The following is a 70,577-nucleotide window of genomic DNA, read 5'->3' on the forward strand; positions in this document are numbered from 1 at the left end:
TTGCGTTGTGTGTGTGTGTGTGTGTGTGAGTGTGTGCCACGTCTTCTTTATCCATTCGTCTATTGATGGACACTTAGGTTACTTCCATATCTTAGCTATTATAAATAATGCTACAATAAAAATGGGAGTGCCTATATCATATATCTTACAATAAACATAGAGGTGGGGCGCCTGGGTGGCTCAAACCATTAAGCGTCTGCCTTCGGCTCAGGTCATGATCCCAGGGTCCTGGGATCGAGCCCTGCTTCGAGCTCCCTGCTTAGCGGGGAGTCTGCTTCTCCCTCTCCCTCTCCCAGCTCATGTACTCGCGTGTACGCACTCTCTCCCTCTCTCTCAACTAAATAATATATAAAACCTTTAAAAAATAAGATATAAAAACCAAAAACCAAAAACGTAAGGATGCATACATTTTTTCAAATTAGTGTTTTTGTTTTCTTCAGCTAAATATCCAGTAGTGCAATTACTGGACTGTACGGTAGTTCTATTTTTAATTTTTAGAGGAACCGCCACACTGTTTCCCACAGGGGCTGCACCAGTTTATGTTCCCACCAACAACGTTCAAGGATTCCCTTTTCTCCGATCTAATTTCTTGTCTTTTTGTTACTAGCCATTCTGACTGACGTGAGGTGATATTGTGGTTTTGATTTGCATTTCCCTGATGATTACTGATGTTTCATGTCTCTATTGGCCATCTGTACGTCTGCTTTGGAAAAGTGTCTAATTAGGTCCTCTGCTCATTTATTAATTTGATTGGTTTTTTGGTGTTGAGTTGTATGAGTTACTTTTAAATTTTGGATATTAACCCCTTATCAGATATATCATTTGCAACTATCTTTCTCCCATTCAGTAGGCTGCCTTCTTGTTTTATTGATCTTTATTCATTTTTGAATCCAGGAATTGATGGTAAGTATTTCAAAACACTAGCTGGCCACTAAGCTAATGGAACATAGACTTCAGTGGCTATACATGACAAAGAGTGCAGCTGTTACGTAAACCAGTATGGAGATTCCTCAAAAAATTAAAAATAGAAATACCATACAACCAGTAATCCCACTACTGGGTATCTACCCAATGAAAATAAAACACTAATTTGAAAAGATATATGTATTCTATTTACTGCAGCATTATTTACAATATCCAAGATATGGAAGCAATTTCAGTGTCCATCCATAGATATATGGGTAAGGAAGATGTGGTACACACACACACACACACACACACACACCAACACACACACAGGAATATTACTCAACCATAAAAAAGAATGAAATCTTGCCATCTGCAACAACATGGATGGACCTAGAGGGTATTATGTTAAGTGAAATACGTCAGACAGAGAAAGACAATTGCCATGTGGTTTTACTTATATGTGGAATCAAAAAAACAAAACAAACCAGAAACAGACTCATAAATACAGAGAACAAATTGGTGGTTGCCAGAGGCGAGGGGTTGAGGGATGGGCAAAACAGGTGAATGGGGATTAAGAGCTACAAATTTCCAGTTATAAAAGAAATGAGTCAGGGCACTTGGCTGGCTCAGTTGGTAGAGCATGTGACTCTTGAACTCAGGGTCATGGGTTTAAGCCCTACACTGGGGGTCGAGTCTACTTAAAAATAAATGAGATGAAAAGTACGTGGAGATGAAAAGTACAGCATAGGGGATATAGTCAATCACACCGTAATAACTTTGTGTGGTAAACAGGTGATAATTACACTTACCGTGGTGAGCATCTCATAATGTATATAATTGTCAAATCACTGTGTTGTATGCCTGAAACTCGTATCATATTGTATGTCAACTACACTGAAATTTTATTCTTTTATATTTTCATTTTTTTATACTGAAGTTTTTAAAAAATGAATACAGATATTACAAAAATAGCTTAGAAAGTCACTAACTAGGCAAACCTGGATTGTATGGTCTTTGTATTCTGTTCAATGAAACAGGAACAACAAACCTAGGAGAGGGGAGAAAATGTGATTTCCAAAGTTGTCACATTCTAATATTCAGAATGTCTAATTTTCAACAAAAAATACAAGGAAAAAGAATTCTAAAAATCATATGGAATTCTAAGGGAATCTAAATAGCCAAAACAATCTTTAAAAAGAAAATAAAAGTTGTAGGACCCAGATTTCTAAATTTCAAAACTTACTACAAAGCTATAGTAATCAGGGGCGCCTGGGTGGCTCAGTGGTTAAGCATCTGCCTTCGGCTCAGGGCGTGATCCTTGTGTTCTGGGATCGAGCCCCACATCAGGCTCCTCTGCCGAGAGCCTGCTTCTTCCTCTCCCACTCCCCCTGCTTGTGTTCCCTCTCTCACTGGCTGTCTCTATCTCTGTCAAATGAATAAATAAAATCTTTAAAAAAAAAAAAGCTATAGTAATCAAAACAGTATTGTACTGGCATAAGGATAGACATACAGATCAATGGAATAGAAGTGAGAAACCAGAAATCAACCCATACATCTATGGTCGATTGATTTTGGTTAAGGGTGCCAAGCCCATTCAATTGGGAAATAATTATGTCTTCAGGAAATGATGGACAACTAGATATGTATATGCAAAAGAATCAAACTGGAAACATACCTCACATCATATACAAAAATTAACTCAAAATGGAGAAAATACTTATATGTAAGAATTAAGATTATAAAACTCTCATTTATACATGGTTATATAAAACTCATATATATATAGAGAGAGAGAAAGAGTTATAAAACTATAAAACTCCTTCTCTTCAGGAGAAAACAGAGAAAAATTCATGATCTGGGATTTGGCAATGAATTCTTCAATATGACACCAAAGCAGAAGCAACAAAAGGAAAATTACATAAATTGGATTTCATCAAAATCAAACTTTTTGTGCATCAAAGGACACTATTAAGAAACTGAAAAGACACCCTACACAATGAGGTAAAATATTTACAAATCATGTCTCTGGTAAGACGTCAGTTTCCAGAATACTTAAAAAACCCTTACAACTCAGCAATGAAAAGATAAACCACCAAATTAAAAATAGGCAAACGATTAGATGTTTTTTCCCAAGGATATGTACAAATGGCCAACAAGCATGAAAAGATGCTCAGTATCATCAGTCATCAGGGAAATGCAAATCAAGACCACAAGATAATACCTCATCCCCATTAGGATGGCTATAGTAAAAAAATGGAGGGGGTGGCTGAATTGGAGGAGTGTACAACTCTTGATCTTGGGGTTGTGAGTTTGAGCCGCACGTTGGGTTTAGAGACTACTGAAAAAAGTGGAATATAATAAGTGTTGGTGAGGATGTGAAGAGACTGGAACACTCACACATTACTAATGGGAATGCAAAATGATGCAGTTGCTGTATTTGGCAGTTCTTCAAAAAATTAAACAGAGAATTACCCTGTGACCCAGGAATTCCACTTCTACGTATATACCTGAAAGAACTGAAAATCGGTATTCAGGGGCACCTGGGTGGCTCAGTCGATTAAACGTCTGCTTTCAGCTCAGGTCATGATCCCAGGGTCCTGGGTTCGAGCCCGGTATCAGTCTCCCTGCTCAGCTGGGAGTCTGCTTCTCCCTCTCCATCTGCCTGCTGCGCCCCACTGATGCGCTCTCTCTGTCTCTGTCAAATAAATAAATACAATATTTTTCAAAAATGGGGATTCAAACAAATAATTGTACATAAATGTAGATAGAAGCACTATTCACAACAGCCAAAAGGTAGAAAAAACCCAAATTTCCATCAATTGAGAAATGGATAAACAAAATGTGGCATATTCATATAACAGAACATTATTCAACTCAAAAAAGGAATAAAGTATTAATGGTTGTTACAAAGTGAATGAACCTGGAAAACATGATGCTAAGTGAAAGAAACCAGACACTAAAGGCCACATATTGTATGATTCCCTAAATATTAAATATCCAGAACAGGCAAACCCATGGAGACAGAAAGCACATTAGCGGTTGCCAAGGGAGGGATGGGGAGTGACTACTAAATGAATAAGGGGTTTCATTTTTGGGTGATGAATATGCTTTGAAAGTCGATGGCAGTGATGGTGGAGAACACTGTGAATGTATTAAATGCCACTGAATTGTATACTTTAAAATGGGTAATTTTATGTTGTTTAAATTTTACTACAATTTAAAAAAATAATATAAGGGAAAAATAATCATTATGGAAAGACTATGATAAAGGGCACAAGTGGCATAAGATGTGGGACAACACATCAGTTTGAATGTCCTAAGCCTCTTTTATGTACTCTGTTTCCCCAATCACATCCCACTCTCATTAAATCTAGATTGGTGTCTGGGTACATATTGATGAAATTGGCAATAATAGAATAAATATTGAGACGAAAAGGCTTAAGGTATAAAGGAGCTAAATCTAAAATTTGGTAATTAATCCTTTTATACTTTTCATTTTTCCTAAAATTTGTTTCCAATTTTTTTTTTTTTTTTTTTTTTTTTTTTTTAAGATTTTATTTATTTATTCGACAGAGATAGAGACAGCCAGAGAGAGAGGGAACACAAGCAGGGGGAGTGGGAGAGGAAGAAGCAGGCTCATAGCGGAAGAGCCTGATGTGGGGCTCGATCCCATAACGCCGGGATCACGCCCTGAGCCGAAGGCAGACGCTTAACCGCTGTGCCACCCAGGCGCCCCTGTTTCCAATTTTGAATTGCGGAAGGCTTGTTGATATTTTTTTCCTGGTAGAAAAATAAGATCTGATATCCCAATTTCAAGATCTACTAGAGCCTAAAACCATATGCTACGTTTGGCCTTAAGCTTTTTATACTGAAATTAATGCAGATCATGCAAGTAAGACTCTAAATGAGCACGAAAAATATGACCCGTATCAAGTCACCACTCCATCTGAGGTCTCCTGGTAGTTAAATCTCTTAGGATAGTGATGAGACGATCAAAGCCAGAGGACCCATCAATTCAGATATTACAATTAAAAACAGCCAGTTTCTCAGCACAGAATATACAATTATTGAATCACTATACTGTGCACCTGAAACTAATATAACTTTGTATATCAACTATGTTTTGAGAATAATATTTAAAAATTGAATTAAATTTAAAATACCCAGTCTAACTCTAGCATCTGACATTACTAAAATACACAAAGAAAAAGAATACATTAATCTCCATCAAGGAACATACCAGGAAGTGGTTTCAAAAACTGATATTTAGGCTGCAGATCTAGACAGTAGCCTAGTGACTCTGAAACCCTCCAATTTGAGAAGGTGGATAATGGATGGCAGGAATGCAAGGATTATGCAGTAACCTTAGCAAGGCAGGCTGCAGAGGTGGTTCTTGACGCTCTGAAAAAGGAAACGAATGTTATGGTTAAAAGTTTTCCATTCACTTGCTAACTGACAAAAAGTAGAAAAAAAGAAATGCCTGTTTCTCATCAAATTCCCTATATAATTTCATAGCCACTGTATTATATTCAGGTTCTAAATAGTCCTTGATAGTCTTTGGCTTATCAAACTCAAAAAGGAAACTATTCTGCTTTATTTAAAAGTATTAATTTACTGCTTAGCCTTGTCCCTTAGCACCTGAACAGATTATTAAGTTTCATTACACTCTCATATGAGCATTGTATTTGATGACATGAAAAATGAATCCATATTTTTTGAAGGTAGGGGTTATTTTAGTATTGTGTTATTTAATATATTAAATATATATGATACAGAGATTTGGCTATCGTAATTACTGATTTGTATTACCAGGCAAGTGTACTAAAACATTCCATACTCTTAAAAAAAAAATTGCTTTCTACAAGCAAAGATCCTGGAATCCGACGCGAAGATGATGCCCGGACGGCTCCCGAGAACACACCTTGAGAGGGAGATGTAGGACGGGGCCCAGAGCCCACAGCTAAGGGCTGAGGCCACCCAGGTCTCTGCAGGGAGGAAGGGGGCGAGTCACAGCCGCGGCTACGCAGAAAGCCCGCAGCTTCGCAGGGCTAGGGGGGAGCTTCGAAGAAACGCTACGCTTCCCCCACCCCGAGGCAACACCCCGGAACCACTGCTACCGCAGGAGGGGGCCACCCGATCGTGGACACGGGAGACCGAGGACGCCTCGGCTCACAGAAGCCACTGCGCCGCCACAACCCAAACTTGGGGGACCGGGGGAGACATTTTGGGTGCACCGGCAAAACTCGTCCCCAGGGCTGGGGTCGTCCTGGCAACAAGAAGGGTGCTGTGTGCCAGTGTAAATAACCCGATCGGGCAACAGGTACAGGGCCTAGGTTCTGCAGGAGCCCCTCTCCCTCCCCGAGTCCCAGAGGACAAAAACCCACGTCTTTCTCCGCCGCGGACTTGGAACCACTGCACGCACGGACCACCGGCCCCGGGCACGATCTCGCCGAAAGCTGCCGGGCGGCTGGAGCTGACGACCGAGCGATGCTGGGCCCTCGGCCTCTGGGGAGGGGCGAAAGGGAGGACACAGAGCCCAGCGCTGGCCTCGAAGAGGGGCCCCTCTCGTGGTACCTTTGCAGACGCAGGACCCTCCCGCCGGAATGCGGTCTGCGCGTCTCCTCCACCCAAAGGGCCGGCATCGGACACCCCTGGGCGAGCACCAGCAGCACGCGCGGCTGCCGCTTCTCCGGGAGCCCCGTGAGTAGCCCCTTGCAAGTGTCCCTTCCAGTGCCCGGGTGGGCCTCAGCTCCTCGCCGGGACTGGGACTCAGCCCCGCCTGGAAGCACACTGTTCTCTCCCTAGAGGCTGACGCCACCCGGTCTTGCACGGCGGCGCGGTCCCGCTGGGGCACGGGGGGGGGGGGAGGGCCGGGGAAAGATGGGGTGCTGCAGGACAGGGTGGCTCCTCGTAAGCCGACTGCGTGGGCACTTGGGGAACTTCGGAGATGGCCGTGGCCTCCTGATGGGGGCTCAGGGACGCGGCTGCACGAAAGCAGGCCTCCTTGCCTTCCTGGAGGAGCGGCACCGTCCATCACGTGCACTCACCCCGTACCACACGCAAAACAAATACACAGAGAATAAATTCAGAACTTTATTGAAAAGACTACAAGTGCCCCCAAAGAGAGGGTCCGTGAATTTGCCCTTCTCTCGAGTACATTTCGCGGGCGTTTCGGGAACTGCTCTTAACCCTGAGCGACACAGAACGGGAATGCGCTCAAAAGCACCGTGGGAAAAAACCGCCGCCGAGGCCATTGTGTGGGCAAAGGGCTCACAAGAGAGCCACCGACGGTAGGAGACCGGGAGCGACCACAGGAGGGCAGCCGCACGGAGGGAAAGGTGGAGGAAGCCAGGGCAGGGGAGGCAAGAAGACAACAGGAAAGAGAGGCATGGGCTGCTGAGGTGGCCCCAGCAGCGGTGGCTCCTGAAGAACCCATACGCACTCCGGCTCCGGAATGAGGACGGCATGGCAGGGTCCACCCAAGTTAATGACGACGGGAGGGACCAGGGCCACCGGGGGCGTGTTTCTGAACCTCAGTGCCCTCTGGGGTCTTCTCCACTTGACCCTCCTATTCTTTTTTTTTTTTTTTTAAGATTTTATTTATTTATTTGACGGAGATAGAGACAGCCAGCGAGAGAGGGAACACAAGCAGGGGGAGTGGGAGAGGAAGAAGCAGGCTCATAGCAGAGGAGCCTGATGTGGGGCTCGATCCTACAACGCGTCGGGATCACGCCCTGAGCCGAAGGCAGACGCTTAACCGCTGTGCCACCCAGGCGCCCCTGACCCTCCTATTCTTAAACCAAACCTTCAATCAGAGAGCAAAAAAGGACATTTTAGTACATTGAGCATCGAATGTCATAGAGGACAAAACACAGCAGGCTACTCTCTATGCCCTTCAGGTTGGAAACTGCATCAGGGAAGCTAGTTCCTTCTTGCTAAAACAGCTTAGGGAAGTTACCGCCACGGGCCTCCCTGCAGCTCACCCCGAGACAGCACCCACGATGTGCCAGGCTCTGTCCCGGCTCCATGCTTGGACTCTGGGCTCCCAACTGCCATATTACTCTTCCCGTCCTCAGCAGCATGTGCAGCTGAGGCACTGCTCTCTGGCCCTGCTGTGACTCTGACGCCTGGGTTGTGTGTGTCCTCACAGCTGACCAGCAGCCGTCGGGCTGCCACTAACCCCTAGTCGCTAGGCAGGTGTCACCCTACTGATGGGGGAAGCTCAGTATCATTCAAAAGTCCTGCTGATGGGATACAGCCCCCATTCTGAACAGCCCATCTTCAACAGAGAGTAAGTAACTAATGCACAGGGCCGTGCTGGATCTTTCAACAAGAGCTTTCCTTTAAGAATGACTCAAGGGTCATTCCTCTTCTGAAACCTCGTCATAGTGAGAAAGGTGGCATTGTGAGCGAGGCCTGGGCATGGAGGGCCCAGGAGCCTGTGGCTTGTCTTGCTGGGACGGGAGGAAGCCGAAGCACTGGACACTACCTGAACAGTCTAGACACTGGGGACAATGGATGTTTAGACGAACTAGGACCAGATTTCCTCAATTCATAAAATCTTTGCCCGGCCAACAGACTGAGGGCAAAGAGGCACACCGCCGTCACTGTTGTCAGCTCCCCAGCCTGCAGCCCGCACCACCCTCCGCAGGCTTTCCTGGGCTCAGCGCCCGGTCAGCTGCTCTGCTCTGCCTACGTCCCAGCACCCTGGACAGGACCCCTGGCGTCCCGTGGGGCAGGACCTCCTAGGCCCCTCTACTCAACCAGGAGAGCCCCGTCCCATCCCTTATCCTTTTTTCTGTTTCTCTATCTACTGTCAGCCCAAGAAGACTCACCCCACCCACCTGCCCACCCTGGCCTGGCACTCCTCTCTAGCAGCCCCCACCCACCATACATACCAGACATCCTTGGCCAGGACCAGCACACCCTCCACCCAAGGGCTCCTGCCATGGAGGCCCAGTCCTACACACTAGAGTATCTGCATCAGTCGCAGCTGGACCTTGCAGCCAGCTGCACCGAAAGCCTGCCCTACTCAACAGCGCTCATGCAGCTCACGACCAGGCCTTATAGCCAGCTGTGCCAAGGGCCAGCCCCACACACCAGCATGCCCACACCAGCTGCAACCAGGCCTGTCAATCAGACAGGCCAGAAGCCTGTCCCACTCACCAGCATACCCACAGTAGTCATAGCCAAGCCTAGCCGACAGCTGCACCAGTAAACAGCCCCACATATCAGTGAGTCTGCACCAATCGGGACCAGCCACAAGAGGGAGCACACAGCCTACAAAAGAGATACTCCTGGGGTACCTGGCTTGGGTGACCAGCGGGGGTTTATGCTGAGCCCCACAGACACCTTCGGGCATAAAGCCACTCCTCCAAGACTGGGACAATAGCTGATCCACCTAAAACACAGAAACAAACACTGAGACGCAAATGAGGAGACAGACAATACGTTCCAAGTGAAAGAACAAGACAAAAACCTCAGAAAAAGAACTGAACAAAACAGAGATCTACCAGATGGAATTCAAATGAATGGTCATAAAGATGCTCACTGAACTCAAAAGAATGGATGAGCACAGTGAGAATTCAACAAAGAGACAGAAAATATTTTTTTAAATCAATCAAAGCCAAAGAACACAATAACTGCAATGAAAAATACAAGGCATCAAAAGCAGATTACAGAATGCAGAAGAACAGATTAACAATGTGGAAGACAGGGTAGTAGAAAGCACCTAATCAGAACAGCAAAAAAGCAAAAAGAACTGAATAAAATGAGGTTAAGTTTAAGGGACCTCTGGGGTAAAATCAAGTGTACTAATATTCACACTACAGTGGTCCCAGAAGGAGAAGAGAGAGAAAAGGACAGAAAACTTATTTGAAGAAATAATAGCTGAAAACTTCCCTAACCTGGGGAAGGAAACAGATATCCAAGTCCAGAAAGCAAACACCCCCAAATGAGATGAACCCAAAGAGACCAAGACACATTATAATCAAAGTGTCAACAGTTAGAGATAAAGAATCTTAAAAGCAGCAAAAGGAAAACAACTAGTTACATACCAAGGAACCCTAAGTCTATAAGCTGGTTTTTCAGAAGAAACTTTATAGGTCAGAAGAGAATAGCATGATATATGAGAAGTGCTAAAAGGAAAAAACTTACAACCAAGATTACTCTACCCAGCAAAGTTATCACTCAGAAGTGAAGGAGAAACAAGGAGTTTCTCAGACAAGCATAAGCTAAAGCTCATCACTCCCAAACCAGCCTTACAAGAAAGTTAAAGGGACTTAATTTTAAGTAGAAAAGAAAAATCATAACTACAAGTAAGAAAACTATGAAAGGAGGGGCGCCTGGCTGGCTTAGTCAGTGGAGCATGCAACTCTTGATCTTGGGGTTATGAGTTCGAGCTCTGTGTTGGGTGTAGAGATTACTTAATAATAAAATTAAAAAAAAAAAAGGAAAATTATGAAAGGAAAAATCTCATTGGTAAAGGTAAACACATAGTAAAGGTAGTGGATCAACCACCTACATAGCTAGTATGAAGGTTAAAAGACAAAAGTAGTAAAATCAGCTAGACCCACAATAATTAGTCAATGGAAACATAAAATAGTAAGATGTAAAATATGATGTCAAAAACATAAAACATGGTGAAGGGATGTAGTACTTTTAGAATGCATTTGAGCTTAAGTGGGCATTAACTTAAAATAGATTGCTATATACGTAAGATGTTATATATGTACCTCATGGTAACCACTGACCAAATACCTATAATAGATAAACAAAAAATAAAAGAATACAAACATAACACTAAGGAAAGTCACCAAATCTCAAGGGAAGAGAGCAAGAGAACAAAGGAACAGAGAAGAACTACAAAAACAATCAGAAAGCGACGCCTGGGTGCCTCAGTTGGTTAAGCGTCTGCCTCCAGCTCAGGTCATGATCCCAGGGTCCTGGGATCAAGTCCCACATCTGGTTCCTTGCTCAGCAGGGAGCTGCTTCTCCTTCTGCCTGCCGCTCCCCCCTGCTTGTGCGCTCTCTCTCTCTGACAAAGAAATAAAATCTTTTTTAAAAACCGGAAAAATATCAAGAAAATGTCTACAAATCCATACCTACCAATAATTTTTTTAAAGATTTTATTTATTAACAGAGAGAGAGACAGCCAGCGAGAGAGGGAACACAAGCAGGGGGAGTGGGAGAGGGAGAAGCAGGCTCCCAGCGGAGGATGGGGCTCCATCCCAGGACTCTGGGATCATGCCCTGAGCTGAAGGCAGATGCTTAATGACTAAGCCACCCAGGCGCCCCCTACCAATAATTTTTTTTTATCAATAATTACTTTAAATGTAAACTTCCTAAGTGTTCCAATCAAAACACACAGTAGCTGAATAAATTAAAAAAAACAATACCCATCTATAGCTGCCTACAAGAGACTCACTTCAGATCTAAAGACACAGAGACTGAAACTGAAGGGATGGAAAAAGATACTCCATGCAAACGAAAACAAACAAAACGCTGGGGTAGCAATACTTATATCATACAAAACAGACTAGGAAACAAAGCCTGTAACAGGACATGAATGACACTGCATACGATAAAGGGATCAATTCAACAAGAGGATATAACATTTGTAAATACCTATGCACCCAACATAGGAGCACCTTAATACATAAACCAATTTTTAAGAGACATGAAGGGAGAAACTGACAGTAATACAATAATAGTAAGAGACCTTAACACCCCACTTACATGAATGGATAGATCATTCAGACAGAAAATCAATAAGGAAAACAGTGGCCTTGACCAACACATTAGACCAGATGGAATTAAGAGATAATACACAAAACATTCTATCCAAAAACAGCAGAACATACATTCTTTTCAAGTGCACATGGAATATTCTCCAGGACTGATCCCATGTTAGGCCACAAGACAAGTCTTGATAAATTTAAGAAGACTGAAATCATATCAAGCATCTTTTCAGACCACAACAGTATGAAACTAGAAATCAATTACGAGAAAACTGGAAAAACATAAACACATGGAATTAAATAACCAATGGGTCGGGGTGCCTGGGTGGCACAGTCGGTTAAGCGTCTGACTCTTGCTTTCAACTCAGGTCATGATCTCAGGGTTTTGAGATTGAGCCCCATGTCAGGCTCCGTGCTCAGTGTGGCATCTGCTTGAAATTCTCTCTCTCTCTCCCTCTGACCCTCCCACTTGTGCACGTGCTCTTTCTCTCTCTCTCTTTAATAAATAAGTCTTTAAAAATAAACAAACAATGGGTCAATGAAGAAATCAAAGAGGAAATTTAAAAAAATACCTTGAGACAAATGAAAATGGAAACACAACAGTACAAAATCTATGAAATGCAGCAAAAGAAGTTCTATGAGGGAAATTTTATACAGGCCCAACTCGAGAACCAAGAAAAACCTCAAATAAACAATCTAATCTTACACCTAAAGGAACTAGGAAAAGAACAAAGCCCAAAGTTAGCAGAAGGAAGAAAATAATAAAGGTCAGAGTGAAAAATAAATGAAAAAGAGACTAAAAAGACAACAGAAAAGATCAATGAAACTAAGAGTTGGTTCTTTGAAATGATAAAATTGATAAAAACCTTTAGCTAGATTCATCAAGAAAAAAAGAGTGCCCATATAAATAAAATCAAAAATGAAAGGGGATAAGTTATACCCAATACTATAGAAATAGAAAAAAAATCATAAGACTACTAAGAACAATTATGTGCCAACAAATGGAACAACCAAGGAGAAATAAATTCCTAGAAACATAACAATCGTCCAAATCAGGAAGATTACACTATAGACTGATTACTCAAAAAACTCCCAACAAAACAAACTCCAGGACCAGACGGTTTCACAGGTAAATTCTACTAAATATTTAATGAGTTAAGACCTATACTTCTTAAACAATTCCAAAAAACTGAAGAAAGAACAAACTCACTCTTTGAGGCCAGCATTATCCTGATATGGAAACCAAAGACACCACAAATTAAAAAAAAAAATTACAAGCCAATATCCCTGATGTATGTAGATGCAAAAATCTTTAACAAAATATTGGCAAACCAAATTTTATACTACATTAAAAAGATCATACACCATACTAAAGTAGAAGTTATTCCAGAAATGCAAGGATAATTCAACATCCACAAATCAATGTGGAATATACCACATTAACAAAATAAAGGATAAAAATCCTACGATCATCTCAATAGACGCAGAAACAGCATCTGACAAAATTCAACAACCAAAGATACAAACTCTCACCAAAGTGAATATAGAGAAAACATAACTCAACTTAAGAAAGGCCAGATACGACAAACCCACAGCTAACATCACACTCAACAGTAAAAAGCTGAAAGCTTCACCCTAAGATCAGGAACAAGACAAGGATGTCCATTCTCGCCACTTTTATTCAACATAATACTGAAGTCCCAGCCACAAGACAAGAAAAATAAAAGGCATCCAAATTGGTAAAGAAGAAGTAAAACTGTCACTATCTGCAAATGATATATATATAAGAAAACCCTACTCTACCATCCATGTTGTCAACTGTTAACTCAAAAAAAAATCACTTTGTAAGGCTAACATGTGACACGCAATCTGCTATTAGGTTGAGAAAAAACAATTCAAAATAATATAAATGTATTTGTCTTAATACTGAACCCTTCTATGAATAGGAAATTAGCACCCCCCCGAATTACAATTTAAAAAGAACAATTAAGGGGTGCTGGGTGGCTCAGTTGGTTAAGCGGCTGCCTTCAGCTCAGGTCATAATCCCAGGGTTCTGGGATCGAGGCCCGAGTCGTCGGGGTCCCTGCTCACTGGGGGGCCTGTTTCTCCCTCTCCCTGCCGCTCTGCCTACCTGTGCTCTCTCTCTCTCTCTCTCTAATACAAATATGATCTTTAAAAATAAACAAATAAATAAAAAGAACAATTAATATGTTCAAATCAACTAGCAACATGTTTTAATCGTTAGGTATGTTCAATGTTTTTAAATTCTAGGGGGTAGCATAGCATAAATCACAAAAAAGAAGAAAAAACGTGAGCTGTACTTAAAAGTTATTCATTTAACAAAAATTTTGACAATAGTCTCTGGATTTAAACAAACGTTACATCTTTTAACAGTATTTTTTGAATCACTTACTCTGGTTCTGGATTCTTTGGAGAAAGTCCCCATACTTCAGGAGCTCCCAATTCTCCAATCCTCTCTCTCTCACTTAATCTCCTAGAAGATATAGGCATATAAATTATAACTCCATGGCTAAATGGTCTCCTAAATATATAATCAATTCAAAGGAGTCCAGTTAAGTCCTATTTTCCTATTTTAAAAGTTAAATTAATAAATTAAGTATACTCATCGTAATTTGATGTTCTTGATAGTACTATCAAATGGCACAGACTACAGACAGCCTGAGGCCAGACCAGAAATACAGCCTAAAAGGTTGTCAAGTGCATCTCTTCTGCCTCTTGCATGACCTAGCTCCTAATTGCTCATTTCGTCTTCTGCAATATGTGACACAAACAGTTTTATATTTGGAAATAACTTCTTTGTTTACATACATTTTTGAGAGTAAAGAGCAATCTCTACTTTTGATTTAGTCAAACCCGTTTTCAGAAACTCAGGAATTAATAAAGAAAATAAAAATGAAGCATTAGAAACAGAAAATAAAGAAAGCTCTGAAAATGAAAGAAAAGTTTTATTTGACAAAAACTGTCCTCAATGAGAAACAGGTTTTTTTTTTTCTGTTTTCCCTTTAGTTCCTTTTTTTTGGAAAAGGACTATATCCTCTATCTACTCTTGGAGGACAGGAAAAATTTGTCATTTTTTTCCTTTTAATTTTGCTCACAAACAAAATACAAAAAACAAAGGCTCAATTCCTCAAAGTTTAGCTCCTTGTGATTCCATTTGTTACACACACCCACCCACCCCTTACAAAATAAATTGGTTTGACTGCTTGAATATACTATTTTTTACTTCTTTATTCAGGAGAAAAGATTATAATCGTGCAGAATTACACTCAGGTTTCCCACTTGAAGAAAGAGCCTAAAAGGGTTATACTTATAACCCAACTTGGACTATATATGCAGGGGGAAGTATGACAGGCTGTAAGAACAGTCACGTTCTCATCCCTGCTGCCCCCAGCTTCATCTGTACTCGTAAGGTAAATTATTGATCTTCTAAATGTACAAATGCAAATTTCACCCAAGAAGTTCTGACATCTTTTGATGAGGATCGTCCAGTAGGAAGCTGGTTGCTTTTTGACGAACACAGCCAGGAGGTAACTGAAAATTTTAATTTGGAGAGGTAGGTCTCCAACCTAACTCAGTACGGTTTTTTATTGTTTCTGCTTCCATTCAGGAAACCCCAATAGCTAACACTCAAGGACTAATTATTATGTCCCAGGAACTAAATCATCACAACTCTAAAGGCTCAGCGCCAATTTTATCCCTTTTTAAATGGTTAAGAAATAAAGCTCAGAGAAGTTCAAGAAACTTGCTCAAGGTCATACAACATTTACACAGCAAAGCATGGCTTCAAACTCAGGCATTCCGATTCTGGAGCCCGTCCTCTTCACCGCCATCCTTTATTACTTCCCATTCTTGGGAAAAAAGAGATTTATGGAGACGTCGCCCAGCTTTGGAATCTTAACCTGCCCCTCCATGCCTGTGCTACTCTTAAAAATCTTTTTCGACACAGAGGACATGTAGGGGCGCCTGGGTGGCTCAGCCGGTTAAGCGCCGGCCTTAGGCTCGGTCATGATCGGGCCCCGGGGGCGGGCTCCCTGCTCAGCGGGGAACCTGCTTCTCCCTCTGCCTGCTGCTCCCCTTGCTTGTTCTCTCCGTCAAATAAATTCAAAAAATCCTAAAAACACACACACACACACATACACAGCGGACCTGTAGAGCACCTAGTACAGCGCCTGACAGAATTTAACACTCAATAACCATTAGCTACTAAGACTTACACGATAATAATTATAACCCTTTCCCTTTCTCCTTCTTAAACTATCCACTTTTCCACTCCAATACGCACTCATGAGAGGACACCTGATCTCACCCTGACCTCGGTTTTCACGGTCACACTGAGACCACCGAACAGGGCCTTTTTCCACGTAGCTTAATCAACAGTTTAGCAGGTCACTTTTCCCACATGCAATCATCTGGTCTCAGGGGTTCTTCTCCCCTCCGATTTAAACTCTTCATCCCCAGCCTTCCCGACTGGCTACACGACATTTCCACTGTACACGTCCTGTCACCTCCAACCTGTGTGATCATTCAGCAAGGTACGGTGGTACGCCTACAAAGCGCGAGGCACTGCTCATTTTGGGCTAATAGGTCTCCTTTGCCAAAAGCTCAATCGAGCGCGAAATAAAAGCACGCTTGGAAAAAAAAAGTAAGCAAAATAAAACAGCTACAACCAAGCGAAAACTGTAATTCGGGTAGGTCTGAGGCTCCCGACGGAACCGCTGCATAGCCAGGAGGCAGAAGCAGCGAAGACACCAGGGCGCGGGGAGAAGGGGCCCGAGGACGAGTGAAAACCCAAGGGGAGAAACGGGCGGAAAAAGGCGTTGTCGGGGGAGGGGGGTGGGGCTGAAGGGCTAGGCAGGGGCGCCCGGCAGAGAGCGAAAAGCGCAAGTCAGACTCCCAGTGCCCGTCTCACTCACTTCTGCCGCAGGCTCTCCTCCCTCTCCTTGTCCAGAAGGCTAGGCCACGGCTTGTCGCTCCCGTAGGGGCGCGAGTAGCCGCCATAATACGCGGTCGAGGAGGCTGACGCGAAGGGGTTGCCCCGCAGCGCAGAGGGCCGCTCCCGGGAGCGTGACCGCGAGCGGGATCGGTAGGACTGGTGTCGCGACCCCTGACTGAAGCCGCCCAGCTGATGGCTGAGACCATTCCGAGAGCACGAGTGCGAGCGCGAGCTCGAGCGCGAGCGGCGGCCCCGCGGGGAGCGGGCGGATCTGCTGGGTTTAGGGCTCCTCGACGAACTGCGACGCTTTCCCCCGGAGCCCGAGGCCTCCCCCTCAGGGCTGCGCGAACCCGACACCGGAGCCATCGCGGCCGCTGGGTCCCCTAAGCCGCTAGAGAAGAGGGCGCTCTCGCGAGCCTAGGAAGATCTCGGTTGGTCTGGTCCCAAACCCGCCGTCGCGCCACCGCCCGAACCTGAGGAAACCTTGGAAACAGTTCCGGGTACGTCGGCAAATCCCTTCCCCCGACCTAGGTGGTCCTGCCCACGAGACGGAGATGTGTGTATCGGTGTAAAGAAGTCCGTGGGGCAACCGGATCCACTCACCTTTCCGGTCCCGAGTGAGGCTGCTCCTATCTAGACTGGACTAGAGAACGAGTCTTTGCTTTAGCCTCGAGTTGAAATACCTGAAGGGAAGGGCGAGAGGCCACAGGAGACCTTTCCCCGAGCGGCCGTGTGAATAACAAAGCCAATGTAACTTTACATATATACGTTGTTTGCATGTGTGTGGCTGTGTGTAGGAGTACACCACCCCACACACAATTTTTTCAAAGATTTTTATTTATTTGAGAGAGCGCGGGCAAGCACGAGGTGGGGAGGTAGAGGGAGAACAGACTCCCCGCTGAGCAAGGAGCCCCAGGTGGGGCTCGAACCCAGGATGGTGGGATCATGATCTGAGCCGGAGGCAGTCGCTTAAGCGAGTCACCCAGGCGCCCCCACAATTTAATTTTTCTTTCTTCCTTACCTTTCTTTCTTTTCTTTCTTTCTTTCTTTCTTTCTTTCTTTCTTTCTTTCTTTCTTTCTTTCTTTCTTTCTTTCTTCCTTTTTCATTTTATTTATTTATTTGACAGAGAGATAGCCAGCTGGAGAGGGAACACAAGCAGGGGGAGTGAAAGAGGAAGAAGCAACCTCCCAGCGGAGCAGGTAACCCGATGTGGGGCTCGATCCCAGGACCCTGGCATCACGCCCTGAGCTGAAGGCAGACGCATAACGAATGAGCCACCCAGGCGCCCCCAATTTTTTCTTTCTAACCTCAAACAAAATAAGGAGGGTTTATCAATATTGGTGGTGAGCTATGATGTTTAAGCCGCATTTGCCCAGTTAGCTTAGAGGGTGCAAATTCTTTGTTAATAATTTGAGCCTGATACACTACAGTTAAGTTCACAGCCCAGAGAAAACTGATTATTCATTCCCCAGAAATTCATCTCCACTAATATGCACCAGCAAAAGGAATTTGTAAGCCCCTTCTTGTCCAGCCCCTTAAACTGGTCCCATCATACACTAGCTCAAGCAATACATGGTTAATGGTTATCTATTCTATTCATTTCATACTGTTTTTAAAAGAAAGAATATTTGAACACTAATTTACTGACTTTAATTTGTGAAGGTGCAATGAGTTTACTATGGAAATTCAGAATCCAGTCTACTAGTAGCTAGATGGCCTTTTGGGCCTTTCCTCCTAAGAAGTAACTTATCAGACCATGAAAACTAATGCCATCAGTTATTGGAAATCTCCTTTTTTAGAATTTAAGGGAAAGATGCTAACATAATGTAAATGGAAAAAGTGAACCGCACTACTGGATATCTTCTATGTAAAAACAGTTGATCATGGGATGAGCGCCAAGGACTGAACTGAGTAGGAGAAATTATATGATTTGGGGTGGGGATTTGGAGAAATTTCTAATAAGAAAGTTTTGGATGGGAGCACCTGGGTGGCTCAGTCGGTTAAGCACCTGCCTTTGGCTGAGGTCATGAGCCCAGGGTTCTGGGATGGAGCCCGCTTCTGGCTCCCTGCTCAGCAGTGAGCCTGCTTCACCCTCTCCGTCTGCCACTATCCCTGCTTGTGCTCTCTCTGTCAAATAAATAAATAAAATCTTTTAAAGAAGAAAGTTTTGGATGGAAAACCTATCCCTAACTTTTGGGATACCAGGCTGTACACTTTCCCATCTACTGGCTATAAAAGCCGACTTTGCAACAGCCCTTGGGCTACCTGCCCAATGGCTGGTAGACATGCACTTTAGTTCCAGCGATAAAACCCATGCCCCAGCCCCTCTCGTTGGCATGATACTACAAAATAATTTAAAAAGTTTTAAAAACTTAACGTTTGGTATGAAGTGTGAAGCCATCTGGTCCTGGACTTTTGTTTGTTGGGAGTCTTCTGACTACAGATTCAATTTCATTATTAGTAATCAGCCTGTTCAGATTTTCTATTGATTCTTCATTCAGTCTTGGAAGAGTGTATGTTTCTAGGAATTTATCCATTTCTTCCAGATTGTGCAATTTGTTGGCATATAATTTTTGGTAGTACTCTCTTACAGTCCTTTGTGTTCCTGTGGTGTCACTGGTAACTCCGCTTTCATTTCTGATTTGATTCACCTGAGTCCCCTCTCTTTTTTTTCTTAATGGTTTATCAATTTTGTTTATCTTTTCAAAGAACCAGCTCTTAATTTCACTACCTTTCCTATTGCTTTTTCAGTCTCTATTTCATTTATTTCTGCTCTGATCTTTATTATTTCCTTCCTTCTATTAACTTCGGACTTTGTTCTTTTCTTTTAGTTCTTTTAGGTATAAGGTTAGATTGTTTATTTGAGGTTTTTCTTGTTTCTTGAGGCAGGCTTGTATTGCTCTGAACTTCCCTCTTAGTACTGCTTTTGCTGTGTTCCAAAGATTTTTTAATTAATTAATTAATTGACAGAGAGAGAGAGTGCAAACGGGAAGTGGCAGGCAGAGGCAGAGGGAGAGCAGGGATCACGACAGGAGCCAAAGGCAGACGCTTAACCAACCAAGCCACCCAGGCGCACCTTTATTTTTTAATTTTTTTTGCAAATACTTTTTTAAGTTTATATTTTCATTTTAATTTGCCTCAAAGTATTTTTTATTTCCTTTGACAATGCTTTTGTCCTAAAGAACCTACAGATTCCTGCTCCTCCAGCACATACCCTAACATTAGTCAGTAAATCTTCATGGAAGGCCCAGGTGCTTTTCAAGCTGTTGCCCCTGTGCTGGGTCCGAGTTTATGCACAGGCCCTTTAGCCGCGGAGCGGCAGTTTTCTACAGCCCTCTGACTCCCCGGGAGTTATGCCCCTCTGATGTGCAAAGCCAGACATTATATGGGATCATCTTCCTGGTGGAGGTCTCCAGGGCGGGAGGTACCTGATGTTCGGCTTAAACCCTTGCTCCCCATGGAGGATGTCCACACCTGTGATGTCCTCCCACTTGTGGGTCACTGCCCTGGGGGGTGTGGGTCCTGAACAGACTGCATCTCTGTCCCTCCTTCCCTTCTTGATGTGGCTTTTTCTTTGTATCTTTAGGTGTGCAAGAATTGAGCTGCTGGTCCTGAATTGCTCTATACATAGATGCAGCCTTGGTGTGACCATGGGAGGAGGTGAGCTCAGGATTTTCCTACTCTGTCATCTTGACCGCCCCCCTGGGCACACATTTTTAATTCTAATGAGGTCCAAGTTCTCAGTTTTTCTTTCATGGATTGTGCTGTTGGTGTTGTATTTTTTTTTTAAGATTCATTTATTTATTTTAGAGAGAGAGACAGAGAGCGAGAGTCCGGGGGGTGAGGGGTGGAGGGGCAGAGGGAGAGGGAGAGAGAAACTTCAGGAGACTCCTGGTGCTGAGCATGGAGACCCCTGTTGGTGTCGTATTTCAAAACCCTTTGCCAGGGGTACCTAGGTGGCTCAGTCGGGTGGGGTCTGACTCTTGGTTTCGGCTCAGGTCATGATCTTGAGGTCACGATCTCGGGGTCGTGGGATTAAGCTCATCTCGGGGCTCGGGGCTCTGTGGGGGCTCTGCTTGAGATTCTCTCTTTCTCTCCCTCTCCTCTCTCCCTCTGCCCCTCCCCCCCACTCGCATGCTCGCTCGCTCTCTCCCCCTAAAATAAATAAATACATCTTCAAAAAATATTTTAAAAACTTTTTGCCAAGGCCGAGGTTACCGAGATTTTCTCCTACATTTTACATGAGCACAGACAGTCTCTTCATTTATTCAGTTCTTTGATTTCTTATGTCAGAGTTTTATAGTTTTCCACATATAGATATTGGGATATCGCACATATTTTGTTGGGTTTATGCCTTTTATTTCAATTTTTTGGTGCTAATATAAATGATGCTGTGTTTTAAATTGTACATTCCAATTGCTCATCGCTGGTATATAGGAAAGTGATTGACCTTTGTATATTAACCTGTGCCCTGCAATTTTGCTATAACTATTTATGAGTTCTAGGAAGATTTGTTTGTTGGTTTTTTTTTTTTTTTAAGAATTCTTTGGCAATTTCTCCCTAGACAATCGTGTCATCTGTGAACAAAGACAGTTTTATTTCTACCTTCCCCATCTACATACCTTTTTTCCTTTGTCTTACTGCATCAGCTAGGACTTCCAGTATGATGTTCAATAAGAGTAGTTAGAGAGCTCCCCCCTGCTTTCTTCCGGATCGTAGTAGGGTAAAAGCCTCTAATTTCTCACCACTACGTATGTTAATAACTGTAGGTTTTTCATAGATGTCCTTTATTGTGTTGAGGAGCTGCCCTTACATTCCTAGTTTGCTGAGAGGTTTTTTGGTTTTTTTGAAGATTTTATTTGTTTGAGAGAGAGAGAGAGAGAGGGCACACACACAAGCAGGGGGAGAGACAGGTAGAGGGAGAGGGAGAAGCAGGCTCCCCGCGGGGCAGAGAACCTGATGCGGGCTGATCCCACGGATCACCTGAGCCAAAGGCAGATGCTTAGCCCCCTGAATCCCCCAGGAGCCCCTTGCTGAGAGTTTTTAGCATGAGTTGGTGTTGGATTTTGTCAAGTGCTTTTTCTGCATCTGATGATATGATCATGTCATTCTTTAGACTGTTGATGTGATGGAGTATATTAATTGACTTTTTGAATGTGAACTAGCCTTGCATACCTGAGATAAATCCTAGTTGGTCATAGTATATACTTCTTTTCATACATTGTTGGATTTGATCTGCTAATATTTGGTTGAGGATTTTTGCATTTTTTCATGAGAGTAATTGGTCTTTGGTTTTCCTTTCTTACAATGTATTGTCTGGTTTTAGTACCAGGGTAATGCTGACCTCATAGAACAAGTTAGGAAGCATTCCCTTGGTTCTATTTTCTAGACCAGATTATAGAGAATTCGTATCATTTCTTCCTTAAACATTTGGTAGAAATCCCCGGGTGAACCCATTTGTGCCTGGTGCTTTCTGTTTTGGAAGGTTATTAATTATTGATTCAATTTAAAATAGATATAGGCCTATTCATATAGTCTATTTCTCTTTTATGAGTATTGTTAGATTGTGTTTTTCAAAGAATTGGGCCATTGTTTCTAAGTTATCAAATTTGTGGCCAGAGTTGTTCATAATATGCTTTTATTATCCTTTTAATGTCAGCAGAATCAGAAGTGATGTCCCCCTCTCATTTCTGATGGTAGCAATTTGTGTCTTCTCTCTTTTTATCTTGGTTAGCCTGAACAGATACTTATCACTTTTATCAATATTTTCACATAACCAACTTTTGGATTCATTGATTTTCTCTATTGTTTTCTTGTTTTCAATTTCACGATTTGTGCTCTGATTTTTATATCTTTTCTTCTGCTTACTTGGATTTAACTTGCTCTTCTTTCTCTAGGTTCCTACGGTGGAAACTGAGATTATTAATTTTGGATTTTTCTTCTTTTCTAATATATGCATTCATTGTGACAAATGTCTCTCCATGTACTGATTTCCTTTGCATCCTCAAATTTTGACAAGTTGTGTTTTCATTTCCATTTAGTTCAAAATGTTTTTTTTTTAATTCTCTTGAGGTTTATTCTTTGATCCATGTGTTATCTAGAAGTGTGTTTTATGGCCCAGGATATAGTCTATCTTAGTGAATGTTCCATGTGAGCTTGAGAAGGATAAGCATTCTGCTGTTGTTGAAGTATTCTATAAATGTCATTTAGATCTGGTTTATGGATGGTGCTCTTAGTTCAATTATATTTGATTCTACTGGTTTTCTACCTGCTGTCTTTGTCAGTTTGTAACAGAGGGGATGTTGAAGTCCTCAAGTACAATAATGGATTTGTCTATTTCTCCCTGCGGTTCTGTCAGTTTTTGACTCATGTATTTTGACACTGTGTTGTTAAGCATGTACACATTAAGGATTGGTGCCTTCTGGAAAATTGAGTCTTTTGCTGTTATGTAATGCCCCTCTTTATCCCTGATAATTTTCCTTGTTCTGAAGCGTGCTTTGTCTGAGATAGTGCAGCTTTGTTTTGCTGGGTGTTGGCATGGTATATCTTTCTCAATGTCTTTACCTTTAAGCTATCTGTGTCTTTGTATTTATTTATTTAAAGATTTATTTATTTATTTGAGAGAGAGAGAGCACAATCGGGAGGGGCAGGGAGGAAGGAGAGAGAATCTCAAGTGAACTCCATGTTGAGTGTGGGGCCTGATGCAGGGCTCGATCTCACAACTCTGAGATCACCCCCCGAGCCGAAACCAAGAGTTGGATGCTTAACCATCACTCAAGCACCCCTGTGTCTTTTATTTATTTATTTATTTATTTATTTAAGATTTCATTGGTTTATTTGAGAGAGAGAGAGCACACAAGCAGGGGGAGTGGCAGGCCGAGGGAGGGGGACAAGCAGGCTCCCCACCAAGCCGGGAGCCCAACGAGGGGTTTGATCCCAAGACCCTAAGATCACAACCGGAGCCAAAGGCAGACGCTTAAGTGACTGAGCTACCCAGGTGCCCTGTGTCTTTATATTTAAAGTAGGTTTCTGGGGTGCCTGGCTGGCTCAGTCAGAGGAGGGTGTGACTCTTGATCTCAGAGTTGTGAGTTCAAGCTCCATGTTCGGTGTAGAAATTACTTAAAATCTTTGAAAAATAAAAAATTAAAAACAAGTAAAGTAGGCTTCTTTAGGTGACATGTAGTTGGCTCTTGTTTATTTTTTTATCCAGACTTACTGTCTCTTTTAATTGGCATATTTAGACTATTCACATTTAAAATTATTCTTGATATATTTTGATTAATATCTACCATTTTTATGATCATTTTCTATTCTTTGTTATTGTTCTTGGTTTCTATTTTGTCTTCCACTCTTTTTCTGCCTCCTCTGGTTTTCATTGAACTTTTTATTATGATTCAATTTTCTCTCCTCTCTTAACATCTCAGTAACACTTAGAAATTTTTTTTAGTGGTTGCCCTAGAATTTGCAATATACATTTACAACAAATAAGTCCACTTTCAAGAAACACTAGATCATTTCACTGGTAGCACAAGTACCTTATGCGGAGTGTGGCCAGTTCCTTTCTCCTGTCTTGTATAACTGTGCTGTCATTCCCTTCACTTATCCATATGCTATAATCACTGAATACATTTTTGCTATTATTCTTTTGAACAAACCATTATCTGTTAGATCAACTAAGAATATTATAAATAGGGGAGACTGGGTGGCTTAGTTGGTCAAGCATCTGCCTTTGACTCAGATCATGATCCTGGGGTCTTGGGGTCGAGCCCAGCCTCAGGCTCCCAGGAGCCTGCTTCTCCCTCTGCCTCTGCCACTCCCCCCTGCTTGTGCTCACTCTCTCTCAAATAAATAAATAAAATCTTAAAAAAAAAAAAAAACAACCACAGGGGCACCCGGGTGACTCAGTCAGTTAAGCGTCTGCCTTCAGCTCAGGTCATGATCCTAGGGTCCTGGAATCGAGTCCCGCATCATGCTCCTTGCTCATTGGGGAGCCTGCTTCTCCCTCTGCCTGCTGCTCCCCCGGCTTGTGCTCTCTGTCTCACTCTCTCCCTCTGTCAAATAGGTAAATCTTTAAATAACAAAAAACAAAAAAAGAAAAACCACCCCACAACATACAACTCTTTATGCCACTGAGATATTAAACTCCAGTGGGAGAACCTATTTTTTTATTAGTAAAATATTTTAAGAAAGTTACCACTGCAGCCTCTTCTTCGGTTTACCCTTAGAGAGCATCTACTACGTGCTAAGCTTTTGACTGTAATTCCTGCCTTGTCTCTCTCCTCCCACCTTTAATATTCTTTAATGGTTTTTCCAGCTCTTGAATGTGGGTCTAGCTGATGAACTGCACCGGTATCTTCTGCTGCCGCTAAGCCTGGTAACAAGATGAAGAAATGTCGGTATCTTGACAGCAGACCATCAGTGTCCAGCTGCCTCTGCCCCCGACAATCTAGGGACAGTGTTGTCCTGGTTGTGGGGGAAGCTGAACGTGATAAAAGCTTCCGGAGTCTAAAGTAAATATTCAGGGGCGCCTGGGTAGCGCAGTCGTTAAGCGTCTGCCTTCGGCTCAGGGCGTGATCCTGGCGTTCCGGGATCGAGTCCCACATCGGGCTCCTTGGCTGGGAGCCTGCTTCTTCCTCTCCCTCTCCCCTGCTGTGTTCCCTCTCTCGCTGGCTGTCTCTCTGTCACATAAATAAATAAAATCTTAAAAAAAAAGTATTCAGGGGCGCCTGGGTGGCACAGAGGTTGAGCGTCTGCCTTCGGCTCAGGGCGTGATCCCGGCGTTATGGGATCGAGCCCCACATCAGGCTCCTCCGCTATGAGCCTGCTTCTTCCTCTCCTACTCCCCCTGCTTGTGTTCCCTCTCTCAATGGCTGTCTCTATCTCTGTCAAATAAATAAATTAAATCTTTAAAAAAAAAAAAGTATTCAATAGGAGCAAGTTGGATTTTAAAACAGGTTTCCCTCAAAGATATCTAAGGGGTTATTCATCTTCGGAAAACCTCTTGAGAGTTACAAAGATGACCTGACAAGGAAGTCCTGGGCATTGTGGCTTCTTACTAGAACATAAGAGTTGCTGACGCCCCGGATACTGCCTTGATATTTTAGCCTGTAGAGTTAAGGAAAATTTAGACAAACTGGGTCTAAATTCACTAAAACTCAAGACTGCCAGATCTGTATCCCATTTCCGCGACTACACTCATATGCATACCATGGGACAAAGCTAATAACTCATCCTGGATTTTGGTTTTCACCAATACTCTCTTAAGATAACTTATGATTTTCTCTGGTCTCAAATGGTAGTCTTTTGACCTACAAATTAGACATTACTGCCTGAACACGTGAAAAACTATTTCAAATTAACACAGGTAGGAATCTGGCCTAAATTGAAAGCCTCGCCACCAACACCAAATTCCATAAAACCCATCTCTTCAAAATAGTACCATCGAAAAACATATCCTTAGAAATTCCTTGAGAATATTCACTCATGAAGTTCGATTTGTGCCATATCTGCAAGGTATGTTTGTATGCAATTCTTCTCTAACCTTTTCACTCTTCTTAACTCAGTGAAACTTTTTTCAAGATTGTTATTTCCCAGGTTTTAGCATAAAAATTGTTCTCATTTGCTTCAATTTTTAGACAAATGTCCAGTTTCCTCCAACCTCCACTATAATGTATTTTAAGCAATGTTTTCAGGCTAACACATGAAAGTATTTCAGAAAATTAAAAGGTAGGGCTGCCACTGTCTACAGTGCTTTACTACAGACTAAAGCAACAACAGGAGAACCAGGCACTTGGACTTGAAATTTATCTCCCTGGGGGGCACCTGGGTGGCTCAGTCAGTTGAGTCTATTGGTTGAATCTTGGTCATGATCTCAGGGTTGTGAGATGGAGCTGGTGTTGGGCTCCCAACTCAGTGGGGATTCTGCTTGAGATTCTCTCTCACTCTCCCCCGTCTACCCCTCCCCCTGTTCATGCGCTCTCTCAAATAAATAAAGTCTTTATGGGGCACCTGGGTGGCTTGGTTGGTTGGGCATCTACCGTCAGCTCGGGTCATGATCCTAGGGTCCCAGGATTCCTGGATCAAGCCCCGATTTGGGCTCCCCGCTCAGCGAGGAGTCTGGTTCTCCCTCTGACCTTCCCCGCTCTTGTGCTTTCTCTCTCTCTCAAAAGAATAAATAAAATCTTTTAAAAATTAATTCTTTTAAAAAACAAGAAATAAAAGCTATCTCCCTGCATCAGTCTCGGTGTAAATGAACAGACATTACTCATATAGTGTGTTCTCTGTGTGGGAATAATTCCCTTACCCCAAGGCCTGAATATTTATAAATCCACTTTTTTTGTGGATTTAGCTAAGAACTTATGCCTGGTTTTAAATATTTAATATAACAGTACAGGGGCGCCTGGGTGGCACAGCGGTTAAGCGTCTGCCTTCGGCTCAGGGCGTGATCCCGGTGTTACGGGATCGAGCCCCACGTCAGGCTCCTCCACTATGAGCCTGCTTCTTCCTCTCCCACTCCCCCTGCTTGTGTTCCCTCTCTCGCTGGCTGTCTCTATCTCTGTCAAATAAATAAATAAAATCTTTAAAAAAAATAAAATAAATAAAATAAAATAAAATAAAATAACAGTACAGGGGCACCCGGGTGGCATGGGACTTCAGCTCTGGTCATGATCTCAGCATCCTGGGATCAAGCCCCCGCCCCCCATCAGGCTCTGGCACTCAGTGGGAAGTCTGCTTCTCCCTTTCCCTCTGCCCCTCCCCCTGCTCTCTCTCTCAAATGAATAAAATCTTTAAAAAAATAAAAATTAAAAATAACAATATAGTCTAATCCTCTCTTAGCCTAGGTCTTCTTGTGTTAATGTGCATACTTCCCAGATTTGACCCAGCCCCAATATGACTCCACCCAGAATTGCTCCCTGAATGATACTCGTTAGAAAGAGCTGAACTTTATTTATATTTAATTTTGTGCAGGAAACAAGACAAGCAGTTTAATTCTCTTTTATTTTATTGTTTTCCTTTAACGGTAATGGGCAATTTCCATAAAGTGGGATTTACTTATCCCATTATCCACTCACCAAAGCCCTAAAATTCAAAACTTACTACCCAAACATGGAAAAGGCAACCAAAACAACAACTTGAGAATGTCTAGAACAAAAGCTTTTAACTCCTGAAGCAGGTTTTAGAGTGGCTGCCCAGCCGAATCGCTTTTTTCAGGTTTACTGACTTCCATCACATCTATGGGTATGGAAAGCTTCTTTCTGAGGGAAGAAAATTGCAAATATTTAGTATCTGGAGTTGTGGATGAAATGATATACAATGTACATTTCATGCTTGTTTTTAAATTTATATTTCCCCCCAACTCCCCAGCACACATTTCTTTAATACCCAAGGCCGGGCTTGCTTTAGGGACAATCTTCCTTTGTGTACACAATTTAAGGGTACCTTGAAAAACTTCAGAATTCAAGATTAACAATTTTAATGTAGTATTTAAAAGTCAAGACTAATGCACAAAAAATTCCGGGACCACCAAATTATCAGAATGTTAAATAAAGGCAAGATCCACCCCTTCACTCGCACAACCGCGCCTCATTTTGCACCCTGATGTCACTCCTGATCCTGATCGCGATCGTGATCCAATAGAATGTTATTTACAAAAACAGGAGCCCGACCCGAGAGTTTCCTGACGATTCGTTTATATACTGCATGAAAATATTTACCTTGATGCCCACGGGGGCATCGTCCCCACCTTGGAAAGAGCTCGAGGCCCCCTAGGTAGCTTTGGCTTTGGAGGCGGGGAGAGAGACCTAGGGGAGAGCCCAGGGCGTCCCCGAGGGTCCTAGAGATGGGGGGGGGGGCGCCAGAGCAAGCCACTCACCGCCCGAACACGTAGGGGTATTGAGTGCGTTGGAAAACGCTCTCCAGCTCCTTCAGTTCTAGCCGGGGGAACGCGCTGCGGTGGAGGCGTTGCTGCCGCTCCTGGGGCTGCGGCCCCTCGGCGGCCGCCTGGGCCTCGTCCTGCTGCTGCTGCTGCGGGGGCTCTTGCCCGCAGCCGCCGCCCGTGTGGTTCTCGTCGTCCACGGGGCCCGCTGCTCCCGCGCCACCGTGGCTTTCTTCTCCTGTCGCGGCTTCCTGCTCAGGTTCGGGCCAGAGCTCCTTCTCGACGTCTCCTCCCGTTACGGAGACCACCGCAGGCTTCGTATCTGGAAAAGAAAAGAGAGATCAGGGCGCTGGAGCCCAGGGCGCGTGGGACGGCGACCTGAGAGCGGCGACATCTGCCGCGCCACTGCGGCGTCCCGTCCACTCGCCTCCCCCGGGGAAAGGCCGTTTCGTAGACTTCGCCAAACCCGCGTCCCGGTTCGCGCACTCACCCAACGGTTCTCCTCCAAGTTCATCGACTTCCAGGCTGCGGCAAGCGGTGCCCTCTTGGCTGCTCTCGGGCGGAGGCTCCATGTCCAGAACGCCTCCACAGACTCGCGCGGCGGCCCGCGGAGACTCCGGGGTCCGGGCCTGTCTCTGTGCGGGGTGCGGTTTACTACGCCTCTACCTCAGCTTCAACGTCCGCGCGCTCTTAGACGCCGTCGATCCCCGTTACTTCCAACGGCCAGGTGTGTGGTGGGCGGGACTTGTCGGGGCGAGCACGAGGCCGGGGCGTGGCCACGAAGTAGGCGGAGCGTTTGCCGGAAGGGTGCTACCGCCAGGGGGCGCGCGCGGGGGGGCGCGACAACTCCCGACTCCCGCGGGGCACTGCCTTGGCGTGGGGGGTGGTGGGTGGTGCCAGCCAGCCGGGGGCGGGGAAGGGGTGGGGAAGGAAACTTCCCACAGCTCTCCCGAGCCCTGGGAGACGCGTTGGGAGAACGTCTCGCCGCCTGCCCTCGCTGCACGCGGGTCGGTGCAGGGTTCTCGCCCTAAGCTCCTCCAGGGCGAGGGACGCAGAGGTAGGGCTGGAGAAGTTGCGGGGGGGCTTCGTGGCAGCCCCAGCACTGAAGCGACGGTATCCCCGTCGCCGTGTGGGCTCTGAGCACGACTCTCCCCTCCGGCAAGTCAGTGACCAATGGATGGGACTCTGGTTGGGTTCCGTTCGCACCCAGAGTCCACGAACCGGGCTAGTGACCGGACGAAACGATTAGCTAGAGGGCTGCTTGCTCTGGGTTTTTGCCATACGCGCGGAAAGTGGAGCCCATCAAGCTCTCCTGGGCGCTCCGGAGCGGCAGCTTGAGGTTGGGTTTTACAGAGCACTGTGGGTGCTCGGATGCACGCTCTAAGAAACCCAAACCTCCCTCTTGCGATAGGAACAAATACCCCAGATTTGTATTAAGGAATTCACATCAAGAGTAGAAATGGAGAAACCTGTCCACTGTTTTGAGCATCCAAGAATGCTTGCGCTGCACGTGCTGGACGCGACTGTGGGGCTTACACCCTCTGCCTGCTGAGCTCCGCTTCCGCGCCCCCGCTGCAGGTCCTCTGCAAAAGCGCACGTGTTTCTGGGCTGGGCAGGTGCTGGGGACTTGGGTTAGTTCCCACTTTTTTTTTTTTTTTAAGATTTTATTTATTTATTTGACAGAGAGAGACAGCCAGCGAGAGAGCGAACACAAGCAGGGGGAGTGGGAGAGGAAGAAGCAGCCTCCCAGCAGAGCAGGGAGCCCCAGGCGGTGCTCGATCCCAGGACCCTAGGATCATCACCTGAGCCAAAGGCAGATACTTAACGGACTGAGCCACCCAGGTGCCCCATGTTCCCACTTTTTTATTCTCCTCCACTTTCTCCTGTTTCTCCTCCTCCTCTTCGTCTTCCTCCATCTCCCTTTGTCTAGAACTGTCTTCCAGAGCTCTAGCTCTCCACTGATAAATATCAAATAAAGAAGAGCCAGGGCAGATTGAGGGCTCTGTTTCTCCCTTAAAGTGATGTTTTGCATAGTGTCCAATACCGCTAAATGACAGCCGCTGTGCACCCTGCTACTTCCCTCTGACTACAGTTAGGAAAAAAAATATATGTATATACCCAGTGCCCAATAACTTGCTGGACCTGGTGCGAGGAAAAGCTAACTTATACTCTGGTGAAAGATCAGCAATCACGTCATGATCCGTATCCGAAAGACATCAGCATCCTAGTCCCTCAAGGAACAGATTAACTATTCAGTGCTGTCCTTTGGGATGGTAAGCTCCAGAGTCATCACTTCTTATAAACACCTTCCATTCATACAATCCAATTTTTAAGAAGTCCAATTATTTTGATGGTTTTCAATTTTACCCGTTTCTCAAGGATGGGTGAAGAATTCATAGAATTTCGAGAATGATAAAAGTCATGTTTTTAACTGTGTCCCTATGATTTCTTTTTACTTTTTAAAAAAAGATTTCATTTATTTATTTGTCAGAAAGAGAGAATGAGAGAGAGCAGAGGGAGTGGCAGGCAGAGGCAGAGGGAGAAGCAGGCTCCCTGCCAAGCAAGGAGCCCAATGTGGGACTCGAGCCCGGGGCCCTGGGATCATGACCAGAGCCGAAGGCAGACGCCTAACGACTGAGCCACCCAGGTACCCCACAATTCTTATTTTTTTAAATATCCAGTGAATAATGTAGATAATGACAGTTACACGGAGAGATTTAAATAGAATTAACCATATAAAAGCAGAATAAATATTTGAAGCCAAAAGGCTAAAAACATATTTTTCTTACGTATTAGTCTTAATCAGAACCACAATGAGGGGCACCTGGGTGGCTCAGTCGTTAAGCGTCTGCCTTCAGCTCAGGGCATGGTACCGGGGTCCTGGGATCGAGCTCCTCATCCAGCTCCCCGCTCCGCTGGGAGCCTGCTTCTCCCTCTCCCACTCCCCCTGCTTGTGTTCCCTCTCTCGCTGGCTGTCTCTCTCTCTCTGTCAAATAAATAAATAAAATCTTAAAAAAAATAAAAACCACAACGAGATACTGTTTCACACCCAGGAGGATGACTATTATCCACAAAATAGAAAATAAGAGGTGTTGGTAAGGATGTGGAGAAGTTGGAACCCTGTGCATTACTGGTGGGGATGTAAATGGTGTAGTCACTGTGGAAAATGGTATGGCAGTTCCTCAAACACTTAGTCAGAATTACCATATGATCCAGCAATTCCACTTCTGGGTATACAACCCAAAGAACTGAGAGCAGGGACTTGAACAGATATCTGTATACACCTGTTCAGAGCAGCATTATTCACAATAGCTGAAAGATGGAAACAACCCAAATGTCCGCTGATGGATGAATGGGTAAATAAAATGTGGTATATACATACAATAAAATATTATTCAGCCTTAAAAAGGAATGAAATTCTGACACATGCTACAACATGGATGAACCTTGAAGGAATCAAGCTAAGTGAAATAAACCAGACACGAAAAGACAAATATTGAATGATTCCATTTATCTGTGATACCTGGAGTAGTTCAATTTGTAGAAACAGAAATTAGGGGCGCCTGGGTGGCTCAGTCGGTTGGGCGTCTGCCTTCGTCTCGGGTCATGACCCCAGAGTCCCGGGATCAAGCCCCGCATCGGGCTCCTTGCTCAGTGGGGAGTTTGCTTCTCCCTCTGCCCCCCCACTTGCTTGTGCTCGCTCTCTCTCTCACTCTTCAAATAAATAAAATCTTTAAAAAGGAAGGAAGGAAGGAAGGAAGGAAGGAAGGAAGGAAGAAAGGGAAAGTAGAATGGTAAGGGCACCTGTTGGTTCAGTCGGTGGGGCATGGAACTCTTGATCTTGGGGTTGTGAGTTCAAGCCCCATGTTGGATGTAGAGATTACTTAAAATCTTCAAAAGAAAGAAAGAAAGAGAAAATAGAACAGTAGTTTCCCAGGGTCTGGGAGAAGTGGTACTGGGGAGCTATTGTTTAATGGGTATGGAGTCTCAGTTTGGGAAGATGAAAAAGTTCTGGAGATGGATGGTGGTGATGGTTGGACAACAATGTGAATGCACTTCATGTCGCCAAACTGCACCCATAAAAATGGTTAAGATGGTAAATTTGCTTTATCTGTATTTTATGACAAAATAATAATAGTCTTATTTCTTTTAAAAAACATTTTATTTATTTATTTATTTATTTATTTATTTATTTATTTGAGAGAGAAAGTGCACAAGCCAGGGAAGGGGCAGAGGGAGAGGGAGAAGCAGACTCCCCGCTGACCGGGGAGCCTGATGCAGGGCTCAGTCCCAGGACCCTGGGATCATGACCTGAGCTGAAGGCAGACGCTTAACCGACTGAGCCACCCAGGAACCCCTATTAGTCTTAAATCTTGTTGGAATAATGATTCTGTACTGTGGATATTGGAGAGATATCTAGAATAAATAGTTGAAATTAGGAGCTTAAATGTCGGTTCTTCTAGACTTCAAATTCCTTTTTTTCTCGTGGTGGATTAATGAGTCAATAGCGCAGATGCATGATGGTACCTAGGTAACTAACTACCTAAAGAATATTAGTAGAAGGAGTTGAAGCCTTGAATTGGAAACTATTTCCTTCTTACTCTAGCTTTGTGTTTCTTGTTTTTCTTTTTTCTTTTTTTTTTTTTTAAGATTTTATTTATTTATGTGACAGAGAGAGAGACAGCCAGTGAGAGAAGGAACACAAGCAGGGGGACTGGGAGAGGAAGAAGCAGGCTCCCAGTGGAGCAGGGAGCCCGATGCGGGGCTCGATCCCAGGACTCCGGGATCACGCCCTGAGCCGATGGCAGACGCTTAACGACTGAGCCACCCAGGCGCCCCTGTATTTCTTGTTTTTCTAACTTTATATTTCATGTTGAAAGAACTCATAAATCTGAAATGAATAGTGGTTCATAGGTAACTAGTTTACAGGAGATATCTGGAAATAGCTAGTAATGCTCGATGTCAGGAAGCTAAAAAAGCCATTCTTCTCAAATGTAAACTCTTATTTTCTTTTGGAATAACGAGTTAGTACCATAGATATGTAGGGGGACCTAGATGATTAGTTAACAATAGATAACTAGTGGTAACTAGAATAACTGGTCCAAGCTACAATCATTTCCTGTCTCAAAACCACAATCATTTCATGTCTAAATTCTTTTTTTAAAGTAGGCTCCACACCCAAGGTGGGGCTTGAACTCACGGCCCCAGGATCAAGAGTCCGAAGCTCCACCAACTGAGCCAGCCAGGTGCCCCTCATGTCTAAATTCTTTTTTTTTTTAATTCCTTGTTCTAAAAATGAGTTAATTGGGGGCACCTGGCTGGCTTAGTCGGAAGAGCATGGGACTCTTGATCTCAGGGTCGTGAGTTTGAGCCCCATGTTGGGTGTAGAGATTTCTAAAAAATAATAATAATAAACTTGAAAAAAAATAAAAATGAGTTAATTGTGTAGCATCCAGTGGGATTCTAGGTAAACCAGAAGAAATGAGTTGTGAATATTCAGATTTCTGGGGCGGCGAAAGAAAACTTTATGACCACAAGATGGCAGTAGGATACACAAGATTTATTTGGGTGAGGCTTTGACAGTTTTGTGGGAGGTCAGGGCTTGTGTCTGGAGGCTAAGGCTTGTGGTTGCCACCGTTTGGAAGGCGGCTGTGGGGGGGAAGGCAAGTTAACTCCTGGGAGAGAAGGGAATCGGCCGAGAGGGCCTCGCGAGTCTAGGCGATGTTATTTAGCAGCATGTTGGAGAGCGCCTGGGTCAAAATCACCAAAGGGCAGCAGTGGCTTGTGGTTTTTATGGCCCAGGGTTTATCTTATCTGTATGTTAGGCTCAATTTCATGGAGTATGTAAAGCAGCCGGGCTATAAATGGCTAAAAATGTGGTTATGGGGGGGGTGCCTGGTTGGCTTAGTGAGTAGAGCGAGCGACTCTTGATATGAGGGTAGTGAGTTTGAGTCCCACGTTGGGTGTAGAGTTTATTTAAAAATATATGTGGTCATGGTTATTTCAGATACTTTTAAAGCAATTGGATGTATAAAAATTTGAGTTTGGCTCCAGCAGGCTTTCAGGGTAATGGGTCTCAGCCTGAGGTAAAGAAATAAGACAACCTCGGGGTCAATAGACTGAGGTTATTTTTGGCTCATTTGTATAACATACTCAAAGTCATCAAGCCAGAAAAAAACATCATCTTCTGAACCCAAATTCGTATTTCCTGTTGGAATAAAATATTAGCACTGGAGATAAGTAGTAATGCTTAAGCAATTACTTTACTAGAGTTAACTAGAAGTGACTCAGAAAATTGGCAAATCCAGAAAATTGAAAAATCACTCTTCTCAACACTAGCTTCTTATCTCCTTTGAAGAATGAGTTAATACAAGAGATAGTTAATGGTATCTAAGTAACAAGGTAAGCAGAGATATAAGGTGATCATGACGTTAGACCAGGAAATGGAAAAGAAATGATCTTCACGTGTAAATTCTTCTCCGTTGTCGAATTAGTGAATTAGTCCAATACGGAATTAACCATACCTAGGTACCTATTTTATCAGAGGTATCTAGACGTAACAAGATGCACTGGTATATTGATGGTGTTGAAAGAAAACATTCTTCTCACTTCTAAATTTTCATATCTTTTTAGAATGTGGAAGTAGTACTATAATCAGCTAGATTTATTGTGTTTGGTTTATGTAGAGAATTATATACTATCTGAATGATGAGGTGAAGGCAGGGAGCTGAAAAACAGATACTTCTCAATTTTTTTCTCATTGAAGTGTAATAGTAATATAATTAGTGGTAATTGGGTAGCTGTTTAAAGACAACTGGGGAAACAACCAGAAAAGTAACTGAAATCCGGATGCTGAAAAGCAGGTTCTTCTGAAGTGCAACTTATTTCTTCTTGAAATAAGATATTGGAAAGGTAGGTAAATGGTAAATAAGTCACGAAGGCATGGAATGGTAGATAAAACTTAACTAGAGATAACTAGATATAACTGGAAAACTTCCTGAAGCTCAAATGCTGAAAAACACATACATCTTATCTCTCAAATCTTTTTTTAAAGGCAGAATTAGTTATTGCTAGTAATAATTAGTGGTATATAACTACATCGTGTAAACTATGGCTATCTAGAGATAAGAATAATTAGTTAAGGGGCGCCTGGGTGGCTCAGTCGGTAAGCAGTTGACTCTTGATTTCAGCTCAGATCATGATCTCAGGGTCCCGGGATTGAGCCCCACATCAGGCTCCCTGATCAGCAGGGAGTCTGCTTGTGGATTCTCTCTCTCTACCCCTGCCCCCCACTCTTGCTCTCTCTCTCCCTCTCAATAAATAAATAAATAAAATCTTTAAAGAAAAGAATAACTAGTTAAATCTGTGGATATGAAAAACACAACCGTACCAACTACAAATTCTCATCTCTTCCTGGAAAAATGAATTACTTCTGCAGATTCTCATTGTACTTTTGTAAATACTTAATTAGAGACAACCAGAGATAATAAGAATAACTAGTTGAAGGCAGGAAGCTAAAAATCAAGTTCTTTGCAACTCTAAATTTACATGTTAGTGCCCTATATATCTGGTGGTACCTTAATCTTTTGTAACCTCGGGATAAATGATGATATTCGAATAATGAGTCAAAACCAGGACACTGAAGAAAAGTGGTTGAATCCAAGAATTTGATAAGAATTCTTCCCAACACTACCTTCTTATCTAGACTGTGAATCATGAGTTAGTACTACAGATCAGTACTTATACCCAGGAAACTAGTTAATTGGAGAGAGATATGTAAATGAAGCCAACGAGTGAAAACACATTCTTGTTATAACTGACTTCTTTCTCGTTAGCATAATCAGTTAGTTCTATATAACTAGTTGTACCTAGGAACTACCAAACTGGAGACAACTAAAGATAACTAGCGCAGAAGCTAGAAAACACATCCTTTACAACAATTTTAAATCCCTACTTCTTAAAAAAAAAAAAAGAATGTGTACTCTAGATCAAATAGCTATAGTGGTACCTAGGTGGGTGATAAAGTTAACGGGAAATTACCAGAGGATATTTAAAACCAGAAATTGGAGGCACCCGGCTGGTTCAGTGGGTAGAGCATATGATTCTTGATCTCAGGGTCATGCATTGGAGCCCCACGTTGAGGGCAGAGTGTACTTAAAAAAATTAAAATAAATAAATAAAATAAGACCTTGAACATTCATGAGTCACCACTCTAAGCTCTTCTCCTTTGGTATAAGAATGAGTTAGTACTATAGGCAGCTTGTGTACTTATTTTACCAGTTAATTAGAGGCAACTGGATATGATTAGAAAAAGTATTTGAAGCCCGAGAGCTGAAAAACACAGCCTTGTAATACTTTGTTCTAATTCTTTGCTGGAACACTGCCTCAGAACTACAGAGCCTAGAAGCGAGACTATAGAGGTAGCATCCAAAAAACTAGCTCTCTATGGGTAACTGGAGGTAACTAGAATGACTAGAGTAAGCCAGAAAAAAAAAAGCACTCTTCTCAACTCTAATCATATTTCTTGTTGGCATAATGCGTTAGTACTTTGACAACTCATGACACCTGGGGGATGAGTAAACTACGGTTGTGATAATTAAAATAATTAGTTGAATCCAGCAAGTTGAAAACATGTTCTACTCACCTCTTCTTATTTCTCTTTGGGATAATGAGTTACCTCTACAGATAACCAGGTGATCAAAGGAACTAGTTAACTAGAAATAAGTGGAGATAAGTAGAAAAACTGGTAGAAGCCAATAACCTAAAAAACATTTTATCCAAATTTAAATTCCTATTACCAGTGGAAAAATGAGTGACTAGTATGCTCATCTAGTGGCACCTAGGTCATTAGTTAAATGGAGCTAAGTAAAAGTAACCAGAATAAATATTTGGGACCAGGAAGTTAATCAAGACATTATTCTCAAATCCAACGTCTATTTCTTTTGATAATATTGAGTTAGTACTGTTGAGAATAGTAGAAACTATTTACTAAGAGGTAGCTAGATATGCTGAGAAGAATAATTGAAGTAGGAAGTTGAAAAACCATTCGTATCACTAGCATGTATTAATTCTTACTATTTTATTTTTTAAAGAGTTATTTATTTGAGAGAGAGAGAGAACACGAGCCAGGGAGAGGGGCAGAGGGAGAAGCAGAATCCCTGCTGAGCAGGGAGCCCAATGTGGGCCTCGATCCCGGGACTCCAGGATCATGATCTGAGCTGAAGGCAGACAACGCCTGAGCCGCCCAGGTGCCCCTAATTCTGACTATTTTTTGTAAAGATTGATTGATTGATTTGAGAGAGAGAGAGCATGAGCAGGAGGGGCAGAGAGAGGGAGAGTCCCAAGCAGACTCCACAACAAGCAGAGAGCCCACTGGGGCTAGATCTCACCACCCCAAGACCATGACTGAGCAGAAACCAAGAGTCAGGGGCGCCTGGGTGGCTCAGCTGGTTAAGTGTCTGCCTTTGGCTTGGGTCATGGTCCTGGAGTCCCAGGATCAAGTCCCACATCGGGCACCCTGCTCAGCAGGGAGCCTGCTTCTCCCTCTGCCCTTCACCCTGCTCATGTTCTCTCTCGCTCTCTCTCTCTCTCTCTCAAATAAGTGAATAAATAAAGTGTTTAAAAAAAACAAGAAACCAAGTGTCAGTTGCTCAACCGACTACACCACCCAAGCACCCCAATTCTTACTATTTTATTTATATTTATTTATCCATCAGGTCATTTATTCTTGCTATTACTTATTTATTCTTGCCATTATTTCTTTATTTAGCACTATAAATAGCTATTGTAGCTCGGTAACTAGTTTACTAGGGATAGCTAAAGATACCAGGAAATTTGTTTGAAAAACCATTTCTCACAATCCTGATTCTTATCTCTTATGGTCCTAGATTTAGTGGTACAGATTACCTAGCATTGGGCAACTAGTTAAACTAGAATAACTACAGATGAATAGTTGAAGCTAGAATGTAGAAACCGCAGTACACTCAGCCAAAAATTCTTATTTACCATTGAAATAATACATCAGTTCCTTAATTTTCTAAGACCGGTTAGGGAAAAAGTCGTAAGGTAGCTGAATTCTTCAGCCCTCTATTGCAAAAAATTTCTTTACTTCGCCATCAAGCTATTCAGCAAGCCATAAGATTAAAAAGAAATAAAAACCAAGAAGCAAGGATCTAGCTATGAAGCCAAAATAACTCTCTGGAAGACCAGTCTGGCAAGAGGGCAATAAGCACAGTTCGTATGAAACATTACAAAATGCCTTAAGAAGCACATAAAGTTAGAGGCTCCTGGGGGACTCACTCGGTGAAGCATCTGCCTTCAGCTCAGGTCATGATCCCAGGGTTGTAGGATCGAGTCTTGCATCGGGGTCCCTGCTCAGTGGGGAGCCTGCTTCTCCCTCTGCCTGCTGCTCCCTCTGCTTGTGCTCTCTCTCTCTCTCTGACAAATAAATAAATGAAATCTTAAAAAAAAAAAAAGGAGTACATAAAGTTAGGTTTGGAACTAAATGCAAATATGAATTGTGCTATGTCTGAGTATGTACTAACCCAGAAAAGAGAGGTGGAATGAGTTATAAAGGGCAGTTTATTTATTTTTTAAAAAGATTTTATTTATTTATTTTTGTGAGAGAGAGAGTGAGAACGAGTGGGGGAGAGGGGCAGAGGGAGAAGCAAACTCCCTGCTGAGCAGGGAGCCTGATGTGGGGCTCAATCCCAGGACCCTGGGATCATGACCTGGGCCGAAGGCAGATGCTTTGCCGACTGAGCCACCCAGGAGCCCCAAAGGGCAGTGTGTTAAAAAATTCTGGTTCAAGGTTGCCTGGGTGGCTTAGTCAGTGAAGCGTCTGATTCTTGAATTTGGCTCAGGTCATGATCTCAGGGTTGTGAGATGGAGCCCATATCTGACTCTAGGCTCAGTGGGGAGTCTGCTTGAATGTCTCTCTCTCCCCCTCTCCCTCTGCCCCTACCCCTGAGTGCAAGCTTCCCCCCCTTCTCTCTCTCTCTCAAATAAATAAATAAATCTTAAAAAAAATTTTAACATTCTGGTTCAGCATGGGAAATGTTAAGGTTTCTTTCATTTCAGCACAAAACAGTTTTCATTAAAATTGTCCTTACTCAATGAAAGTAGGACCAGATAAAGGACTAGCTGGGTGATAGGGCAGTAGCCAACGAAAGTCACCTTGAAATGAAAACTGGATCACTCAGGAAAAGGGACAGGGCTTCTGTGACCTTCTCCTGAGCCTACACATCTATCTAGATGCTATATTCGGCTCAAAATCGATGGGCTCCGTTACTGATATATATCAGGTGACCCACGAAGCATGCTTGGTATTAAAAGTAGCAATATAAGTGAACCTGTGAAAACAAAGTCCATGAAAGCGGAAGCTCAAAATGTCCTGCTCCTTCTAATCGGCCAGAGTAAAACCATGTCTCCAGGAGAATGAGGCAGAAATTAAAAATGGAAGGAATGTGATTAATCTGGAGGCAATGGAATGTGGTCTTGAGAGAAAATAATAAAACAATTCATAGCACAATTTTAATAAGACTTCCACCTTCCCATTCTGGTTGTAAAGAGTACTCCCAGAGGATTCTAACACAGATAGTTTTTTTTTTAATTAGAAATTAGAAAAAATTCTAACACAGTTTTATTTATTTATTTATTTGAGAGAGAGAGAGAGAGCATGTTCACATGTGCACAAGTGGGGGAGGGCAGATGGAGAAGGGCAAGCGGACTCCAAGCTGAGCAGGGAGCCCGATGTGGGGCTTGATCCCAGGACCTGGAGATCATGACCTGAGCCCAAGTCAGACGCTTCACTGACTGAGCCACCCAGGTGCCCCCTCAACAGAGAAAGTTTTGATTCGATACCTTGAAATGTGGTGTTGCTCGAAGATTGAAGGGACTGTAAGTTTAACCCTAGACCCCCGCTGCTTAAGTAAGACTTGGAAGGAAGAAATAAATATTGAGTATTTGACTTTTAGAGTCTGGAGTATGTTACAATAATTAATATTCTCTTTGTGTTCCATTTCTAAAGCTTATAATTTGTTCAATTTATATTATCTCAGAATATGTACAAAAATGTCTTAAGCAGCAGGACCGAGTGAAAATATAAACCACATTCTTATACCTTCTTTATGGAAAGAGTGAGAAAACAGTGCTTTTAAGCTTCGGCAAGTTTACACTTTGTGTATTCCGCCAAAGGCGAGGGAAAACCATTTGATTTCCATATCTTGAGCAGCCAGGGTTACTCCATTTTAACATAATCTTCCCAAATGCTGCCAAGAACATAGGTACCTTAGAACAACCAGGAAGATCATACCACATGGTGCATTTTTTTACACCTGGACAAAAGAGAGCATTTTAACTTCTTTCTCTGAAATCCTACCTTCTCTCCTTTCCTGATGACTCCTCGGCATAGCTTTGTTTCTTCTCCACTCCACTGCACTGAATGAATCCAGCTTTGCTGTGAGTAAGCTGGCCTGAAAGTTATTCAGAACAGCCCTTCTCCGATCCAAGCAACTCCTCTGGCTCGAGGAGGAAAGATTATAATGAGGGCAACGTCACCCAAATGATCCCTGGTGTGCACGGTGGGTACAGTGGCAGGTCGGGGATGTTAGTCAATTTAGGAGAGGATAAATTCTCTCAAAGCACCATAGCACCCAGCAGCCTGGGGCGCCTGGGGGGCTCAGTTGGTGAAGTGTCCGCCTTTGGCTCAGGTGATGATCCCAGGGTCCCGGGATCGAGTCCCGCATGGGGCTCCCTGCTCAGCGGGGAGTCTGCTTCTCCCTCTGCCTCTGCCCCCCGCCTGCTTGTGCGCATGCGCGCGCTCTCTCTCTCTCTGTCTCTCTCTGACAAGTAAATAAATAAAATCTTTTTTTAAAACCCACCATAACCCTATTAAGTGTTCATTTCTCTTCCTATTCTTTGTATTGTCTCAGTCTGTTTTTTTTTAAGAGTTTTTATTTATTTATTCGACAGAGAGACAGCCAGTGAGAGAGGGAACACAAGCAGGGGGAGTGGGAGAGGAAGAAGCAGGCTCCCAGCAGAGGAGCCTGATGTGGGGCTCAATCCCACAACGCTGGGATCACGCCCTGAGCCAAAGGCAGACGCCCAACCGCTGTGCCACCCAGGCGCCCCCTCAGTCTGTTCTTTTTTTTCAAGGTTTTATTTATTTATTTGACAGAGAGAGCGCGCACAAGCAGGAGCAGTGGCAGAGGCAGAGGGAGAAGCAGACTCCCCACTGAGCAGGGAGCTGGACTCCTGCTGATCCCCAGACCCTGAGATCACAACCCGTGCCAAACGCAGACACTTAACGACTGAGCCTCCCAGGCGCCCCTGTCTCAGTCGGTTCTGGAACTTTCCTTCTGTAGAATATTACTTTGAAGTTGCCAAAACACCGGCTTCCTATTATACTACCTAAAATGTAGGCTATCCCCCACACCGGACTCCAGTACTTCATGGCAGGGCTTCTTGGCTCAAACTCTCTTAAATTGCCCCCGTCCCCCAAGATGTAATATCGCGGAGGCTCTATACACACCTGTTCATTTAACCAGTGTCACCGCAGCATGGCAGTTTAGAGCAGGGACTTGACGTCAGACAGACATGAGGTGAAGGTTGAGCTCTGCCACTTGTAGGCGCAGGGACTCGGTCAAATCACTTACCCTCCCTAACGCTCAGTTTTGTCATCTGTAGGCTGGGAATAATTACAGTAACATAGATAAGACGTTTAAAGAACAAGACATGTTGTCCTGTCCTCACTTCTCTGTCCCAGGATGAGATGTAACATGGGCCAAATCATAATTCCTACCAAAATAAGCTACATACAGAAAGCTTATAAGATTATCTTAAGCTATTTTGTCCAGGTATCAGCTTTAAAATGGAAGCTGACTATAATTTAAAAACCAGGATTAATGATATCTAGTACCTTCAAAATCTGCCACATGCCACATGGATTAGGTATTTTATTTATTTCAACTACTCAAAATCATAGATTTAGAATACATGACCAGGGAGGGGCGACTGGGTGGCACAGCGGTTAAGCGTCTGCCTTCGGCTCAGGGCGTGATCCCGGCGTTGTGGGATCGAGCCCCACATCAGGCTCCTCCACTGGGAGCCTGCTTCTTCCTCTCCCACTCCCCCTGCTTGTGTTCCCTCTCTCGCTGGCTGTCTCTATCTCTGTCAAATAAATAAATAAATAAAATCTTAAAAAAAAAAGAATACATGACCAGGGAAGTGAAAAGCTTGAGTACACGAAGAATAATTCTGTTACAACTGCGGTGCTGTAGGGGGCACTGTGTGATTTGGTTTCACAACACACACCTTTAAAACAGGAATCCTGGGGCACCTGGCTGCCTAAGTCCAAAGAGCATGCAACTCTTGATCTCCAGGTTGTGAGCTAGAGCCCCACGTTGGGTGTAGAAATTAAAAAAAAAAAAAACTTAAAAAAATATGAGTACTGGCATGTTCTAAAATAATTTGTTTCTGCCAAGATCTGGGTTTCAAGATACTATTTCTTGTTAACGAATCAGAGTTCCTTGGTAAAATGGCTGATCTTAGGTCTGGAGCAGGAAAAGTAAAAGAGCTGCTCAGGAAATCTTTGCTCCAGAAAACAAGTACATGCTCAAAGACCAATAAGGCCACGCCAGAAGGGATCACGTGTAGTTTAAAGGAACTTTTATTAGCAAATGTGGGAGGCAACCTGACCATCAAAGAGAATAATCAAAATAAAGAATCAAAAATAATGGGGGCACCTGGGTGGCTCAGTCGGTTAAGCCTCCAACTCTTGATTTTGGCTCAGGTCATGATCTCCGGGTCGTAAGATGGAGCCCGGTGTTGGACTCCATGCTGAACATGCAGTTTGCTTGAGATTCTCTTTCCCTCTCCCTCTGCCCCTTCTCTCACTTGCAATCTCTCTCTCTCAATAAATAAATAAAAATTTAAAGTCTTAAAGAATAAAAAATAATGAAAATATAATCCACTGGCTTATAAAACACACGAGTCCATAATTAGAGAGAAAGGGAAAGACAAGACTGAGGGTCAGAAGGAAGAAGAGAGAGAGGTGAGAGGGCCAGGGATAAAAAAGAAAGATTTCTTTTTAAAAGAATACCAGCTCAGCAGCGCCTGGTTTGCTGTCATTTGAGCATCCAACTCTTGATTTGGCTCAGGTCGTGATCTCAAGGTTGTGAGATCCAGCCCCACATCGGGCTCTGTGCTCAGTGCAGAGTCTGCTTGAGATTCTCTCTCCCTCTCCCTCTGCCCCTCCTTTATTTGAGAGAGAGAGAGAGAGAGTGAGTGGTGGGGAGGGGCAGAGGGAGAGGGAGAGGGAGAAGCAGACTCCCTGCCGAGCAGGAAGCCCGATGCGGGGCTCAATCCCAGGACCCAGAGATCACGACCAGAGCCGAAGGCAGATGCTTGCCCACCTGAGCCACCCAGGTGACCCATAAATAAATAAATCTTAAAATAATAATGAAAAAATAAAAGAATACCAGCTCAGATGGTGACTGCACTTATCATGGTGAGCACTGCATAATGTATAGAATTGTGGAATCACTATGTTGTACACCTGAAACTAATATAGCATTGTGTGTCAACTATGCTTAATTTCTTTAAAAAATGGATACCCTGGGAAAAAATTATATTATCGTTAATAAATTCTAGCTAGGCATTGTTGACTGTCACAGTCTCTAATCTTCAAAAAATAAAAAATATAGAAATATAAGAAACTGCCAGCTTAAAAAGGAGGAAAACAACATTAACATTTATGAAGTAGTCTTGTCAAAACAAACTTTTCTAAAATTTTATTTATTTATTTGACACACAGAGAGAGCACAGATGCAGGGGGAACAGCAGAGGGAGAGGGAGAGGGAGAAGCAGGCTCCCCGCTGAGCGAGGAGCCCTATGTGGGGCTTGATCCCAGGACCCTGGATCATGACCTGAGCCTAAGGCAGAGGCTCAACCAATGGGGCCACCCAGGAGCCCTTCCTGTCAAAATTTTTAACCTGAACTGATTCAGTTATGTTGATAGATCTACCCAGCAGTTGATGGGAAATACAGGAAATATGGGAACAAATTTAATGACACCATAATAAAACAGAGTAATCCAGGAGGTGGGACAATCTACAAGACAACTTTTTTTTTTAAGATTTATTTATTCATTTGACAGGGAGAGCAAGAGAGCGCAAGAAGGGGGAGCAGCAGAGGGCAGAGGGAGAAGCAGACTCCACCCTGAGCAAGGAGCCCGACACGGGACTCCATCCCAGGACCCCGGGATCATGACCTGAGCCAAAGGCAGACGCCTAACCATCTGAGCCACCCAGGTGCCCCAAAACAACTTTTTAAAAAGCCAATGTCATAAGAAAGGTGGGAAATAGATGTATCATAGATTAAAAAACCTGAAGAGATGTAATATCTAAATACAACATAAATGTGATGCATGACCTACTTATTCTAAAAACAGCTATAAAAGACATTTGGGACAATTGGGGAAATTTGAATATAGATTAGGTGTATGATGCTATTATGACATTATTAATTGTTTTAGATGTAGCAATAGCATTGTGGTTATGAAGGAACATTTCCTTTTTGAAGGAGATGTCTGATGGAAATATTTAGAGTTACAATTGTCATGACAATTAACTTATTTTCACAAGGTTTAGGAGACAGACAGACAGAAAACAAATACGACATTTAATTAAAAAAATATATATAGGTGAAGGATGTGCCAGGGTCATAATCCTAGTATTCCTTCATTTTTCCTATTTTTTTAAAAGATTTTATTTATTCATTTGACACAGAGAGAGAGAGACAGCCAGCGAGAGAGGGAACACAGGCAGGGGGAGTGGGAGAGGAAGAAGCAGGCTCCCAGCTGAGGACCCTGATGCGGGGCTCGATCCCAGGACTCTGGGATCACGTCCTGAGCCGAAGCAGATGCTTAACAACTGAGCCACCCAGGCGCCCCTTTCCTGAGTATTTGAAATGATTTGACAATAAAAATAAATGAGGAAAAGAAAGGATATAAAAATAAGTATTTCCAGAGATGGTATACGGTCCCATCATAAAATTCATTTTCAAGAAAATTATATAAAATGTCGCTAATACTTGTAATACATTTAAGGGGATTTCTAAATAAATTTGAGGACTTAGTTAAGCACCAGATTTATGTTCTGCAAATTATACACCCCAACAAAGTTACTCTTGTGCCTGGGGAAGTCGGTAGACTATACTGGTTAAAACAGGTAGAGGCAGGATCACTAAAAAGCTTCTAAGGGTTTGCTCTTGACAGAGAACCCAAGCAAATCCAGCAGAAATATTGCATATAGCTAGTACCTGTCATCTCACATGATTATACCCATCAAATTTCTGGAGGGAAGGATAGAAATGAAAAACATCAGGACTATAAAACCAAAGAGAAACTCACTTCTCCAAAGAGATCCAGTACAACCATTACCTAATCTTACCTTTTCCCGTGCAGGGTTGAGATAGACAGGAAGCATGATAAATACCTTTTATTTCATGCTTAATATTTACTGTGGCTAGTAAAACAAAATACTTATTAGCAAGTGTTCCTCAGCTAAATAATTAGCAAACCTTCTTATTTTTTTTTTAAGACTGATTTATTTATTTATTTGAGAGACACAGAGAGAGAACAGAGGGAGAGTGAGAGGGAGAAGCAGACTCCCCATGAACAGAGAGCCCCATGCAGGCCTCGATCCCAGGACCTCCGGATCATGACCTGAGCGGAAGGCAGGCACTTGACTGACATAAGTAATTAGCAAACCTTCCGATAAGCAATAGGTACAAAGCAAACATGGATGCTGAAAGTGGAATGTAGTAGTTACATGTTCATGCTAACATTGAAAATTGCTTATATTTGAGATGTGCAATTTAAAATGGTTAATGATTTTTTTTTAAATCCCAATCAACACCTGGCGGCAAGCCCTGCACAAGGTCTGAAGCATGTCATGAAATGATTAAATATAATGAGAATTTCCTCCGTTAGGTAATTAGGGACTTATCACTAGGTTCAATTCAGTCACAAACACAAGGGGCAATAAAATTTAAAGCAAACATCGTTCTGTCTCTATTGAAAATGTTAAGATTTTTCTTTTATGCACCAAAAGATTTACCTACTCAGGTTAGTAGAAAAATGTCTACATTTCCAGAGCCCCACATCAGGGGTGCTGTATCCCAGGATAAGCAGGTCTGAGAACAAAATTAGAAGAGTGTGTGTGTGTGTGTGTATACACTTGTGCACGCAGTTTGGTTTTGTAAGCCATTTGACTTTGAATGGGTGTGATGTTCAGAACAACCAATGTGAAATTAACAGTTATGAAAGCACTTTGAAAAGTGAAGTCCTCACACACTTTGGGTACAAAAATTTTATTTAGTGTCGGGGCGCCTGGGTGGCTCAGTCATTAAGCGTCTGCCTTCGGCTCAGGGCGTGATCCCGGAGTTCTGGGATCGAGCCCCACATCAGGCTCCTCCACTGGGAGCCTGCTTCTTCCTCTCCCACTCCCCCTGCCTGTGTTCCCTCTCTCGCTGGCTGTCTCTATCTCTGTCAAATAAATAAATAAAATCTTAAAAAAAAAAAAAAGACTACATATGTTAGCGGACTGGAGAGAGAAACTTCCCTCGCTGGCTCTGAGAAAGTAAGCTACAATGATGTGAGATTGCCTATGGTGAGGGCCCCACAGCAAGGAATTTCAGGCAGCTTCTAGAAGCTGAGAGTGGCCTTTGGCAGATAGGCAGCTAACAAATAGGGACGTTAGTCCTAAAACCACAAGGAAATGAATTCTGCCAACAACTCAAATGAGTTTGGGAGTAGATGCTTCCTTAGTCAAGACTCCAGATAAAAACATGGCCTGACTGACACCTTGATGACAGGCTGTGAGACCCTGAATAGGGGACCTAGCAAAGCTATGCCCATACTCCTGACACAAAGAAACTATGATATAATAAATTTCAGTTGGTTTAAGCAGCTACGTTTCTGGTAATTTGTTAACATGGAAATAGAAACTTGTTAACATGGCAATAGAAAACTAACACACACGGGCGCCTGCATGGCTCAGTCGTTAAGCATCTGCCTTCAGCTCAGGGCGTGATCCCAGGGTCTTGGGATCCAGCCCCGCATCGGGCTCCCTGCTCCGTTGGAAGCCTGCTTCCTCCTCTCCCACTTGCCCTGCTTGTGTTCCCTCTCTCGCTGCCTGTCTCTCTCTCTCTGTCAAATAAATAAATAAATAAATAAATAAATAAATAAATAAATAAGATCTTTAAAAAAGAGGAAAGAAAGCTAACACACAAGGTGCAATGGGCTGAGCCAAAGTCTAGCTGTATGGATGTGAAAGGCCTGAATTCCCTGTCATTATCTGGATCAGGGAAGGCAAACAAGTTTCATCCCCTCTTCCTATGCCTGCTAGTGCCACTCTCTGGAGTGTCTTGGGGTAGATGGAATAGTTGACCAGAGATGTCCATGCCCAAATCCCTGTATCCTGTGAATATGTTACGTTATATACCAAAAAAGGACTTGGCAGGGGCGTCTGGGTGGCTCAGTTGGTTAAGGGTCTGACTTCAGCTCAGGTCGTGATCTTGGGGTCCTGGGATGGAGCCCTGTATTGGCCTCTGTGCTCAGCAGGGAGTCTGCTTGAGATTGCCTGTCCCTCTCCCACTGCCCCTTGCCCCTCCACTCCAGCTCGTGCTCTCTCTCAAATAAATAGATAAAATCTTAAAAAAAAAAAAAAAAGGACTTGGCAGATATAATTAAGGTTATGGACCTTAACATAGGGAGATTATCCTGGGTTAGCTGGGTGGGGCCAATCTAATCACACAAGGATCTTAAAAGCAGAGAGTTTGGGGTGCCTGGGTGGCTCAGTCGGTTAAGTGACTGCCTTCAGCTCAGGTCATGATCCCAGAGTCTCAGGATTGAGTCCTGCATCGGGCTCCCCGCTCAGAGAGGAGTCTGCTTCTCCCTCTGACCCTCCCCCTTCTTATGCTCTCTGTTTCTCTTTCACTCTCTCTCTCTCAAATAAATAAAAATCTTTAAAAAAAAAAAAAGAATTATAATAGAAAGCAGAGAACTTCACCTGACTACAGGCAACAGACTTGTGGCAAAAGGAACAGTGGGGGAGATTCAGATTGTGAGAGGGACGCCACCAGCTGTTGTGGAAGGAAGGCCGCACAAAAAGCATGAGAAGAGGGGCGCCTGGGTGGCACAGCGGTTAAGCGTCTGCCTTCGGCTCTGGGCGTGATCCCGGCGTTCTGGGATCGAGCCCCACATCAGGCTCCTCCACTATGAGCCTGCTTCTTCCTCTCCCACTCCCCCTGCTTGTGTTCCCTCTCTCGCTGGCTATCTCTATCTCTGTCAAATAAATAAATAAAAATCTTAAAAAACAAAAAAAAGCATGAGAAGAAGGTTTCTAAAAGCAAAAACTGCCTCCAGCTGACAGACAACAGGAAAGGAGGTCCTCAATCCCCAAACTACAAGAAACGAATTTAGCTAAAAACCTGCATGACCTTAGCAGTGAATTCATCCCCCAAGTCTCCAGAAAGAAAGACAGCCCTGCTCACACCAGGACTTTACCTCTGTCACACTGTAAACAGGATCCAGCAAAGCTACTTATTACCTAGACTGCTGGCCTACAGAACCGGGAGATGAGAAATTTGTGTTAAGTGACAAAGTTTGTGGTCATTTGCTACGGCAGCAGTGGCGAATTCATACATGCTGTGTTGGGGAGGCTTCTGAGCCTAGATCTGGGGACTGTGCTAAAGGGCTCATTGACTGAGCAAAGATTTGTGCCATGGAAGCAACATCGAGGTGGCTTATAGGGTTCTTCGTTTGTTACCCATGATCTCCATGCTATGCTCAGGGGTAGAAATTACCTAGCTCTTCCCTCTGCCTGGAAAGCCCTACGCCACCCCCCCCCCCCCCCAGATATCTGTAAAGGCTTGTTCTCTCACTTTCTTCTGGCCTACACTCAGAACAAATTCACCAGGGGCTCTTAATTGCCCACCCTCACTAAAATTTCATCTCTTACCCTTCTCCTGGAAACATTTTACACCATGTCCCTGCTCCATTTGTTTCCCTCTAGCTCTTAGCACCTCATCGTACCCTTATTTACTTGGCTTACCACCTGCATCCCCACCAGTAGAGGCACGTTCCATGCAGTCGGAGGTTTTTGTGTCTTTTGTTTGACAGTTTATTCCCAGAACCTAGAACGGTGCCCAGAGCCTAAACATCTGTTGAAATAAGCACTAAAATGAAGAGACTTTCTTTTTCTGGTTTGTCAAGTTCACACATCCTGGCATACTACGGTCATCTTGTCTGGAGGGACTGGAAGGGAGGTGGGTCGGCACAGAATACAGAAGGCATAACCGTGGCGGACACCCTTTCCCAGGGTGAGCTTGGCTCTTCCATCATGCTGGCCGCCTGGACGGGAGCAAGTCGCTACACTCCCATCGGGTCCAAGGAGGACTGGAGGAGAACGTGGTCATAATATGCAAATGATTCCTCTTGCACTAGTTCTTCCACCTGGAAGGAAGCAGAACACACAACCAGGTTGGATGCCGTCCCTTCCAGTTCTGCCCCTGATGCTATCACACAAGGAAATCCTTTGGATTCTGGGCCAATTTAGGTGCTTCACTATGTAAAACCTTCTCACTTCAAGAGCCAACCAAGTGTGGCTGTCCCTTGCTTACATGCTATAAATAACCAAATTAACCCATCTACAGGATGTGGGCTGCAGACACCAAGCTCGCAAAAAGAAAGCCTGGAATATTCCCCAGGATGATGGGACTTCAGCAGGTTTACAAGGTAAATGGCCAGCATTACAAAATAACACTTGCCCTGCTGAGGACTGCTGATTTCAGGGTCAGCAAGAGGGGGTTTCAATCTGCTTAACCCTAAAGTGAGACACAAGCAACATTCTTGTCGGAAAGAGAATAGATCAAGGCCTGGCTCCAGACCTGGGAATGTCCTGGTGAGCTCCCCCCCTTTTTAAAGATTTTATGTATTTATTTGTCAAAGAGCATGCAAGCAGGGGGAGCGACAGGCAGAGGGAGAAGCAGGCTCTCTGCTGAGCAGGGAGCCCAACGCGGGACTCGATGGCGGGACCCTGGGATCATGACCTGAGCCAAAGGCAGATGCTTCACCGACTGAGCCACCCGGGCGTCCCTCCTGGTAAGCTCCTTAAATGAAGTTCTCAAGAAGCAGGTTCCTGTGGGGAAATGGAATTGGGAAGTGAGCTTCGAGACGGGTAAGCGGTTACCTGATTCCAGGTGGCCGCCAAAGGGCACTTTGGCTTGGAGCAGTTGTGGCAGTGAACTTGGTCATCCACGATCTGGCATCCGAAGTAGTCTTTCGGACCGGCCCTGCGGCAGACCTGCCTACAGCTCAAGAAGCACCTGTGTTCGCTGCCGGGCTTGACCCAGAAACTGCTAGCACTCGGGTACGCTCTTCTGTGAAAGCACTTCTTCTTCTGATTTTGATCCAAATCCAAGACGACTTGGATCAGATTCAACAATCATACCGTATCTTGGGGCGCCTGGGTGGCTCAGTCGTTAAGCGTCTGCCTTCGGCTCAGGGTGTGATCCCAGGTCCCTGGGATCGAGCCCCACATCAGGCTCCTCCGCTGGAAGCCTGCTTCTTCCTGTCCCACTCCCCCTGCTTGTGTTCCCTCTCTCTCTGGCTGTCTCTCTCTGTGTCAAATACATAAATTAAATCTTAAAACAACAACAACAATCATACCATATCCTGCACAGCTCTGCCGTGCGCGTCTGCTTTCAGACTTCTTCAGGGCCTGCCACTCCTCCACCACATGTCCCCTTTTGGGAGGGGCTGGGGCTGTCCTTCTCTGCATGTTTCCCTGAGCACCGACTTTGAGCTCAAAGGGGGAGACAATGCTCAGGTATGCAGAGGTCCCTTAAGAAATTGCATCCAGGCCGACAGGACTGCCATAGACATGTGTATTCTTTGTGTAGATTTCCTAAGTGCTTGCACAGAGCAATTAGCTCCGAGAAATAAGGACACTGGGAAGTTTGGAGGAAAAAAAAAGAATATGTTCCTTTCAATGCCTGACTTAGAACTTTGAAAAATTACTAGTTATTCCTGAAACTCTTCTAAAATATCGTCACTTCTGTGACATACTGTGCTGCGGAAGGAACTAATCATCTTATACCTCTGCTTAGAAACGTCTGCCTCAACAGCACATAAAGTCCAATGATACAAGAAAGAAACACCATAAAAACAAGACAGAGGGTTGAAAGACTCTACAAGTGCAGATTTAGGACAGTTTAGATAAGAACTAGAGCAATGAGGGATTTTTCTTCATTTCTTTGCTTTATTTTAAAATGCCTCTTAGGGGGCACCTGGGTGGCTCAGTTGGTTAAGTGTTTGACTCCTCATCTCAGCTAAGGTCTGGATCTCAGGGTCATGAATTCAAGCCCCACCTTGGGCTCCATGCTGGGCATGGAGCCTACTTAAAAAAAACAAATTAAGGGGCACCTGGGTGGCTCAGTTGGTTGAGCGTCTGCCTTCGGCTCAGGTCATGATCTCAGGGTCCTGGGATTGAGCCCTGCATCATCGGGCTCCCTTCTCCATGGGGAGTCTGCTTCTCCCTCTCCCTCTGTGCTTTCTCCCTCTTTCAAATAAATAAATAAAATCTTTAAAAATAATAAATTAATGTTAAAAATAATAAAATGCATCTTAGGGAGGAAAAAGAACTGGAGTAATAATGCAGTGTTTCTGATTCTCTGCCAGCCTGTCCATCTAGATATTCTGCAATAATTATTAGAAATAGAAAGGTAAAAAATACTGCTATTGTGCTTACATCCATTACAAGCCGCCAAAAGAGTCTGACCATCAGAGGGAAAGCTCACATTTCTCAAGTCTAAGCAATCAAAGTATAAAGCATTTGATCCTTAGGACGCCTGGGTGGCTCAGTTGGTTAAGTGTCTGCCTTTGATTCAGGTTGTGATCACAGGGTCCTGGGATCAAGCCTCATGTGGGGCTCCCTGCTCAGCGGGGAGCCTGGTTTTCCCTCTCCCTCTGCCTACTGTTCTGCCTACTTGTGCTCTCCCTTTGTCAAATAAATAAATAAAATCTTTTTTTTTTTTAAAGATTTTATTTATTTATTTGACAGAGATAGAGACAGCCAGCGAGAGAGGGAACACAAGCAGGGGGAGTGGGAGAGGAAGAAGCAGGCTCATAGCTGAAGAGCCTGATGTGGGGCTCGATCCCATAACGCCGAGATCACGCCCTGAGCCGAAGGCAGGCGCTTAACCGCTGTGCCACCCAGGCGCCCCAAAATAAATAAAATCTTAAAAAAAAAAAAAGCATTTGATCCTTTCTTCCTCTGAAGTGGTCTGATCAATTTAATTTGGGACGGAAAGGAGGATTATCCACTGGAGATTTAAAATATTTTTCAGCAGAACAACTGTGATTAGAAAAAAATTTTTTAGGTAAATGTATAAAAATATACCTCCCACAGGACAACTTCTTAAAAAATCTGGTGATTTAAAATTAACAAGGAATAAAAGAACGAAGGGGATAATGGTGGACTAGGTTATATCCAACTAACCTGTGTGCCAAAAAATGATAAATTCTGGCAAAAAATGAAAAACTGTTTGCAGGCATTGGAGAGTGACCTAAAGGGTAGAAATTGAAGGGGATCAGGCCATTGGAAGAAGGGAAACATTATAGGTTACTCCCACATCTAGCAGGTTCGTTGCCTTGAAATAACCCCCAGGCTGCATGGCATGTGGCCCCAGAAAGTGAGCGGAAGCTGCAGTCTCTATGGCCTTTGCAGGCAGAGGACAGCGTTCAGCGGTGCTAGATTGCCTATGAATGTAGAGAATACACTAGGAAAGGGAGGTTCCACGGGGAGTTCTCAAATGTGCATATAAACTTCTCTCAAATTCTTGAAAGACTCTAAAATTGTACATATGTGGGGTTAAAATCCAAAGAGTGCAGGGGCAGAGCAACAACTGGAAGGTGAAAAGATGTGAAACCACAGAAAGGTCGCATTTTAGGATGAAAGAGTACATACATGGACCAAGAGAGTCTCCCTAGAAACAAAAGGAAAACTGAAACAGACATGTGCTAGAAAGGATAAAATCTGTCCATAATGTAACTGCTTGCTAAGACAACCCATAACATGTTTAGGGGAAAATAACAGAAAATCCAGACTATCAAACACATAGTTTCCACAATGGTCAGGGAATGAATGAATGAATGACTCATGAAAGTAAAACAGTAACCCCCAAATTCCCCTAAATTGATCTGTATATTTAGTGGAAGTCCTATAAAAATCCCAGCAATGTTTGTTGCAGACACAGGCTAGCACATTCTAAAATTTATATGGAAAAGCAATTGACCTAGAAGAGCTAAAAGAACTTTTTTTCTTAAGTAGGCTCCACACCCAATGTGTGGCTTGAACTCATGACCCTGATTTCAAGAGTCGCAGTTCTACCAACTAAGCAAGCCAGGCACCCCAGAGCTAAAAGAATTTGGGGAAAAAAATGAAAAGGGGTGGAATTATTCTACCAGATGTTAAGTTTTATTATGAATAAACTGAATGAAATTTAGAAAGTGTGGCATTGGCAGGAGGAAAGAAACATAGATCAATAGAACAGAACTGAGAGCCCAAACACAGTCCCACACAAATATGCTCAAATGATTTTTGTCAAAGCTGCAAAAGCAATTCAATAGAGGATAGACAGACCTTTTTTTTTTTTTTTTTTTTTTTTAAGATTTTATCCATTTAATTGTCAAAGAGAGAGAAAGCCAGCACAAGCAGGGGGAGAAGCAGGCTCCCGGATGAGCAAGGAGCCTGACACGGGACTCCATTCCAGGACCCCGAGCTGAAGGCAGCTGCTTAACCGACTGAGCCACCCAGGTGTCCCAGAAAGATAGACTTTTAAACAAATGATGCTGCAGCAATTGGACATCCATAGGCAAAAAAACTGACCTTGAACTAGACCTCATATATTATGCAACAATCAACTCAAAATGCATCATGGACTTAAATGTAAAATTTAAAAACTTTAGGAAAAAAACATAGAACAGAATATATGGAATTTAGGGCTGGGGAAAAAAGACCTTCCCACTAACTGCCTAAAAGAATTTAGATAGAGGACCAGATCCAGGAAGGGAGCGATCACCATAGACAACTACATTATAATCTGAACTAGGGGCAACAGGGAGGAAGTTAGCAAAGTCTGTTACAATTCTCTTTGTCCTGTTGTTTCTCTATGATCCATAAAGATTTGTTTACCAAACATTTACTCTTATTTTTAAAGATTTTATTTATTCATTTGACAGAGAGAGACAGCCAGCAAGAGAGGGAACACAAGCAGGAGGAGTGGGAGAGGAAGAAGCAGGCTCCCAGCGGTGGAGCCTGATGTGGGGCTCGATCCCAGAACGCTGGGATCACGCCCTGAGCCGAAGGCAGACGCTTAACGACTGAGCCACCCGGGCGCCCCTACTCTTCTATTCTTCCTGTGAATTGTCCTCCTTCCCGTTGAAGCCCCTGGACTCCTAACTCCTCCTCCTTAGTCCAGAAAGACATTTATACCTCATTTTGCCTGACTGTCTTGGGAATCTCTCATGCTTATGTGGGTTCTCCCTCTATATGGAATTTCGATTCTCCTGTTAATCTGTCTCACGTCAATTTAATTCTTAAGACAGCGAAAAGTACCTTGAAGACTACAGGAAACAGACTACAAAAACAATTTCCAACAAAGTTCCACCCACCTCACAAAGGTGGAAATGTTAGGTGAGAATTAATTATGCCTCGGGGATATCACACACATTCAAAATTCTTTACCAAATGCATTAGTCAATGTTTTCTATTGAGACATTTCTAACACCTCAGATTTTGATCTTCCTTATTGTGGTCCTATTATGAAGACATTGTACGGAAATTGTCACTAGTGGGGGGGATGACTAACCTCAGGCTGGATTCTTTCACGTGGTAATTCGAAAGACTTTCCATTGGCTCAGTCAGTGCCAGCTAATTTGTGGCTCAACAAGATCAAGGGGTGATTGTCTAAAATCATAGAAAAGCCTAAATTGTAGCAAAGGATAATTTGAAAATAACAACAACAACAACAAAAAGATAAGAAAAGGGCCGCCTGGGGCCACCTGGGTGGCTCAGCCCTTAAGCGGCTCAGGTCATGATCCCAGGGTCCTGGGATGGAGCCCCACATCGGGCTCCCTGCTCAGTGGGGAGCCTGCTTCTCCCTCTCCCACTCCCCCTGCTTGTGTTCCCTCTCTCGCTATGTCTCTCTCTGTCAAATAAATAAAATCTTTAAAAAGAAAAAAAAAGAAAGAAAAAGAAAAAAGAAAGGGGCCCCTCGGTGGCTCAGTCAGTTAAGTGACCAACTCTTGATTTTGGCTCAGGTCATGACCTCAGGGTCCTGGGATGGAGCCCCGCATGGGGCTCCTCAATCAGCGGGGAGCCTGCTCCATATTTGCTCTCTCTCCCTCTGCTCAATCCCCGTGCAAATGTGCATGCTCTCTCTCCCTGTTTCTCAATAAATAAATAAATCTTTTAAAAAGAGAATGAGAAAGAGAGAAAAAGAAAACTCGGGTGGGTTTATTAGCTTTGAGTCATGGAGAGTGTAATTTATGGGACGGAAAGGGGCTGCAGGAGTGGAGCTGGGGAGGCCAGACAGGCAGCCAAGAAAGCAGGCCCCCAGACCAGGGGCTGGGCTCAGTCAGGTGTGGCCAGGGCTGGGCAGGCCCACGCCTCTCTGCTTTGTGGAGCAGGCAAAGCAAGCTCGGAGGAACAGGTAGCCTGAAGTTTGGGTGAGTTGATGTTGGCCTCCTCGGGCTTGCACTGTGCTCTCTCAGTCGGGGTCTGAAGGGAAAAGGAGCCACAAGACACAAATGGGGAAAAACACAAAATGTTCTCATCCATTTCCAAACTCTACAGCACTTGGAATGTTCAAAGAAATGTTTCCCAGTTTTATGAAGACATGAGTTACGCAGAGTCCTGTATACATTTGAGGTGTACGGCATGACCATCTGACTCACACCTACTGTGAAATGATTACCACGGTAAGTTCAGTTACCATCATCGTGTCCTAGAGATACAAACAAACACAGAAAAAGGAAAATGTTCTTTTCTTTGTGGTGACAACTCTTAGGATTGACCCTCTTACAGCTTCCATAAATACCCTACAGCAGTGGGGCCTATAGGCAGGTTGTGTATTATAACCTCAGTACTTATTTTTTTTAGAGATTTTATTTTTACTTATTTGACAGAGAGAGACAGCAAGAGAGGGAACCCAAGCAGGGGGGAGTTGGAGAGGGAGAAGGAGGCTCCCTGCTGAGCAGGGAGCCTGATGTGGGGCTCAATCCCAGGACACTGGGATTATGACCTGAGCTGAAGGCCGACGCTTAATGACTGAGCCACCCAGGTGCCCCAGTACTTTTTAAAAAAATATATTTTATTTATTTATTTGAGAGAGAGTGAGCCCAAGCAGGGGGAGCGGCAGAGGGAGAGGGAGAAGCAGACTCCCCACTGAGCCGGGAGCCCGATGTGGGGCTTGAACCCAGGACCCTGGGATCATCACCTGAGCTGAAGCCACCCCAGTGCCCTAGTACTTATTTTTTTTAAGGGCAAATTTGTACCTTCTGACCACCTTCATCCAATTCCCCATCCCCACCCCCTCTGGTAACCATAAATCTCATCATTTTCTCTAGGAGCTTTGTTTTTTTCTTTGAAGGTTCCCCATGTGTATGAGCTCATACAGTATTTCACCAAAGAAAATACGAACGGAGCCCTCCGTCTATTTGCACACACGGGAAGAGCTGTTTTACGAAACCAGGGCTGGAAACAGGGAACTAGCGTCAGCCTCTACCTCAGTCGGCCGCTTTGTGCTTTGGCTATGCTGATGCAGATGTGACCTCCAGGAAACCTGGGTCCCCCCCAGAATGAGCTCCAAGACACTGGCTTTTTGCGCCCACGTGCTCCTGCAGCAGAAGGACCAAATACTAAGATGGGAGAGGGGAAGTGAGGCGACCGAAAGGGAGAGGCCTCGGCGGACACTCTGCATTGGGCCGGCCTGGGTCGGCGTGAGGCCTGCCTTCGGTGGGGCAGCCCTCCGCACCGGAATGTCCCGGTCACCAAGGGCCACGTGAAGCAGGGTAAAGCCTCCTGTGGGGACAAGTCCCCCCTCCCACACTAATCGTGAGGCCGCTTTTTGTCTCTCCTACTATGGCGGCCTGGTGTTGGAGTCCAGCCCCCGAGAGTGGAGCTGCCTCCCCAGCACATTCCCCCGTGGAGCCCCGCAGCCCCTTTCCACTTGGCTCCTGGATCAGGTCCTCGAGGAAAGCCTGGGCCTGGGTCTGTGTGTGTGTGTACACGTGCGCATTGGGGGGAACAGCCAGGCCCGCGCTGGCACTGCTGTCTTACCTTTCCCGTCTTTACTACTGTGCGGGTGCTTACCAGCAAAGCAGAGGGCACGTCTTCCTCCTCACGGTCAGGGTGATCGCGCTGCCTTCCCCCGGAGCACAGCAGTCCTCCTCAGCGGACCCTCTCTGATCTGTCTCCCCCGGAACTGGAAGCTTCTCCCTTCTTTCCGGGCAGTGTCCTCACCAGGTGTCTGCCAGGAGAGAAGCGGCAGTGGGGCAGCCCATCGTGCCTGGTGGTTTGAGGCGCCTGTTCCGGAGGATGGCCGCCTCCTTCCTGGGAGGGACAGGAATGTCAACTTCTCTGCCTTTAGTCACTTCAAGTAACACTAGCCAGCTCGGCCCGAGGCGGGGGGCGGGGGGTGTCTCGGTATCCCTCTGGGGCGAGGCGAGAATGATGTTGTCTTCAACGGTGGACCCAAGTGTGCCAGCGGCAGGGGCAGGCTCGCTGTCCACTGACGTGAGCGTTCCAAGTGTGCTCAGGATCCTGGCCTCAGCCCGCCATCTCTGCCTTGGAGGCTCCTTTACCTGCCACAGTGGCCCACGGGGAAAAGGACGTCGTCTTGACTCAGAGTACTGTAGTGGAGGGAAAAGAACTTTCTCTTTGCCGTTCTAGGTTTGGCGGCGCAGGGGAGCAAATTCTGCCCCATGCCCACCCCCGGCCATGTGTCTCATTGGCATGTGGATTATTTTAGGTAGTTATTTTTAAGAAACAGAAGCCTTAATAAGTTTTTCTTTTTTGCCTCCGTGCTAACTGCCTAAAAGAAGTTAGATAGAGGTACTGTTCGAGGAAGGGAGCTATTATCATACATCAATATAATATAATATGAACTAGATATGGCAGACAAGGGAGAAATCTTGCAAGGTATGTTTTGTTGTTTCTGGATAGTCCAGCAAACATTTTGTTTACCAAACATTTACTCTTTCCATTCTTTCTGTGACTCATCTTCCTTCCTTTGAAAACCCCAGACCCCTATCCCCTTTCTACTTAGTCCCCCATGACTTATATACCTCATTTTGCCTCTCTTTGGAATCGCTCATGTGTATGTGGCTTCCCTGTATGTACATAATTGAATTTCATTTTCTTCTGTTAAACTATCTGATGTCAATTTCATTCTTAGACCAGCCAGAAGGATCTTCCAGGATAGAGAAAAAAATCTTCCTTCCTAACACAGTGTATAATATAAATGCAGAGGATTGTAGATTGCTACAGGTTTTAGAAATTAAAATGAGGGGTACCTGGCTGGCTCAGTCGGTAGAGCTTGGGCTCTTGATCTCGGAGTTGTGAGTTTGAGCCCCACATTGGGCACAGAGACTACTTAAAAAATGAAGATGAAGGGGTACCTGGGTGGCTCAGTACCTTAAGCGTCCAAGTCTTGGTGTCAGCTCAGGTCTCAGGGTCGTGAGTTCAGGCCCAGGGCTGGGCTCCACGCTGGGCACGGAGACTACTTAAAAAGAAAAAAAAATTAACGTGAAAAAGAAAAAAATCAAAGTTTTTCTTTACTTACTTTGGGGTGCCTGAGTGGCACAGCGGTTAAGCGTCTGCCTTTGGCTCAGGGCGTGATCCCGGCGTTATGGGATCGAGCCCCACATCAGGCTCCTCCGCTAGGAGCCTGCTTCTTCCTCTCCCACTCCCCCTGCTTGTGTTCCCTCTCTGGCTGGCTGTCTCTCTCTCTGTCGAATAAATAAATAAAATCTTTAAAAAAAAAATTGAGTCCTTGTCCTGAATAAATTGTTTAAAAAAAAAAAAAGTTTTTCTTTACTTACTTTAATAGTATTACACAAGACCAAAAAAAAAAAAAAAAACAAAAAAACCCAAAACCACCAATGCATCTTTATCACTTAGGAAAAACTAGAACACAACTGAAGCTTGTAAACTTATAGACATAATGTATTTCAAGCACCTATCACTGTGCTCAACACTTAATACTTCATAAAAGGTAGATCACTGAGGGTTACAGGAAAAGCAAAAAGTATTGTTTCTTTCTAGTCCCTTTCTGTGTGCAACCCATAATGTTTAAGTTTTCCGTTAGGATTCTTTGAGAACTGAGATTGAACTTTCAGCTTTCATGCATTCTGTATGGTATCTAACACATAATACAAGCTTAAACATCGATGTAATAGAACAGGAACAACCACAACCATGAAACAACCACAGGCACAACGAAAAACCATTTTTTAAATGTTTATTAAAAGGAGATTGTAGTGGTCAATTCAAATAGTTTCATGTCCAGCCTTAAATGGAACCATGTAACATCTGTAAAAGCGTAACTTCTCCATCTGTACCCATCAACATCACAGGTGACATCCGTATATGTAAGTGAGAAAACAAAATCATCTATCATGATTTTTTATGCAATCTAACTTTTGATCTGATAATGACCTTAAAAACATCTGCGCTGTGTGATCTGCACTGACCTCATGATATTGGGCAGAGTTTATGGAAGGAAGGAGGTGGTATTCCTGTTTAGAGTAATAATTTATATTGTGCCATCCTGATGGTGAGGCAATGACGTTTTGCTGTTAAGGGAAAGGTGTACAAGCTTCATGTACTACAGTCTCTATAGTGTTTATTAAGTGTTTCACAGACGTGATTTAGTTGACTGTTAAGGGAACTGTCTCGGTAAAGGAAGAAATCAGACAGGTGTTCCCATGGAGATGATATCACCGAGTCTAATTCTGAATCTACTGATTCTGAACACTGTTTCTCTCTACTTTTCTTTTTTCTTTTTTAAGATTTTATTTATTTACTTGAGAGAGAGAGAGGCAGAGGGAGCATGAGCCGAGAGAAGGGCAGAGGGAGAGGGAGAAGCAGACTCCCCACTGAACAGAGAGCCTGACATGGGACTCGATCCCAGGACCCAGGGATCATGACCTGAGCTGAAGGCAGACGCTTAACCAACTGAGCCACCCAGGCGCTCCATGTCTCTACTTTTCTTATAGCAGCTCTGACTGATGTGGTCCAGTCACTATGTCATCTGCTCTTTTTTTCTTTTCAATAATTTTGTTGACGTTCATCCAAATTGTAGCTTGCTTGCTTGTTTGTTTATTTATTTATTTATTGTAAGTTCTACACCCAATGTGGGGCTTGAACTCGTGACCCCGAGATCAAGACTTGCATGTGCTGCAGACTGAGCCAGCCAGGTGCCTCAATATGTCATCTGCTCTTACGGCCTGAACACCTGTTGAAAAGCTAGTTGGAAACCATACCATTTATTTGGTTTCATTTACTATCTTTAATTCTTTGAAGTGATAACATAATGATATAGCTCAAAAATCCCCAAATATAACACATTCGATGAAAAGAATCGCTTAAATACCGTGCCCCACACAGGCCCACTTATCACCCAGCGTATTGTTTATGCAAATTTAAATACAAAAACACGTTCTTGTGTCTCCCATTTGTTATACAAAGGTAGAAGTATACACATGCTCTTCGCCTTTATGCCACTTGTTTAGGAAAATGGTTTGTATAACAACAAGGAGTCTCTTCGTATGGAGAGAAGAGTCCTGTACCCTAATCGAGGCGATGGTTCCATGCATTCACACATGGGATAAAATTTCATGGAGCTATAGAACACAAACAAAAACAAGAACCGACCAACCAAACAAAACCCCCCAAACAATTAAAAAGTACATGTGAAAACAGGTTAAATCCAAATATGTTCGGAATTTGAGTTAATACACTGGATCTCAATCTGGAATGAGTTTTCACCCCGGTGACATTAGGGAATGTCTGGAGACATTTTTGTTTGTCACCATTGAGGGAGGGTATTAGAAACTACTCCTTGAAGAAAATTTTTTCTGAGAAGTAAAGGAGGGATGTTGGGGAATGCAAGGTCAAGAGGAATTTTGTTTAGTATTAAAGAAATTTAAATATATTCATATACAGAGGGAAAAGAGACCATAAAGGAGAGGTCAAAGTTTTAACAGAATGGAAAACAGTGGAGTAGGGAACTCCAGGGCTCCATCTCTCCCCCGAAGCAACTGAGCTGGGAAAAGCTGTCAGAATCAATTTTTGGTGAATGTTGGAACGCAGCTAAAAACTCACAACAACCAGATAAGGCTTGGTGTAAAAAGAATCTGCTGCTTTGTGGTGTTGGGGCTCAAGGTGGGCCACCCCAAGCCAAGCCAGAGCACCATACTGATTATTTTGAATTCAAGTTAATAAAGAAACAGCCAGTGTAGGAACAACACTCCGATCCACCTTTGTCTCCAGAAAGTAGGGAATACATCTCCCCTGTGAAAAGCACCCTCCCTGCAGGGGGGGGGGGTGCAGAGGAGGCACCAGGAGGCAGACAAACATCTTTGACATCAGGGACAGGGAATTCAGGGCCTGAGAAGCCCATGTAAACAAACCTTGTAACTTCTCCTAACTTACTACCTCGGCCCAAATTTTGTTTAGAATTCCTAACTAATTGAAGTTCCCAAACATCAGTTTTCTTTGTCCTGCCAATTTCTCCCAGATTTACTGTTTCTTTATGTAACAAGTATAAACAGTGCCCGCCTCCATCATTTCTTAGGTCCTGTATCTTTGAGGCCTCCATACATATGAATTAAAGTTGGTTTTCTCCTGTTAATCTGTCTCCTGTCAATTTAACTCTTGGATTACCCAGAAGAATTTGGAAGTATAGAGGCAAATTTTTCCTCCCCAACAGTGGTAAGGGAACACTTTGGTGTTTTGAATTGTCTGCCTATTATCCTTCAGACCCCAGGCCTGTAGTAGCCTTGAGGATGGGAAGGCAGCTCTCCTGGTACTAGAAGGAGAAGTATGGACTTTATTCTCAAAGAATTGTGGTTCTGGGTCTTCTCCGCTCTGCCAGCTCCCTCAAGGACTGGCACAGTGGTTTGCCTTTGTTTTGTCTGACAAGGAGTGAACCCAGGGTTGAGGCCACTTCCTGGGTACCTTTGGCCAAAGCATTTAAAGGCACAAGTACTGGCCGCAGCGTCCTGGGGCAAGAGACAATAGTCAGGACAAGGAATAGACAACTGAGAAGGGTGGGAAACACACGATTCAGAAAAGGGACACGTGGAAGAAAAAAGGCTTTGAAAAGGTCTTATGTATGCAGAGGAATCAAGAAGGCCACGTGCTAGACACATGCTCAGAAACAGCTGAGAATACCACGAGCTTTCACGTCTGGATGGCTCTCAGGCTCTGTGTAAGCAGGAAGTAAAAGAGAAGGCCGAGTTGTCCATAGTCTGGCCAAGCATTGAAGGAGTGTGTAATACAGACACAATCTCCAAACACTAGGAAAAGTATAATGTCTTCTTCTTCTTCTTTTAAGATCTTACTTTTTGATGTATAGTTGACATAAAATACATTAGTTTCAGGTGTACAACACAGTGATTCAACATTATATACATTATGCCATGCTTAACACTGTAAGTGTAGTTACCATACGTCACCATACAAAATTACTGCAATATATTGCCTGTATCCCCTATGCTGGACTTTTCATCACCCTGAATTACTTGTTTTGTAACTGGAAGTTTGTACTCTTTAACCCCCTTCACCTATTTTGTCCATCCTCCCATCTTCCTCCCCTCTGGCAACCACCAGTTTGTTCTGTTTCTATTTCGTGTGTCGGTGTTGTTTGTTTTGTTTTTTAAGATTCCTCATATAAGTGAAATCATACAGTATTTGTCTTTCTATGTCTGACTTATTTAATTTAGCATAATTTTCTCTAGGTCCATCCATGTTATTGCAAATGGCAAGATTTCATTCTTCTCATGGCTCAGTAATATTGTGTTGTCTGTGTGTGTGTGTGTGTGTGTGAGTGTGTGCCACGTCTTCTTTATCCATTCGTCTATTGATGGACACTTAGGTTACTTCCATATCTTAGCTATTATAAATAATGCTACAATAAAAATGGGAGTGCCTATATCATATATCTTACAATAAACATAGAGGTGGGGCGCCTGGGTGGCTCAAACCATTAAGCGTCTGCCTTCGGCTCAGGTCATGATCCCAGGGTCCTGGGATCGAGCCCTGCTTCGAGCTCCCTGCTTAGCGGGGAGTCTGCTTCTCCCTCTCCCTCTCCCAGCTCATGTACTCGCGTGTACGCACTCTCTCCCTCTCTCTCAACTAAATAATATATAAAACCTTTAAAAAATAAGATATAAAAACCAAAAACCAAAAACGTAAGGATGCATACATTTTTTCAAATTAGTGTTTTTGTTTTCTTCAGCTAAATATCCAGTAGTGCAATTACTGGACTGTACGGTAGTTCTATTTTTAATTTTTAGAGGAACCGCCACACTGTTTCCCACAGGGGCTGCACCAGTTTATGTTCCCACCAACAACGTTCAAGGATTCCCTTTTCTCCGATCTAATTTCTTGTCTTTTTGTTACTAGCCATTCTGACTGACGTGAGGTGATATTGTGGTTTTGATTTGCATTTCCCTGATGATTACTGATGTTTCATGTCTCTATTGGCCATCTGTACGTCTGCTTTGGAAAAGTGTCTAATTAGGTCCTCTGCTCATTTATTAATTTGATTGGTTTTTTGGTGTTGAGTTGTATGAGTTACTTTTAAATTTTGGATATTAACCCCTTATCAGATATATCATTTGCAACTATCTTTCTCCCATTCAGTAGGCTGCCTTCTTGTTTTATTGATCTTTATTCATTTTTGAATCCAGGAATTGATGGTAAGTATTTCAAAACACTAGCTGGCCACTAAGCTAATGGAACATAGACTTCAGTGGCTATACATGACAAAGAGTGCAGCTGTTACGTAAACCAGTATGGAGATTCCTCAAAAAATTAAAAATAGAAATACCATACAACCAGTAATCCCACTACTGGGTATCTACCCAATGAAAATAAAACACTAATTTGAAAAGATATATGTATTCTATTTACTGCAGCATTATTTACAATATCCAAGATATGGAAGCAATTTCAGTGTCCATCCATAGATATATGGGTAAGGAAGATGTGGTACACACACACACACACACACACACAGGAATATTACTCAACCATAAAAAAGAATGAAATCTTGCCATCTGCAACAACATGGATGGACCTAGAGGGTATTATGTTAAGTGAAATACGTCAGACAGAGAAAGACAATTGCCATGTGGTTTTACTTATATGTGGAATCAAAAAAACAAAACAAACCAGAAACAGACTCATAAATACAGAGAACAAATTGGTGGTTGCCAGAGGCGAGGGGTTGAGGGATGGGCAAAACAGGTGAATGGGGATTAAGAGCTACAAATTTCCAGTTATAAAAGAAATGAGTCAGGGCACTTGGCTGGCTCAGTTGGTAGAGCATGTGACTCTTGAACTCAGGGTCATGGGTTTAAGCCCTACACTGGGGGTCGAGTCTACTTAAAAATAAATGAGATGAAAAGTACGTGGAGATGAAAAGTACAGCATAGGGGATATAGTCAATCACACCGTAATAACTTTGTGTGGTAAACAGGTGATAATTACACTTACCGTGGTGAGCATCTCATAATGTATATAATTGTCAAATCACTGTGTTGTATGCCTGAAACTCGTATCATATTGTATGTCAACTACGCTGAAATTTTATTCTTTTATATTTTCATTTTTTTATACTGAAGTTTTTAAAAAATGAATACAGATATTACAAAAATAGCTTAGAAAGTCACTAACTAGGCAAACCTGGATTGTATGGTCTTTGTATTCTGTTCAATGAAACAGGAACAACAAACCTAGGAGAGGGGAGAAAATGTGATTTCCAAAGTTGTCACATTCTAATATTCAGAATGTCTAATTTTCAACAAAAAATACAAGGAAAAAGAATTCTAAAAATCATATGGAATTCTAAGGGAATCTAAATAGCCAAAACAATCTTTAAAAAGAAAATAAAAGTTGTAGGACCCAGATTTCTAAATTTCAAAACTTACTACAAAGCTATAGTAATCAGGGGCGCCTGGGTGGCTCAGTGGTTAAGCATCTGCCTTCGGCTCAGGGCGTGATCCTTGTGTTCTGGGATCGAGCCCCACATCAGGCTCCTCTGCCGAGAGCCTGCTTCTTCCTCTCCCACTCCCCCTGCTTGTGTTCCCTCTCTCACTGGCTGTCTCTATCTCTGTCAAATGAATAAATAAAATCTTTAAAAAAAAAAAAGCTATAGTAATCAAAACAGTATTGTACTGGCATAAGGATAGACATACAGATCAATGGAATAGAAGTGAGAAACCAGAAATCAACCCATACATCTATGGTCGATTGATTTTGGTTAAGGGTGCCAAGCCCATTCAATTGGGAAATAATTATGTCTTCAGGAAATGATGGACAACTAGATATCTATATGCAAAAGAATCAAACTGGAAACATACCTCACATCATATACAAAAATTAACTCAAAATGGAGAAAATACTTATATGTAAGAATTAAGATTATAAAACTCTCATTTATACATGGTTATATAAAACTCATATATATATATAGAGAGAGAAAGAGTTATAAAACTATAAAACTCCTTCTCTTCAGGAGAAAACAGGGAAAAATTCATGATCTGGGATTTGGCAATGAATTCTTCAATATGACACCAAAGCAGAAGCAACAAAAGGAAAATTACATAAATTGGATTTCATCAAAATCAAACTTTTTGTGCATCAAAGGACACTATTAAGAAACTGAAAAGACACCCTACACAATGAGGTAAAATATTTACAAATCATGTCTCTGGTAAGACGTCAGTTTCCAGAATACTTAAAAAACCCTTACAACTCAGCAATGAAAAGATAAACCACCAAATTAAAAATAGGCAAACGATTAGATGTTTTTTCCCAAGGATATGTACAAATGGCCAACAAGCATGAAAAGATGCTCAGTATCATCAGTCATCAGGGAAATGCAAATCAAGACCACAAGATAATACCTCATCCCCATTAGGATGGCTATAGTAAAAAAATGGAGGGGGTGGCTGAATTGGAGGAGTGTACAACTCTTGATCTTGGGGTTGTGAGTTTGAGCCGCACGTTGGGTTTAGAGACTACTGAAAAAAGTGGAATATAATAAGTGTTGGTGAGGATGTGAAGAGACTGGAACACTCACACATTACTAATGGGAATGCAAAATGATGCAGTTGCTGTATTTGGCAGTTCTTCAAAAAATTAAACAGAGAATTACCCTGTGACCCAGGAATTCCACTTCTACGTATATACCTGAAAGAACTGAAAATCGGTATTCAGGGGCACCTGGGTGGCTCAGTCGATTAAACGTCTGCTTTCAGCTCAGGTCATGATCCCAGGGTCCTGGGTTCGAGCCCGGTATCAGTCTCCCTGCTCAGCTGGGAGTCTGCTTCTCCCTCTCCATCTGCCTGCTGCGCCCCACTGATGCGCTCTCTCTGTCTCTGTCAAATAAATAAATACAATATTTTTCAAAAATGGGGATTCAAACAAATAATTGTACATAAATGTAGATAGAAGCACTATTCACAACAGCCAAAAGGTAGAAAAAACCCAAATTTCCATCAATTGAGAAATGGATAAACAAAATGTGGCATATTCATATAACAGAATATTATTCAACTCAAAAAAGGAATAAAGTATTAATGGTTGTTACAAAGTGAATGAACCTGGAAAACATGATGCTAAGTGAAAGAAGCCAGACACTAAAGGCCACATATTGTATGATTCCCTAAATATTAAATATCCAGAACAGGCAAACCCATGGAGACAGAAAGCACATTAGCGGTTGCCAAGAGAGGGATGGGGAGTGACTACTAAATGAATAAAGGGTTTCATTTTTGGGTGATGAATATGCTTTGAAAGTCGATGGCAGTGATGGTGGAGAACACTGTGAATGTATTAAATGCCACTGAATTGTATACTTTAAAATGGGTAATTTTATGTTGTTTGAATTTTACCACAATTTAAAAAAAATAATATAAGGGAAAAATAATCATTATGGAAAGACTATGATAAAGGGCACAAGTGGCGGGGCGCCTGGGTGGCACAGCGGTTAAGCGTCTGCCTTCGGCTCAGGGCGTGATCCCAGCGTTATGGGATCGAGCCCCACATCAGGCTCCTCTGCTATGAGCCTGCTTCTTCCTCTCCCACTCCCCTGCTTGTGTTCCCTCTCTCGCTGGCTGTCTCTCTCTGTCAAATAAATAAATAAAATTAAAAAAAAAAAAAAAAAAAGGGCGCAAGTGGCATAAGATGTGGGACAACACATCAGTTTGAATGTCCTAAGCCTCTTTTATGTACTGTTTCCCCAATCCCATCCCAATCTCATTAAATCTAGATTGTTATCTGGGTACATATTGATGAAATTGGCAATAATAGAATAAATATTGAGACGAAAAGGCTTACGGTATAAAGGAGCTAAATGTAAAATTTGGTAATTAATCCTTTTATACTTTTCTTTTTTCCTAAAATTTGTTTCCAATTTTGAATTGCGGAAGGCTTGTTGATATTTTTTTCCTGGTAGAAAAATAAGATCTGATATCCAAATTTCAAGATCCAGCAGAGCCTAAAACCATATGCTACGTTTGGCCTTAAGCTTTTTATACTGAAATTAATGCAGATCATGCAAGTAAGACTCTAAATGAGCACGAAAAATATGACCCGTATCAAGTCACCACTCCATCTGAGGTCTCCTGGTAGTTAAATCTCTTAGGATAGTGATGAGACGATCAAAGCCAGAGGACCCATCAATTCAGATATTACAATTAAAAACAGCCAGTTTCTCAGCACAGAACATACAATTATTGAATCACTATACTGTGCACCTGAAACTAATATAACTTTGTATATCAACTATGTTTTGAGAATAATATTTAAAAATTGAATTAAATTTAAAATACCCAGTCTAACTCTAGCATCTGACATTACTAAAATACACAAAGAAAAAGAATACATTAATCTCCATCAAGGAACATACCAGGAAGTGGTTTCAAAAACTGATATTTAGGCTGCAGATCTAGACAGTAGCCTAGTGACTCTGAAACCCTCCAATTTGAGAAGGTGGATAATGGATGGCAGGAATGCAAGGATTATGCAGTAACCTTAGCAAGGCAGGCTGCAGAGGTGGTTCTTGAAGCTCTGAAAAATGAAACGAATGTTATGGTTAAAAGTTTTCCATTCACTTGCTAACTGACAAAAAGTAGAAAAAAAAATGCCTGTTTCTCATCAAATTCCCTATATAATTTCATAGCCACTGTATTATATTCAGGTTCTAAATAGTCCTTGATAGTCTTTGACTTATCAAACTCAAAAAGGAAACTATTCTGCTTTAAGATATTTAAAAATATTAATTTACTGCTTAGCCTTGTCCCTTAGCACGTGAACAGAGTATTAAGTTTCATTGCACTCTCATATGAGCATTGTATTTGATGACATGAAAAATGAATCCATATTTTTTGAAGGTAGGGGTTATTATTGTGTTATTTAATATATTAAATATATATGATACAGAGATTTGGCTATCGTAATTACTGATTTGTATTACCAGGCAAGTGTACTAAAACATTTCACACTCTTAAAAAAAAAATTGCTTTCTACAAGCAAAGATCCTGGAATCCCACGCGATGATGATGCCCGGACGGCTCCCGAGAACACACCTTGAGAGGGAGATGTAGGACGGGGCCCAGAGCCCACAGCTAAGGGCTGAGGCCACCCAGGTCTCTGCAGGGAGGAAGGGGGCGAGTCACAGCCGCGGCTACGCAGAAAGCCCGCAGCTTCGCAGGGCTAGGGGGGAGCTTCGAAGAAACGCTACGCTTCCCCCACCCCGAGGCAACACCCCGGAACCACTGCTACCGCAGGAGGGGGCCACCCGATCGTGGACACGGGAGACCGAGGACGCCTCGGCTCACAGAAGCCACTGTACCGAAACACCCCAAACCTGGGGGACCCGGGGAGACATTTCGGGTGCACCGGCAAAACTCGTCCCCAGGGCTGGGGTCGTCCTGGCAACAAGAAGGGTGCTGTGTGCCAGTGTAAATAACCCGATCGGGCAACAGGTACACGGCCTCGGTTCCGCAGGAGCCCCTCTCCCTCCCCGAGTCCCAGAGGACAAAAACCCACGTCCTTTCTCCGCCGTGGACTTGGAACGACTGCACGCACGGACCACCGGCCCCGGGCACGATCTCGCCGAAAGCTGCCGGGCGGCTGGAGCTGACGACCGAGCGATGCTGGGCCCTCGGCCTCTGGGGAGGGGCGAAAGGGAGGACACAGAGCCCACCGCTGGCCTCGAAGGGGGGCCCCTCTTGAGGTACCTTTGCGGACGCAGGACCCTCCCGCCGGAATGCGGTCTGCGCGTCTCCTCCACCCAAAGGGCCGGCATCGGACACCCCTGGGCGAGCACCAGCAGCACCCGCGGCTGCCGCTTCTCCGGGAGCCCCGTGAGTAGCCCCTTGCAAGTGTCCCTTCCAGTGCCCGGGTGGGCCTCAGCTCCTCGCCGCGACTGGGCCTCAGCCCCGCCTGGAAGCACACTGTTCTCTCCCTAGAGGCTGACGCCACCCGGTCTTGCACGGCGGCGCGGTCCCGCTGGGGCACGGGGGGTGGGAGGGCCGGGGAAAGATGGGGTGCTGCAGGACAGGGTGGCTCCTCGTAAGCCGGCTGCGTGGGCACTTGGGGAACTTGGGAGATGGCCGTGGCCTCCTGATGGGGGCTCAGGGACGCGGCTGCACGAAAGCAGGCCTCCTTGCCTTCCTGGAGGAGCGGCACCGTCCATCACGTGCACTCACCCCGTACCACACGCAAAACAAATACA

The 70,577-nt window shown here is 43.6% G+C and overlaps 4 protein-coding genes and 1 long non-coding RNA gene across 14 annotated transcripts in view; 1 reads left to right on the forward strand and 4 right to left on the reverse strand.

Annotated features, from left to right (window-relative positions):
• Positions 1–2,781: 2,781 nt before the first annotated feature.
• LOC113250039 (NF-kappa-B-activating protein-like) lies at positions 2,782–17,098 on the reverse strand. 6 transcript variants are annotated; one of them, XM_057308181.1, is made up of 3 exons: positions 16,583–17,075; positions 14,062–14,142; positions 2,782–3,604 (listed from the first exon to the last, which is right to left on the reverse strand). In XM_057308181.1, the coding sequence occupies exons 1-3, from the start codon at positions 16,966–16,968 to the stop codon at positions 3,538–3,540; spliced, it is 534 nt and encodes a 177-aa protein (XP_057164164.1). In that variant the 5' UTR covers positions 16,969–17,075; the 3' UTR covers positions 2,782–3,537. The 6 variants fall into 6 exon arrangements, with proteins under 6 accessions (XP_057164164.1, XP_057164166.1, XP_057164168.1 ...); XM_057308183.1 differs by lacking the exon at positions 2,782–3,604 and adding an exon at positions 5,150–5,310; XM_057308185.1 differs by lacking the exons at positions 2,782–3,604; positions 14,062–14,142; positions 16,583–17,075 and adding exons at positions 5,150–5,310; positions 5,831–5,894; positions 6,294–6,741.
• LOC125281186 (uncharacterized) lies at positions 16,813–26,829 on the forward strand. 2 transcript variants are annotated; one of them, XR_007188290.2, is made up of 4 exons: positions 16,813–17,102; positions 17,730–17,802; positions 20,190–20,263; positions 24,918–26,829. It is a non-coding gene; the product is annotated as an uncharacterized LOC125281186 (long non-coding RNA). The 2 variants fall into 2 exon arrangements; XR_008957917.1 differs by lacking the exon at positions 16,813–17,102 and adding an exon at positions 17,254–17,352.
• Positions 26,830–27,607: 778 nt separating this feature from the next.
• Positions 27,608–29,260, reverse strand: LOC125281836 (rhox homeobox family member 1-like). Its single transcript, XM_048215768.2, has 3 exons — positions 28,969–29,260; positions 28,476–28,800; positions 27,608–27,858 (listed from the first exon to the last, which is right to left on the reverse strand). Exons 1-3 carry the CDS (start codon positions 29,048–29,050, stop codon positions 27,780–27,782), a joined length of 486 nt encoding a protein of 161 aa, XP_048071725.1. The 5' UTR covers positions 29,051–29,260; the 3' UTR covers positions 27,608–27,779.
• Positions 29,261–58,058: 28,798 nt separating this feature from the next.
• Positions 58,059–70,577, reverse strand: part of LOC125281827 (NF-kappa-B-activating protein-like) — a 215,375-nt gene continuing 202,856 nt past the window's right edge. The window contains exons 9-11 of one of the 2 annotated variants that reach the window (XR_008957913.1): positions 67,028–67,215; positions 59,240–59,324; positions 58,059–58,073 (exon numbers count right to left, since the gene is read on the reverse strand). The gene's annotated coding sequence lies outside the window, so the exon portion shown is untranslated. Of the gene's footprint in view, positions 58,074–59,239; positions 59,325–66,357; positions 67,216–70,577 lie in introns of those variants that run through there. The other variant, XM_057308176.1, reaches the window with a different exon arrangement.
• LOC125281166 (NF-kappa-B-activating protein-like) overlaps positions 59,303–70,577 on the reverse strand; it is a 21,324-nt gene continuing 10,049 nt past the window's right edge. Inside the window, exons 4-5 of one of the 3 annotated variants that reach the window (XM_057308180.1) lie at positions 68,748–68,908; positions 59,303–59,327 (exon numbers count right to left, since the gene is read on the reverse strand). In XM_057308180.1, coding sequence (XP_057164163.1) covers positions 68,799–68,908 — 110 coding nt within the window. In that variant the 3' untranslated portion in view covers positions 59,303–59,327; positions 68,748–68,798. Of the gene's footprint in view, positions 59,328–68,747; positions 68,909–69,426; positions 70,012–70,577 lie in introns of those variants that run through there. The other 2 variants (XM_048213258.2, XM_057308179.1) reach the window with 2 other exon arrangements.

Source organism: Ursus arctos, unplaced genomic scaffold, assembly GCF_023065955.2.
Source record: "Ursus arctos isolate Adak ecotype North America unplaced genomic scaffold, UrsArc2.0 scaffold_61, whole genome shotgun sequence".
Lineage (NCBI taxonomy): Eukaryota > Metazoa > Chordata > Mammalia > Carnivora > Ursidae > Ursus > Ursus arctos.

Excerpts from the sequence above, each read along its gene's own strand:
- LOC113250039 (XM_048215763.2), bottom strand. The coding sequence starts at position 16,968 with ATGGCTCCGGTGTCGGGTTCGCGCAGCCCTGAGGGGGAGGCCTCGGGC. Across the intron at positions 15,201-16,582 it reads GAGGAGAGCCTGCGGCAGAA|TTACCTCCTGGCTGTGTTCG; the intron begins GTGAGTGAGACG and ends TAAAATTTTCAG.
- LOC125281836 (XM_048215768.2), bottom strand. The coding sequence starts at position 29,050 with ATGGAGCCTCCGCCCGAGAGCAGCCAAGAGGGCACCGCTTGCCGCAGC. Across the intron at positions 28,801-28,968 it reads ACTTGGAGGAGAACCGTTGG|ATACGAAGCCTGCGGTGGTC; the intron begins GTGAGTGCGCGA and ends TTTCTTTTCCAG. Across the intron at positions 27,859-28,475 it reads TACCCCTACGTGTTCGGGCG|AAAGAAGCTTTCCATACCCA; the intron begins GTGAGTGGCTTG and ends TTCTTCCCTCAG.